The sequence below is a fragment of the Moschus berezovskii genome, chromosome 21, assembly GCF_049115385.1.
Source record: "Moschus berezovskii isolate FMDL1 chromosome 21, NW_MosBer_1.0, whole genome shotgun sequence".
Classification (NCBI taxonomy): Eukaryota; Metazoa; Chordata; class Mammalia; order Artiodactyla; family Moschidae; genus Moschus; species Moschus berezovskii.
In genome coordinates this window covers 10,762,109-10,823,056 of record NC_142480.1, presented here as the reverse complement: position 1 = coordinate 10,823,056, position 60,948 = coordinate 10,762,109, and the positions used below count along the sequence as shown (strand labels likewise).

Below are 60,948 nucleotides of genomic sequence, written 5' to 3'. Positions count from 1 at the left end.
AGGAAACCAGAATTGAAAGAGACACATGTACTCCAATGTTCATTGCAGCACTGTTTATAATAGCCAGGACATGGAAGCAACCTAGATGTCCATCTGCAGATGAATGGATAAGAAAGCTTTGGTACATATACACAATGGAGTATTTCTCAGCCATCAAAAAGAATGCATTTGAATCAGTTTTAATGAGGTGGATGAAATTGGAGCCAATTATACAGAGTGAAGTAAGCCAGAAAGAAGAACATCAATACCGTATATTAACGCATATATATGGAATTTAGAAAAATGGTAACCTGAACCCTGTATAAGAGACTGCAAAAGAGACATAGGCATTTAGAACAGTCTTTGGGACTCTGTGGGAGAGGGTGAAGGTGGAATGATTGGAGAGAATGGAATTGTAGCATGTATATTATCATAAGTGACCAGTCCAGGTTCGACGCATAAATTTTCCTCTGTTCATTTCTTTGCATTTGTGCTTTTTTAATAAAATTCTTTTTTAGAAATAAAAAAAAAAAGAATAAAATTAAAAAAAAAAAACAAACAGTCCCTTCCTGATGGTCATCAATTTCCAGGACAGCCAGAGCATCCTCTTTCTGGGCAAAGTTGTCAATCCCAATAAACAGTGGAAGTGAAATCACAATTTGCAAAGAAAACTGTACCAGGACTTGCCAGAAAGACATGCCATACCCAACAGGTAATCTCTAAGTCCAGAATGGATTTACAGCAGCTTGCTAAGCCCCTGTGTACCCAGATAAGGCTACAGCAAACTGTTTTAAGAGTAACAGCAGAGACTCGTGGGCTGCAAAGCTAAGACCACTGACTTCTCACGCTGTTTGTAAACTCTGATCACACTTTCTATCACCCTAAAGGCACCATGAACTAACTCCAGCCAATGAAATCCTGTATTTCTCCTAACTTCCCCTTTTGAGACATTACTGAGATGCTGTCAAAGCGATGGTCCTTCCCACTCAGCAAGTTTTAAGACCAGATTTGTGTGATCCATGGGGTCCTCTGGTGGTCTGAGTGAGGTACTGCAACGCCAAGAAGATAAGAGAGTCAGGATGTCTGGACTCTAAACCCAGCTGAGTTCTGCAATTCCAAGTGATCCTGGGGAGCTGCCTTGCGCTCCCTGAACCTCTGTGATCTCTGTGTGAAGCTCTGTAAAATCATGCTCACTAGTAAAATGGTGAACCTTGAGTCTGCTTGAATGTCTTGGAGTCTGCTTGGAGTCTGCAATCCCCCCACTGCCTCAGACCCAGGGCTTTCTTCACACAGTCCAACACTGCTCTGCCTAGGCGGAATGGCACACAGTTAGGAGACAATCGAAGGAATTAAGGTGAAGATGGTGGTTGGTCAAGGGATATAGATCAGGGGATACAGATCTGAAAATAGAGGAAAAGGGACCTTTTGAGCCACAGTTAGGAGGTACCATAGATTGGAGTGGGGCATCAATTATTCTTGAAGTAAGGACAGTCTGCAGTAAAGATGACACTTGGGTTGCCAGCTTGGGAGCTTAGGAAACTGGAGGGAGCCATTTGGAGAGATGGTAACACAGGAGGAGGAGGATATGGGAGGAAGAGGATGAGCTCCTGCATAGACCTGCGATGCCTGGCATCGTGGCCCACATCCACGATGAAATGAACAGTCAGCATTTGCTTCAAGGGATCTGTCAATGAGTAAGGAAATCTGAGCAGGACCCGGAAATCTGCTAACACGTGGGAGAGACGAGACTTCCTGGTGACAATGTGGATAGAAGGGAGCCTGGGGCCCCTGATCAGCAATGACCACACTTCAGGGACAAGGAAAAGGAAGAGAGGGCACTCAAAGAGACGGAAAAAGACGGGGAGGAGGGTCACGGGGACCTGGTGGGAGAGAGAACAGAACAACGAGGGCTCACAGGATAGGCTGGACCCACCCAGTGGGGGTCTTTGGTGACTTGCAGGAGCAGCGACGGTTGAGACGTGGGAGGAGAAAGCAGGTTGTGAATTTCAGAGAGAATGAGCGATGCGCAACAGGTACAGCACGGGGAGACATTTCTTTCCAGCAATTTTGCATCAAAGAAAATGACAGACAAGGGGGAGCCAGAGGGGGTATAAAGGAAGACATTTTTTTGAGAGTCAAAGGTTTTTAAATGATTGTATTCTTGAGGACTTTCTCCTCTAAAATCAAATCATTTGGATTATAAACATTCAGGAAAATGAATATGTTTAAAATAAGGTGTGGGGAATTCCCTGGTGGTCCAGTGGTTAGGACTCAGAACTTTTATTTCTGGGGCCCAGGTTCAATCCTTGGTCAGGGAACCAAGATCCACAAGTCTCACAGCACAGCCAAAATAAAGTTATCTAAATAAAATAAAATAAGGTGTATATTTACTCCTCTCTGACCTTTATTCCCTCAAAATGATGATATAAAAACTTTGCACACACATCAGATATACTTCAATGTTAAAAAAATCTACACAGGAGAAAGATTTTTTCCTTAAAAAAGCTGTAAGTTAAGTGTTAATCACTCAGTTGTGTCTGACTCTGCGACCCCACGGACTTTAGTCCACCAGACTCCTCTGTCCAGGGGATTTCCCAGGCAAGAGTACTGGAGTGAGTTGCCATTTCCTTTTCCAGGGCATCTTCCCAACCCAGGGATCGAACCCAGGTCTCCCACATGGCAGGCAGATTCTTTGCTGTCTGAGCCACTAGGGAAGTGGGGCGGGGGGGAAGCAACAGAACACATATATTTTAAAAATTGAAAGATAAGTGAAAAGTGAGCATGTTTGAATGCTGATGATAAGAAGCCTAGAGAGAAAAAATTGTTGACAAGTCACAGAAGGAACGTATTAATCCACAAATACCAATCAAGTTGGTTTCAGCATTAATGGGGCCTTGAGCGGCAGGGGACCTGCAGAGACAACCAGTGTGAGGTTTCCTGTCTCATGGATGGACAATCACCTGAAGACCCTGGTCCCAGTGTCCTGGGAGATGCTGGGAAAAAGAGGATCCCGGGAAGATATAGGCCCACACAGATCCCTGGAGGGAGGGTTGACCCTGACTCGACTAGCCAAGCTAAGTCTGCCTGTTCCTGGGCTTCCCAGGAGGCTCAGAAGGTAAAGAACACGCCTGCAAGGAGGGAGACCTGGGATTGGTCCCTGGTCAAGAAGATTGCCTAGAGAATAAAACGGCAACCCACTCCAGTATTCTTGTCTGGAGAATCCCATGGACAGAGGAGCCTGGGGAGCTATAGTCCATGGGGTCGCAAAGAGTCGGACATGACTGAGTGGCTAACAGGGCAGAGCAAGAGCAGGAAAGTTAGAGAACTAAGGTCTGCCCCAGGAGATTCACTGTAAATCCTCAACCAACTGAAAAGTAAATTTCCAACAAAAAAGTGTAGCTTATAAGCCAACATCTGAGTAAAACAAAAGCACATAAAAATTCCTCAAAGAATCAAAAATATAGCAAGAGAAAAAAACACAAAATACAGCTGGATCAAATAGAAAACAAACAGAAAGTTAGAAGATTTACCCTAACTACGTCAACGATCATATTCAGTAACAAATACTATGGTAAGTTATTCATTCACTTATTCACCAAATATTTATTAGGTACCTACTATCTGTTAATTGCTATAGTCTTATTGAGAACACAATAAAAAGAGTCAGAGTCCCAGCTCTCAAGAAACTCTGAGTGTAGCAAAAAAATTCAATTCAGTTTCAATTAAAATACATCATAATGTAGTCTTTGAAGATAGAATGGGTCATTTTGGACCTTTCCTTGAAACCACGTACAAAAATGATCTCCAAATGGATCAAAAACCTAAGTATAACAGCTAAACCTATAAAATTCGTAGGAGAAAATGTAGAAGAAAATATTCATGCCCTTGGATTTGGCAGTGGATTCTTAGATCCAATACCAAAAGCATGTTGACTGTCAACAAAGAGAGATAAGCTAGATGTCACCAAAGTTAGAACTTTTTGTGAATCAAAGGACACTATCAAGAGAGCAAAAAGACAGCCTACAGAATGAGAGAAAATATTTGCAAATCACATATCTGATGAGGGAAGTATACTAGAATATTTAAAGGTTACTTACAACTCAATAAGAAAAAGATAAACAATCCAATGAAAAACTGGACAAAGTACTTGAATAGACATTTTTCCAAGGAAGATACACAAAAGTCCAAGAAGCACTGAACCATCATTCATCCTCAGGGAAATGTAAATCAAAACCACAGTAAGATACCACCTTGCATCTACCATAATGGTGAAAATAACTAGCAATAATAGACATAACCAGTGTTGTCAAGAATATGGAGATATTTGAACCCTGATAAATTGCTGATGAAATGTAAAATGGTACAGCTACTGTGGAAATCAGCTTGTTGTTTCCTCAAAGAGCTAAAGGTAGAGTTACCATATGACCCAGCAATTCCATTCCCAGGTGTTCAGTTCAGTTCAGTTCAGTTGCTCAGTCGTGTCCGACTCTTTGCGACCCCATGAATCACAGCACGCCAGGCCTCCCTGTCCATCACCAACTCCCGGAGTTCACTCAGACTCATGTCCATAGAGTCGGTGATGCCATCCAGCCTTCTCATTCTCTGTTGTCCCCTTTTCCTCCCGCCCCCAATCCCTCCCAGCATCAGAGTCTTTTCCAGTGAGTCAACTCGTCGCATGAGGTGGCCAAAGTATTGGAGCTTCAGCTTTAGCATCAGTCCTTCCAATGAACACCCAGGACTGATCTCCTTTAGAATGGACTGGTTGGATCTGCTTGCAGTCCAAGGGACTCTCAAGAGTCTTCTCCAACACCACAGTTCAAAAGCGTCAATTCTTTGGCGATCAGCTTTCTTCACAGTCTAACTTTACAACCCAGCAAAATGAAACCATGTGTCCACAAAAACACCCGAACAAGAATGGCTAGAGTAGCGTATCCGTAACACCCCCCAAAATGAAACAGGCAACTGTCCATCAGCTAACGAATGAATAAACAAAGTATGGTACACTCAGACAGTGGAACGCCATACAGCCATATAAAGGAATGAAGTGACACGTATCCGCATCTACTGACACGTATACAACGTGGATGAATCTTGAAGACATCATGCTAAGTGAAAGAAGGCAGACACACAAGAGCTCATGCTGTATGGTTCCATTTATATAAAATGCCCAGACATTAAATTCAGAGATAATGAAGTCTGGCATCAACCTATTAACCCATGTACACCCTGTCTCTGCTCTCAGTCTGCAGACTCTGTGCCATGCCCGCTACCAAGCGGGCTCAAGAAGGACAAGGTTTTTGAGTTGCAAAAGTGTTGCAAACACTCTTTCTGTTGAGTACATATTAACTTTTCTGTTCGTGCTGCATAAAAGTGGAAAGTTCTATTGACTTGTACTTACCATTTAAAAACCACTCCAGGAAAGTAATCAGGTCATCATGACATTTGAAAAAGTCATAAGGGAAGCTCCTAGGAGGTAAGTTCGACGACCTGGGCTACACTCCTGTGACAGACACAGCGTCACAGCAGGAGGTGTCCCAGAGGAAAGAATGACCCAGGAGAGGCTGGAGTGTCACTCCCATGAGCTCAGCCTTCTCTGGTGTAAAGAAAGTCCATGTGCATCTCTGGTTTCAGCTCCATGGCCACCCTGAGTAGTCAAGGGGGCAAAGGAGGAAACTGAGACTCAGGGAGTCAGGCTGCAAGCCCCTGAGCCTCAGCCCAGGACCCCAGCCCCAGTCCCAGCTCCTCCCAGTCTCACAGCTCTTTCTCCTCCACCCATGGATTCCCACACACCCTGCACTGAGGGGCTGGCTGTTCCCCTCACTCACTGTTGCTGGTGCTAAGTGTGGGTGATGGGCCAAGGGAGCCTCAGAACAGTCCTGGTCATCCCAGGAGACCAGCCTGTCACAATCCCCCTGCAGGGACGAGCCTCTGTGTCAGGGCCCTGCAGACCTGTTGTCTGTCCCCAGCTCCTCTAAGGTTCGGGTGAAGATTTCAATTTCAGGTGAGTGTGGGGCCATGGGTGGGGCTGGAGTCTCGGCCACCAGCCAGCTTGGTGAACCGGCCACAGGTCACCTCCTCCCAAAACACACTTCTGCCCCTCAAGGTCCAAGATCTACACACGTGGGCAACAAGCTATGGGGTACCAACTCACCCTACCTCCATGAGCTTGACCATGTTCCTCTCTCTGCTGAAATCCGTTTTTGGCTCTTTCCTGATCGATCGTCCCATCTCAGCTCAGGGGCCACCTCTTCCAGGAAGCCTTCTGGGAACTAACTGCCCACCATGCCTCTTCAGACTCCCCTGTCTAGGCCTCATCTGGCTGCCATTGCTTATGGCTGTAATCAGGGTTCTACATTTCCATCTCTCGAAAAAAGGGGCCACTTCCTCCCAAACAGGGTCCAGGCTGCCCGTCCTTCCTATGCTGATGACCGAATATTTGTTCAAGGATGAAGTCAATAGAGAATAAAGGAGCTTATCTCCGGGACTGATTTACCCATTGAACTGATACCCACTGTATCATGTTGTTCAGTTGTTCAGTCATGTCAACTCTTTGCCGATCCCATGGACTGCAACACGCCAGGCTTCCCTGTCTTCACTATCTCCCAGACTTTGCTCAAATTCGTGTCCATTGAGTCAGGGATGCCATCCAGCCATCTCATCTTCAGTTGCCTGCTTCTCCTCCTGCCCTCACATTCCCAGCATCAAGATCTTTTCCAGTGAGTCAGTTCTTCGCATCAGGTGGCCAAAGTATTGGAGTTTCAGCTTCAGCATCAGTCCTTCCAGTCAATACTCAGGACTGATTTCCTTTATGACTGACTGGTCTGATCTCCTTGCTGTCCAAGGGACTCTCAAGAGTCTTCAATGTCCTGTCAGCTCAGAAGTCTTTGGTTCTAGGGCCCTGGCTGCACAGGACACACTGCTCTGTGTGAATTCTCTGTGTGGGTCCCCACTGGCCCCAAGATCCCCCAGGAAACAGCTGTGTATCCTCTCTCTTGTATCCCCAGCGGGTACCTCAAGTCCCAAGAGATGGTAAATTTTTGGTTGATGTTTGGTGAATGAACAAAAAAATTAATGTTAAAATGTTAGAAATTGATAAATATTTTAATGAAGTTGAGAAGTTCAAAAAGCAGATTACTAAACAAATGGACAGACAGAGAGCTGTCTGTTCTCTGCCTGTGATTGATAGGGAACAAACATTACAGATGAAGATTCCTTGGAGGCTGAATTTCAGTTGATTCTTCCATTCATAGACAAGAGACCTCAAGTACAGAGAAGTCCAGGACTGCCCAATGTCACCTGCAAAACCAGAGCTTACATTCTGGAGAGGAAATCAAGCCAATGTATTATATCCTTTCAGATGGGCAGGGTAGAGAGTGGTGAGGAGAGAGGTGGGGCCTCTCCAAGTTGGTGTGACCTCTGAGCAGAGAATGAGTGAAGTGAGGGAGTGTGCCATCGAAGGGGCTGCAAAAAGGCTGTTCAAGCAGCTAACAGCATGTGCAAATGTCCTGAGGCAGGAAGCAGCTTTCTAGATTCTAGAACAGCAGGAAAGCCAGAGTCACTGTGGCAGAGGGTGGGCAAGGATGGTCAAAGGAGAGGTCAGAGAGTTGGCAAGAACAGATCAAATGGGGCGCTGAGGTTGTGGTGAGGAGGTGGGTATTCTTCTTGAAGAGCTGGGGGCCATCAGGGTCTCCAGCAGGAAGCAAAAGAATCCGAGTTTCCCTTTAAAAGGGTGACAATGGCTGACTCAATGGATCCAAGAGTCAGCTCAGACCCTTACTAATGTAGGTTCTGGGTCCCCCTGAGACCTGCTGACTCAGATCACCAGGCAGGATACAGCCTCAGGTCCACCAGGGGAATAAAACCAGCTGCCTCCTGGGGCTCGGCCCTGATCCAGGTCCTGGGTGGGCCCAAGATCACTGTGATTTCCTACAACCCTGGGGTGTGTTAAAGAACCCATCTGCCAATGCAGGAGACATTAGAGACATGGGTTTGATCCCTGGGTCAGGAAGATTCCCTGGAGAAGGGCATGGCAACCCACTCCAGTATGCTTGCCTGGAGAATCCCATGGAGGGAGGAGCTCCAGAGTTAAACATGACTGAAGCGACTCAGCACACACGCTCTAGGATGAGGGATTCTCACACAACCTCACAGAGAGGAGGGAGTGGCCCAGAGAGGTTGGGTGACCTGAGGAAGGTGGCGGGGCCCCAGTGCAGCAGAGGAGCCTGGAGCTGAGCCCAGGTCTCCAGGACCCCCCTGCACAGGAGGCTCTTCCCGCACCTGCAATCCCTCGAGAGCTCCCCCCCTCAAGTTCAAGACCAGGGATGAGAAACGGGGCTCAGATGGGCTAAGTCAGCCTCTGGGATAAGAGGATTTGAGGAGGGGTCAGCTGGAGGAGGGGCTCTGAGTGTGTCTGATGAGACTGATGCTCTGTGAGTGAGCCTAGGAGGCAGCAGGGGGGCAGGGGCAGGGAGGAGTGGCAGGGAAGAGGAAGATGGGGACTTGGGTGCCACCTAGAGAGGGCAGAGGGGACACAGCTGGAGAAGACCCAGCTGACTTGAGACCTGTGATGTCTCTGGATTCCAGGGACCGGTGTGCAGGAAGCCATATCCCCACCCCGTGTTGGGGAAAGAGAGTATCCGTGCACGGGGAGGTCAGGGTGCTCCAGCAGGTGCACAGGGCACCTGGCCTTCTGTCAAACCAGCTGTCTGTCCTCTCATCTGGTCAGGAATCACCTCCCCCGCAAGACTCTGGGCTCAGTCCTGACTCCAGCACCTACCAGCTGCTGGGCCTCGGGCAGCTCCCTCACCTTCCTGAGCCTCTGTTTCCATCTCTGTCGGGTGGGAATCTGTAAACTGCCCCTCCCCCCAGGTGGGACTGTGTGATGCTGAAAGTGGGGAGGGATCTTGAGGCACTTGCACAGTGATTGGCACAGAGCAGACGCTCCATGGCTCACTGATCATGGTGACGGTTGTCGTCACCGTCCTTTCCTGCCCCTGCTTCCAAGGACCCCAGAGGATGGAGGCCCCTTGGGAACGGCTGCTGGTGCTCGTGGCTGTGGCTCACCGTCTGACCCTGATTAACCAAGACACGTTGATCTCATCCACCCTAGTCACCAGGACCCCCAACCCCAGGCCAGCCCTACCTCTTTTATGGGAGGATGTGGAACGCATCAGGTGGTGGAGGAGCCCAGCTGGAAACCTGCAAATAGCTAGTCTCCCAGGTTGGGGTGCTGGGGGGCAGAGGGGTGATCCTGGAGGGAGAAAGGCCCAGCTCAGGTGCAGGATGGCAGGGTCCAGGGGCTGTGCCAGAAGAGGTCAGAGTTGGAGCCCCTGCAAGTGAGCACAAGGACACATCCCAGGCCCTGGGGAGGAAGGAGTGAGCCTTGACCTGGAACCAGAACCCCCAGAAGTGGGCCACAGGGCCCCTTCCTGTCCTGGGCCTGCGGTCCAGTGGGCTTGGTCACAGGCACAGAGCCCACTTCTGGGCCTTTTGGTGAGTCTAAAGCAGAGGGGCCCAGGGGTGGGGAGGTTTGGGTGCTCGGCCTTGGGGCCCAGGCAGGAGCAAGGCATGGAGTCAGGTGGATCAGGGCGGAGACACACAGGAAAGAGGCCATTCCAAGGAAGGTAGTTTATTGCTGGTGAAGGTCTCAGAGCCTCCTCGTGACCAGGACGCAGACTCCCTGTGCATGTAGAGCCCCCAGCAGAGTCACTGTCACCTCCCCAGAGGTGAGCAGGGGACAGGCAGGGTGGATCCTCAGTGCCCAGGGGCCAGGCTGCACCCAGGGACCTGGGCACCCCGCTCCTTAGGGAGGGCACCCACAGCTCAGAGCAGAGCTCTAGGCTTGACTGGGGTTGGTGACTTTCCCCAGAAAGATGATGCTCTGGGTGTCTTTGAGAACTACGGCAATCAGGAAGGGCCGGTTGAAACGCACAATAGTCGTAAACATGGACCTGGGAGAAACTTCCACTGCCGTAGAAGCAGCTCCTTCTGTGCCCTCCTCGTCCACGTCCAGCACAGCACTGTGGACCATCTGCAGAGACAGCAGAGCATTACCAATCGGAGACGGGGCGGGTGGGAGGTGAGCAGACGCCTGAGTGCCTCTGAGGGGACTGACATTCATCCACCTTCTGACGCTGGCCTGTCACTACACTGTCTAGCTGTTCAACTTTGTTTTTCCCAACAAACCTGTTGGCCAGTTCACACAGACGTGACCCACGGCTGTGCAAAGCAAGTCAAAGGCTGGAAGTCCTGGGCCCAGGGTCAGAGAAGCAAAGAGCAGGGGCTCCCTGATTTGAATCTCCTCTGTCTGAGTCCAGAGACTGTGCTGTCCCCCAAACACCCCCTGGTGTAGGGGGGAGGGCCAGATTGAGGCATTTTTCTTGCAGGGAACCATCCACAGTCTCTCCATGTCAAAGCAGCAGATGGACAAGCACTGCTTTCTGCTCCTCTCCTGCCCCAGCTGATGTGTCCCTGAGCCCTCAGCTACCTCGCCTAGGATTGGCTTCCCAGCCCTGGACCACGAGGCCCACAGCACCTGTGCCTCCTGTTCCAGGTCCTCTGGCAGGTGGGTGCAGGGGAGACTGCAGGGCTGCCCAGCCACCCCCATTTATTCTAACTTCTCTGCTTCTAGGATGGCAGTACCAGGACCCCTCGTGTTCTTCTTTCCTGCTCTTAGTGTGTATTGATCATGATGGCCCTGATCCGTTATCAGTACCTATTACCTCTTACCTGCTTTGCTGAGGACTACACAGAGCCAAGAACTATCATTCGTCTTTTAAAAATGACCAGATTCAGGACTAAGGGCTTTAATAATTTATCCCATAGGCAGTAAAAGGTGCTGCAAGGGATGGGGGTTTATAGCTGATTCCACCTCAGGCACGTTCCCAAGACTGATGTCTATCCCAAAATATATTACAAAGAAGGTAGAACCAGTCCCCAAGAGGGTTATAACTCAGCTCCCCTGGGCTTGAGGATTGCAGGCAGGGTATCTGAGTAATGCCCAGCATATTAAAAAGCAAAGACATCACTTTACCAATAAAGGTTTATGTAGTCAAAGCTATGATCTTTCCAGTAGTCATGTATGGATTTGAGAGTTGGACCATAAAGAAAGCCGAGCACCAAAGAACTGATTCTTTTGAAATGTGGTGTTGGAGAAGACTCTTCAGAGTCCCTTGGACTGCAAGGAGATCCAACCAGTCCGTCCTAAAGAAAATCAGTCCAGAATAGTCTTTGGAAGGACTGATGCTGAAACTGAAGCTCCAATACACTGGCCACCTGATGCAAAGAACTGACTCATTGGAAAAGATCCTGATGCTGGGAAAGATTGAAGACAGGAGGAGAAGGGGACAACAGAGGATGAGATGGTTGGATGGCATCACCAACTCAATGGACATGAGTTTGAGCAAGCTCCGGGAGTCGGTGATGGACGGTGAGGCCTGGCGTGCTGCAGTCCATGGGGTCGCAAAGAGTCAGACATGACTGAGCAACTGAACTGAACTGATCAATGAGAAATGTGGTTGATATGCAAATCCAGGATTACCCAAAGGTCCACCTGGCTGTTACATTTTAAGCTCCCATGTGGAAGATGAAATGTTCAGAGTTTAAAAACTCACCTGGGAAACTTCTAAGTCCATGACATCTGTGATTCCTGACAGGTCAGCCTCAGAGGTGAAGACTTTCCGGATGCCCAGCTTAGAAAGGCTGCGTTGCAGATTATAGTTGCTGGAGATGGAAAACCTTGGCAGGTAGAGGGCATCTATCAAGCTAGGAGGTGAGAAAATAAACTTGATGGCTTGCTCAACTCGGTGCTCACCTTCCTCCCACGTCTCAGCGAGGTCTTCCTTGGTTTCATCTCCACCCACCCCATTCTCCCTAGAAGAAATCCTCCTTTCCTCAGTTTCTGGATTCCTCGAGCGAACTCTCTTTAATTCCTTAACTATGCATTCCTGTCTGCAGCCATCTCACCTTCAGAACAGTGTGCCGAGGCAGAGGGCTGTGGGCTTGTCCCCACCTGGCCCTGCTTCTCCCCTGCAAGCCTGCAGGGCTCAGGAATCACCCTTCTCCAACACGGATTCCACAGCTGCTGGGAGATCGTGCTGGGGGTGGTGGGGAGGGGGGAGTACCGGGAGGGATGTACCAGGGTCACCAGGAAGGCTTCTTGCAGGAGGTGGCATCCAGTTTGAGTCCCTGGGGAGGGGAAGGAGTGGGCTGGGTGAGCAGGAGGCCATGAGGCAGGTGGAGGCACCAGCAGGAAAGAGGTGCTGCTGCAAGGTGGGAGGGGCTTGGCAGGGTCCACGGTGGGACGTGGAGGGCTCGGGGCTGCATTCACGGGTTTGGGGACCTGAAACGTCCAATTCAGACTCCATCTTGCCTTCCCGGTGAGTTACTTGCGGGCAGGGCTGCTGCATCTGAGCAGAGCCGCCAGTAGGTTCCTGGAGTGAGAGATGCTGTCTCCCACCCCCAGGTCCCTCCCTATCTGTCTGTACTTCCCTTAAGACTCTTACCATGGTGACTGGTCCGACAGATGCGAAATGCGAGGGGACTGAGGCTCCCCTTAAACTTTGGGTCCCTCAGAGCAGGGAGGTAGCTATTCCTCCTCGTTGAGCTACTTTCTTTCTTCCTTACATTCATCCTTCCTCCCTCCTTTATATATTGGTCAATAAATTCCTACTGAGTATCCTTTACGGGCCAGGAATGTAGAGGCACGCGTCCCCTCAGGGCCTGTAAATCAAGGTGTGTGAATATTCTCTCCACCCTTTCCACTATTCACTGCACTCCTGCCCTGTGGCAGCTCTTGGGGTGGGAGGGGGAGGGCTGGGAAGGGAGCACACGCAGGGGGAAGGGGCCCCTTGTCCCGGGTCTCCTGGGATCTGCAAAGGGGGAGGACCCGGGGCCCCGGAAGGGGTCAGGGGAGGCCCCCAAGGCCTCCAGTCCCCTGCGCTTTATAGAGTGCCTCCCACACCCTTCCCTCCTGGGTCTGCAGACCCTCCCCCCAGAACAGAGGGCCAAGGACAGCCCTCCCCTCTCAGCAGGGAGCTGAGGGCCCCCGAGAAGCACAGGGAGTGGCCGGGGAGTGTGAGCCTGGGAGCGGGACTCTGGGTCGGGGGGGGGGGTACCCTGCCCCCCTAATGCTGCCCACACCCCCTCCCTACCTGCCCCTGCAGACCCTGGCCCAGCACTGCCTCTCCCTCTCTTGTCCCCCTGAGATCGGTCTCCTGAATCCCACCTCCTGGCCCGTGTGTCTACCCTCAGGGTTTTCCCAGAGCCCGACCCCTCCCCACACTTCCTGCTCCTACCCGGTCCAGCCCCCAGCGCCCTCCCCTGGGTGACCCCACTGGGCTCCTGGTGGCCTCCCTTTTCGCCATGCTTGTCCTCTGCTGTCTGCTCTCCACTCAGGGACCCTGGGTGAATTCTTCTAAAGCATCACTCAGATCTTTCACTCTTTGACCCAAAGCCTTGTGATGAGTTTCCATTTCCCTTAGACAGTGCGGAGTCAAAGGATCTGCAAGGCCCCAGGTGACCTTAGTCCTCCCTGAGGACCGCTCCCAGCTCTCTCTCTCTCCCCCCTCTTCCCTCCCAGGACCTCTCCCCGACCTCTCCCAGCTTCCCCTCTCACTCCCTCTGCTCTCCTGCTCTGGCCTCACTAATGTTCAACCACACCGTGCTCGCTCCTGCCTCAGAGGCTTTGCACTGGCTGTTCCCTTGGCCAACAAGACTTTTCCCAACACATCCGCAAGGCTCAGTCCCTCACCTCAAACCCCACCTAAGGGCCCCCCTAGTTACAATCACAAAATACTTCTGGGTCCAATTTTCTTTATTTCTTTTTGCTTTACTATCCCTGTCTCCCCCTTTCTAACCACTCAACACACCAAATTATTCATTACATTTATTTCTCGTACATCTCTCTCAATCATAGAGTAAGCTCATGAGGGCAGAGAATTTACTGTTCTATCTGCTGACCTACCCTCAGAGCATAATTAGTCCCTGGCACACAAAAGCTGGTAACCTGTGAAACCAGCGCTGAGTGGTTGGTTAAATAAATTGGTGAGTGTAGCGTGTAGCCCATGCAGAGCTGATTCTCCGTGTCTGTCTCACCTGAGTCCTCAGCTGATACAACTCCATCTGCTCCCCCACCCAAGAGACGGAGACCTGAGACAACAGCACATGTGTTGGGGGCTTTGTTGAGGATCCTCACGACACAGCACGTCTTAGTGCGAGAGGGAGGCCCTGTCCCCTCTGATGCCATCATCTTACAGAAGGAACCAGGCTCAGAGCCACACAGGCAGCAGAGGGCAAGGATATCTCAGTACAGGCTCTCCCACCTCTGTCCCCAGTCCTGCACGTTCCTGAGGCCCTGTTGCTGGGGGTCAGGAGTCCAGGAAGAGAGGGAAGGTGAACGCACAGCTCCGGGTCCCGGGGAGTCACCTGGGCTGCAGGGAGTCTCGCCACCGCATCAGCATCTCCGGGATCAGCTTGGCTTCCAGGGTCTGCATTTTGCCCTCGTCGGGGAGGATGAAGAGGGCGCTGTCGTTGCTGGTGTACATGAGCTCCACCAGTGTGCAGCCCAGCTCCTCGTCCCGGAAGTAAGGGGTTTCCAGGCCCCCAATGCTCATCATGGGCACCTCCACCGTCTTGTTCTCGCTCATGTGGAACTCTGCCTGCTCAGTGTCTTTGGGGTCAAAGCGGGTCTTCCACTGGGCTGGAGGTGGGCGGACAGGTGAGGAGTCTGTGAGTGCAAGTCTCTCCCTCCTCGGCCCTGCCGGAGCCAGCAGCACCCCACACCACGTGCCTCGAGGGGTGGGCCTGCCAGGTGTGACCATACACTTGGGAAGATGGGTAAGCCTTGGGGACGGGGATGAACCCTTCAGGTCAGGGTTGAGAAGCGGGGCATGAAACAAAGCCAGTTAATTGTGCTACATGCGAAGTCAGCAGGAAATGTGGATGGCAAGAGAGAGATGGGTTTGAGGCTGGGCCTGGGGAGATACGGGACCTCCTGGTCCTTCAAGGGAGCAAGTGACCAGAGATTAGCCGTTGGCTTTGTAGGGAGGACACACATCCCCACGGCCTTGTGAGCCCAACTGGAGCAGGAGCCACATGGGGACCTGGAGGGCAGGGCGGGGTCAACAGATGAGAGGACTCGGGTCTCCACCCAGGAGAATGAGTGTCTTGCTGAGGCAGGGACTTCCAGGGGAAACTGGGGCTTTGGGGCTTCATGGAGTGCGTATCCATCTGCACCTCCTTCTTTGATTCCATCCCTGCCTGTGTCCCCATGGGGAGAGGCAGGAGCAGACAGAGAGTGGGGCTGGCCAGGTGCCTCTGGGGAGAAGATTTTAGAGGAGAAATTCTCATGATGGAGTGAGTTGTTAGGAGAAGAAAGCATGAGAGATACAGGTAACAAACAATGCAGGTCATGCCTGGATTCCTTTTCCAAGGAAATGCCATACCATGCCTTTATTAATAGATGAAAACACAGATGAAGGAAGGGTAGCCCTGGACTTATCCAGGAGCCCCTAACTCAGGGCTAAATTGTCCCCTACAGCTAGGGTCTCTTAGACACCTGACCATTTCATGATTCAATGATAATTTGTTGTGCCTTATCTATTTTGAGTCCCTTTTGCACTGTTGGCTCCCTGGGTGAAATCTTTCTGCCTTCACTCTGCCTCTTATGAATCTCCTGGCTGAGGTTTGTCATAGCAATTTCCTATCAGTGGGACTGGGCACTGGACCAGCTAGAATCTGGGAAGATTGTGCCCTGGAGGGAGTTTCAAGAGGGAGGGAACATGTGTATACCTATGGCTGATTCATATTGATGTTTGGCAGAAGCCAACCCAATTCTGTAAAGCAATTATCCTTCAATTAAAAAATAAATAAATTTATTTATTTTATATAAATAAAATAAATAAAAAATAAATATATAAATAAAATAATAAATAAATAATGAATTAAAAAGAAAGAAGATATTGTGGCCCGGGTATTGTCCAACCCCGAAACTCCCCAGATGTGGTCTTGCCTCAGGATAGTAGAAGCGCACCATTGAAGAATCTTGAGATGGCCAGGCTGCTCAGAGGCTGTCACACTGTGAAGATGGCCACCAGCCCCACCTCAACCCCCAGAGACCAGGTCCGTTTAGAGGGAGCCCACGTCTGAGGCCTTCCTGAGCGCATCCTAAAGTGTCTCATCAGAGAGGAAGCTGGATTCCCCATCCCCCACAGATAGATCTGAAAGGAAAGCTCTCCTTCTTTTGACAGGCAGGCAAGTTTAATTCAAAATAAAAAGTCTCCCTCTGGGACTTCCCTGGCGGTCCAGTGGATAAGAATCCATCTTGCAATGCAGAGGACACAGGTTCAACCTCTGGTCAGGAAATAAGATAACACACACCTCCAGGCAAAGCCAGCCTGTCACAACTACTGAACTTGCATGCCTCAACTGTAGAATCTGCCTGCTACCACGAAAGATTCCACCTGCTGTGACTTAGAACTAAGGCAGTCAAACAAATAAATTAAAATAAAAAAAAAAAAAGCCTCCCTCTGCCTCACATAAGGTAATCCCTACCCTACAATGAGAAAAGCAATTTGGAAAAAGCTAAAATAGACAAAGACTATGGATGGGGTGGGCTTTGGTGTTTAAGCCCCCCAAACCACGAGGAGATTTCTCTATAGTGGTTTGCTAGCAACATAGTTGGCTGAACTGGGATAGAAATGACCCTGAAGCCTGAGAACTATATGTGCGTCTTCCCCAACCCCAATCCAGGTACCCACCTTTAAAGTAGATGTAATTCACCAGGATGACCTTTGTGAAGGGGTCAAGATCCTTGAACAAGTCCTCAATTTTCCCCTGGGTTTTATTCTTCACATAGTCGTTTATTAGACTCTTGGCAGCTTCAGGATCCCCGAAGTTGGTGGAGAAGGCCTCGGAGGCGTACAGCACCTGGGCGTCTTCCCTGAACTTGTCCAGCAGCTTCAGCTCCTCCTGCACAAACATGGCGTTGCCCAAGCTCAGCTGCAGCTGGTTGCTGGGTCGATTGAGCATCTGCAGGAGGTGCTGGAAGCCCTGGTGGATCTCTGTCTCCTGAATCTCTGTGAGGTTGAACTTGAGACCTTCTAGGATCTCTGTCAGGGTGGAGCCACGGGCCCCCAGAGACAGGAAGCCCAAGGCTATGGAGACGCTCAGCGGGGAGAAGATGACATTCTTATTGGGGTTCTCCAAAGCCAGCTGCTTGTAGAGGCTGAAGGCGAAGTCGGTGTTGCTGGAGGCTAACGTGTGGTCATCCAACCTTCCGTGTTGCTCCTTCACCACCACGTTCTCCGGGAAGCAGTGGACGCTGGAGCAGAGCCCAGCCACCAGGAGCCCCAGAGCCAGGAGGGGAGACATTCTCTCTGCCCTCGTGTCTGAAAAGCAAAGATCCTGAAGTCTCTGTGTATTAGATGACATCCCAACCGCCACCTACTGTCCCCTGTGGTCTCTTGCCCTGCTGCTCTGTGACCTCCCAGGGGTCGAAGCTTCTTGGGCTCCCAATACACATGAGGAGGTTCTGGACTCCCTCTCACGGTTTGATCAAGTGTGTGGTTGTTACCAGTTTCCCCAGTGGAGAGACGGGGCACAGAGCAGGGAAGGGTCTTTTCCAAGGTCACACAGCAAGCAGTGGAGGAGTGGGGGTGAGGAGCCTGGGGTGCCTGGCTCCAGGGTAGAGAAGCTGGTGACGGGTGTGAAGTGCTGTCCAGCAAGAACCCAGCTCCCTCTTCCCGGGAGCAGACTCCATTAGAGGGGCCTAGGAAGCAGGGCTCGTTTCCCACCGTGTCCCCTCTCTGTTCCCCCAGGAAGGAGTCCTGCACTGATCAGAGGACGCAGCACCTCTCCCCACCCCTGAGGACAAGACTGTGACCTCAGGGAGGCTCTCCCGTCGAGGTTCCTGGTCACAGTGAGGGTTCAGGAGAGAGGCCGCCACAGGCAGCGGGAGCCGTGCTGGAGCCTGGCTGCCTTGAGGAGGGCTGGTGTAAAGAACAAGGAGGGTAGAGCGCTCTGCTCAGTCCCTGCCAGGTGGACACGTGGAGGGTGTTTCCAACAAGAACCTGAAAGGCCTCCTGATGGGGAGAAGCAGGGTGAGCAGAGTCTCAGGGACCTGGTCGAGGATCTCGTTTGGACCCCTTGTGAGTGCTGTGTGGTGACGAGCCGTGACTGACCCTCTCTGATCTCAGTTCCCACCTCCGTCCAACGTCTGGAGTGGCTCAGGTGACACACAGGTTCCGGGCTCCTAAGAGGAGTTCCAGACGTGTCACCCACTCCACTAGCCACCCTCTCTAGGGCTCTACAAGCCAGACTGTGATCCCTGGCGACAGAGATACAGCCCAGAAGCCTCAGGAGAGACTGAGGTCAAAGCTGTGACCTCAGCAAACAGGACTGTTTCCCTTCAGCCTCTGCCCCCTCATCTCAGGGTTCAGAGGAGAGGGCTGCTGGGGTGGGAGGGTGGAGGGAAAGAGAGGAGGAGGTGGAAGGGAAGACCCTGAGCTGAGTCTCGTTCGGAGCCCAGGGGAAGGGCCTTGGGACAAGCCTGAGGACAGGGGCGACCAATTGTCCCAAAAGTTTGTTTATGCAGAGCTGATGTAATGGTTTCTTTCACAAATAATTAAACGTTTCCCCCCAAAATTCTTCCTGGAGAAATAGCTAGCCAGATGCTCCCCCTGGTGGCTCGGATGGTAAAGAGCCGGCTTGCCGATACAGGAGACAGGGGGAACACGGATTTGATCCCTGGGTCAAGAAGATCCCCTGGAGGAGGAAATGGCAAGCCACTCCAGTATTCTTGCCTGGAGAATCCCATGGACAGAGGAGCCTGGCACGCTAGAGTCCATGGGGTCCCAAAAGTGTCGTTCACGACTTTAGCAACCAAAGCAGCATTTGACCAGGTTGGAGGGCTGGCTCTGTTTCTGAGCCATCTTTCTTTTCAGTGTTGGACAGACTCAGCTTCTGTCTGCTTGCTGGGGTCCCTGGAGAGACAGTGGAGCCCAGCAAACCCCTCTGGAGACCCCGCAGCCTCTGCCCAGATGGACCCACTGCACTAATTCTGTCCCAAGGGCTCTCTGAGAGCAGCGCCCTGTGCCAGGCAAGGAGATGCATCTCAGGGCCCTTGGGGGAGCTCTGACCTAATGCTGGATACACAGCTGGATGGAGCCCAGCTGGCTCGAACCACAATCCCAAAGACTCAAAAGCAGAAATGCCCCCAGAAGCCCTGATGGCATGTCCCTCTCTTTGCAGGATCAACACTGAGACCCAGAGAGAGGCCTGGTCTTCAGAGGACTCAGAGCCTCCCAGCATCGGACACACGTCCTCCCGCCTCCCTCCTGCCTCAGGTTCTGCCGACCCCTGACCGAGGCCAGAACTACCCTGGGAAAGGGGTCCCTTGGCTCCCAGTGTGGGAGCATCTCGGATTACCTGCCTGAGAGAGCTGGATGTGGGCAGTGGATCCAGAGCGGCCACCTGCCAGAATGCTGGAGTTTCCCGGGTGTTGCTGTGTATTTATCCTGCGAAGCCCTCCTCCCAGGCCTGTGAAATGTAGGCGGGGACAGCACAGTGTTCTGTCCTCTGACTGGAAATTCTCAGTCTACCATTTCCAGGAACAGGCTTTATTAGATCTATTTGAACAACCTAGTTACAGAAACCACTCACTTTTTGTCCCTCCCCACCAGAAAACCTAAACTAAAAATAAACAGAAATTTCCCTTGAGAGTGATTTCTCCCATTTAAGAAAATTCATTGAGGAGTGTGTGAAAGCTCAGAATATATAAAAAGGGACATTGAAAAATATCTCTGACTCTTGTTCTTTTAAAAAACAAATATATTGACTCTTCTGAGTCTTTTTCCCCCCCTGTTTGTCCTATCCTCATTAAAGATCATGTAAAAACCCAGTAAATGGAAAGAATATTTGAAAATATTCCCCAGAGCTCTGTCACTCTGGGACACCTCTAGCTAACACTGTGTTTCTTCTACGAATCATTTGTCTTGATGTCTGTGTGTGCAAGTGTGGGTATGTGATAGGGATCCCCAAACACAAACTCAGACAAAATTGAAATGCAGGACCCTTTATGTGAAAATAGCTCTATTTGCACATTGAGGTGCACTCCCATTCCCAGACAGGGCTGTTCCACCCGAGGGTCCCCTTAGAATGTCAAAAGTACAAGCGTCTGGGGCTTTTGGTCTCTGGTACCATCTGTCTTTGGGGGCCTAACGTGCTTCGGTTGTCCAGTTGCCCTTCACCATTGGTTCACTTCAAGAGCTGGCTGTCTTTCATCCGTGCCCTTAGATGCTCTCTGAACTAATCTCAGGCCATTCTTGTGTTCCCAGAGGAAAATCTGCCCCTTCATCTCTTACGCTCACAACCGTCCATCCATGACAGACCACAACAAACCTGTTACCCCTAGGGACTCCACCGAACTCCGTTTGGGGATCACTGTGTTAATGATGAGAATGTGGCTTTGGCAGAAGATAAACCTGAATCCTGAATGTCTACTCGACAGCTGTGTGACCTCAAAACCTTTATGGAAACCCTTCCACCTTCATCTTCTCATCTCTAAAGGCAGATGCATTTCCCTGAGAAAGGAGGGGTGTCTTAAAAGGTTCAGTGAAGTAATTCTAAATGTAAACTCTGTTAAGACAGGATTTTTCACTTGTTTTGTGCTGTGCTGCATCCTTCAGTTCAGTTCAGTTCAGTTCAGTTCAGTCGCTCAGTCGTGTCCGACTCTCCGCGACCCCATGAATCAAAGCACGCCAGGCCTCCCTGTCCATCACCAACTCCCGGAGTACACTCAAACTCATGTTCACAGAGTCGGTGATGCCATCCAGCCATCTCATTCTCCGTCGTCCCCTTCTCCTCCCGCCCCCAACCTTTCCCAGCATCAGAGTCTTTTCCAGTGAGTCAACTCGTCTCATGAGGTGGCCAAAGTATTGGAGTTTCAGCTTTAGCATCAGTCCCTCCAATGAACATCCAGGATTGATCTCCTTTAGAATGGACTGGTTGGATCTCCTTGCAGTATAAGGGACTCTCAAGAGTCTTCTCCAACACCACAGTTCAAAAGCATCGATTCTTCGGCGATCAGCTTTCTTCACAGTCCAACTCTCACATCCATACATGACCACGGGAAAAACCATTGCCTTGACTAGACGGACCTTGGTCGGCAAAGTAATGTCTCTGCTTTTTAATATACTATCAAGGTTGGTCATAACTTTCCTTCCAAGGAGCAAGCGTCTCTTAATTTCATGGCTGCAATCAGCATCTGCTGCATCCTTAGAGAACTTAATAAACATTCATTGACGGTAAGACACTGAGGTGACCCAGGAGAGTTTGATCGCATCTTTCTGAAATGATGCGTCCTTTTAGGCTCCATATTTCCAGAATTGATAATATATATTAAGTTACACACAATGCCTAAGAAAGGGTGGCTGCAGTTTACTCCCCTCTCGTGTAGCTCCAGATGCAGGCAGTGTCTGCATGCGGACATGGTGGCTCCACTTTGTCAGGGACCCAGGTTCCTTCCAGCTTGCTGCTCTCCATTACTCCAGGTTTGTTTGGCAGGTGGCCCGTTGCTGTGTCAGCCTTCCAGTTAATGGGAAGTGGGGAAGGGAAAAGCACAGCCTTTCTTTGAAAGAAATGTCCTGAATGTGGCCTGTGTTATTTCCACTTCTGTTCCATTGGCCATTGCTCGGTCACAGGGCCACACCTAGCTGCAAGGGAAGTTGTCCAGTGCAGCCAACATCCTACATTGTATTGCCATGTCCCAGCTAAACATGCAGGATTCCCTCACTTTGAGAGAAAATGAGAACGGACATTTTTGTTGTTGTTTTTCAGTTGGCCAGACCTGTCTGACTCTGTGAGCCCATGGACTGCAGCACGCCAGGCCTCCCTGTTCCGCACCATCTCCTGAAGTTTACCCAAGTTCATGTCCATTGCGTTGACGATGCTATCCAGGCAGCTCCTCTGATGCCCTCTTCTCCTTCTGCCCTCAGTTTTTCCCAGCATCAGGGACTTTTCCAATGAGTCAGCTGTTCGCATCAGATGACCAAAATACTGGAATTTCAGCTTCAGTATCAGTCCTTCCAATGAGTATTCAGGGTTGATTTCCCTTAAGATTGACCGGTTTGATCTCCTTGCTGTTCCAGGGACTCTCAGGAGTCTTCTCCAGCCCCACAGTTTGAAGCCATCAATTCTTCGGCGTTCTGCTTTCTTAACTGTCTGGCTCTCACAACCGTACGTGACCACTGGGAAGACCATTGCTTTGACTGTACGAACCTTTGGCGGCAGAGTATGTCTCTGCTTTTCAGCACACTGTCTAGTTTTGTCGTAGCTTTCCTGCCAAGAAGCAAACAGCTTCTGATTTCATGGCTGCAGTCACGGTCCGCAGTGATTTTCGAGCCCAAGAAGAGGAAATCTGACACTACTTTCACATTTCCCCCTCTATCTGCCATGAAGTAATGGGGCCAGATGCCATGATCTCCGCTTTTTTAATATTTCGTTTTAAACCGGCTCTGTCCACTCTCCCCCTTCACCCTCATCAGGAGGCTCTGTAGCTCCTCTTCGCTTTCTGCCATTAAGGTGGCATCCTCCACATATCTGAGGTTGTTGATGTTTCTCCCGTCTTTCTTGATTCCAGCTTGTAACTCATCCAGCCCGGCACTTCTCATGAAGGAGTATGACAGAGCTGTCTGCTCTGTTTAATCTATACGCTGAGCACATCATGAGAATGGACATTACACGCCAGTGCTAATATTGCCCCAATATTTTCCCTGAGTGTTCCCAAATTCTCTGGCCTCAGGAGAGCCATATTTTCCTTAAGACTGAACTGACTTAGTCTGAACTCCAGTTGATGTAAAGCTAAAGAATTTTCCGTTTTTCTGAGCACCGCTGAGAATGCTTGTGGGGGGCTGACTTGTCCTGGGTGTCCTCTGTCACCTGGAGTTCCAGACTAGTGCTCCAGGGCCACATGCTCTGCGCTCCTCTGGCCAACTCTCAGCCTCTCCCTGAGCTCCGATAGTCCTCATTAGTCTCAGTTCAGTTCAGCTGCTCAGTTGTGTCAGACTCTTTGCAACCCCATGGACTGCAGCACGCCAGGCTTCCCTGTCCATCACCAACTCCTGGAGCTTACTCAGACTCATATCCATCGGTGATGGCATCCAACCATCTCCTCCTCTGTCACCCCCTTCTCCTCCTGCCTTCAATCTTTCCCAGCATCAGGGTCTTTTTCAATGAGTCAGTTCTTCGCATCAGGTGGCCAAAGTATTAGAGTTTCAGCTTCAGCATCAGTCCTTCCAAAGAATAGTCAGGACTGATTTCCTTGAGGATTGACTGGAAGTCCAAGGGACTCTCAAGAGTCTTCTCCAACACCACAGTTCAAAAGCATCAATTCTTTGGAACTCTGCTTTCTTTGTAGACCGACTCTCACATCCATACATGACTACTGGAAAAGCCATAGCTTTGACTAGATGGACCTTTGTTGGCAAAGTAATGTCTCCGTTTTTTAATATTCTGTCTAGGTTTGTCATAGTTTTCTTGCAAGGAGCAAGCGTCTTTTAATTTCATGACTGCAGTCACCATCTGCAGTGATTTTGGAGCCAAAAAACTAAAGTCTGTCACTGTTTCCCCATCTATTTGCCATAAAATGACGGGACTGGATGTCATGACCTTAGTTTTCTGAATGTTGAGTTTTAAGCCAACATTTTCACTCTCCTCATTCATTTTCACCAAGAGGCTCTTTAGTTCTTCTTTTCTTTCTGCCTTAAGGGTGGTGTCATCTGCATATCTGAGGTTGTTGATGTTTCTCCCGGCAATCTTGACTCCAGCTCATTGGTCTGCTTTGTTTCAAAAAATTTTTTTATCTTTAAAAATATGTATTTATTTATTTTGCTCACTGTGCCTTAGTTGCCACTTGCAGGGGTTTTGATACTGGCTTTTTCTTCAATTCCACATGTACCGTTTCTGCAAGGATGGTCATGGAACCCTGCTTTCCAGGTACTGATGAGAATATAAGGAAATTACGATACAGAAGAGATTTGAGATTGGTTCTTCCTCGGTGTGAAGTGAATGGAAACATCTCTCTCAGAATGCACAGAGGATCTTGTCCAAGACAGAGACCAACTTCCGCTTCATAGAAAGAAGATTCCACAGATTTTTTAATATTCATTTTTGTCCTCATTACCCATGGACTGTATAGGTTACAAGCACTTTTGTAGTATCACTCATTCCTTTATTCCATCTGTTCTGGGAAGGACAGATCTTATTTCCCTGTCCAAGCATTGAACCTAACTGCCAATCTATCAAGGGTTAGAGGCTAGAAGCAAAGTTCTCTGATTTTTTACCCTGTTTGAAAGCAAAACCGTTTCAAGGAGGCAAAAACTGCCTAACAGGTACAAAGTTTATTATTAAAGACATAGTGCAGTGTAGGGGGCAGCACAAGAGAAGCCGTTTCTTTAAGTCAGGACAGGACAGAAATACACACCCGGAAAGGAGTGCCAGCATCCTGAATGAGAACCCAAACGTAAAAAGGTGATTTGAATCAGTTATACAGGACAGTCCTTCTGGGTCTTTGTTTACATTTAGCACACTTTTTTGTTTCTTTTTTCACCCCCTGACTGGGTCCTTGGGCCCTCCCCAAGATGCGTGCTGGACATTTTGCTAAAAATGGATCCCACTGAAAAGGCCTCTGGGTGCATGGCCACACTTATGGGGGTAGGGGTCTCCCCTTTCTGACCTCCAAGAAACCTTTCTGCGCATATGCAGACAGGGAAGTCTTCCTGGACCTCCAAGTGGACACCTTATCTCTTTACTTCAGCAGAGCTCAGCTTCTGCTGGTAGCTTTGCCTTGGAGTGTCTGGGTGAGAACAAAGCTTGAATTTTACTCCACTTGACAAACCCCAGCTGTGTAGCCCAGGACCCGTCTATCTCCTACCTCACTTCTTTTATCCGACAAATATTTACAAAAGGTGATTTCATGAGCCAGGCTTTCACCTAGAAACTGGGCATCCGGGAGGGAAGGAAACAGGTCTCAAGGTGAGTCGTCTCTCTAGTTCTGGAATATCACCCTTAATGGAGTTGGGGTCCATAATCCAGATGTGTTCTGTAAAAGGCCAGATAGCAACTATTTTACATTTTAAGGCCACATTCGGTCACCTTCCCTCTTCCCCCTTCCTCTTCCTTCTCCTTTTGTTTTAGCAAACTTTTCAAATGAAAGTTAAATGTAACTTTTAAATATTTTCATAATATAATTTATAATATAGCAAAATATAATTCTTAGCTTGTGAGATACACAGAAACAATCTGTGGGGAGGTTTGGCCAGGGACTTGGTTTTACTGGGAGGTAGTCAGAGGCCCAGAGTCCACAAACGCGAATATTTTCCCTGCGGTAGTTCAAGCTCACATCAGGGCTTTCAGCCACGCATGGTATGTAGGGTTTTGGTGTATTTCTTTGCCCCTCTTCCAGCTCCCCATTCCATCCCACCCTCGTTGCAACTGCAGGGAGCCCTTCCCCCGTGGAATCTTCTCATTCTCTGCCTTCTTGTCTCTTCTTGCTCTTCTTCTATGGCCTCTTGGTCCTGAAAAACCTCTGCTCCCTTCTTTCTCTCCAGCCCCCTTCTCCGAGCTCCTGAGCACATAGTCAGATTGCCAATCATCTATTCAGCCCCACGGGGCTTCAGGTGGGACTCCCTGGGTGGGGCTGCTTATCCCACAGGCAGATAATCCCCTATGGGCCACGAATGACTGCCTCTTTGTTTAGGTATAGTTCCTATTTATGTTGATGATTTTGATTATTACATCTTTGTCTGTGTCAATCTCCAAGGGGAAAGGGACTTGGGAGGAAGGAAAAATTTCAATCCTTCCCAGGTGGTGCCATGGTAAAGAGTCTACCTGCCAATGCTGGAGGTGCAGGAGATGTGGGTTTCCAGGGTCTGGAAGCTCCCTGGAGGAGGGCATGGCAACCCACTCCTGTATATTTGCCTGGAGAATCCCATGGACAGAGGAGCCTGGAGGGCTACAGTCTATAGGGTAACAAATGGCCAGACGTGACTGAGCGACTGAGTACAATAAGCACAGAAATTTCAACATCGAGTCGCATGACTTGCCCAAGGACCCCAAACTGGTAAATGGTAGAGCTGGTAGAGCCTGGAAAACAGCAACCCAATACCAAACTCAGGCTCGCTCTACCTTCATGTACCAGTTCTTAAAAAAAATTAGGAAGACATTTCCATGTTCCAGCGTACAAAAGAGAATTACAGTCTTGAGAGTATAATTCTTACACAGGTGTTAAAGCCACTGCATTTAAAGACGTTAATTATCTATGGATCTGCAATGGAAGGCTGTGTCCTTTATGTGGAGTGGGGGGGGTCTCTGCCGAATGGGAGCTCTAATCCCATCAGTCATCACCAAGTGATATACACACACACAAAACCCCCTATATATATATATTTTTTTAAAAGTTAATGATGGATGAAACTTGATCATGTTTAAACGCTGATGATTAGAAGCCTAGAGATAAAAAAAAATAGTTGATAATTCAGGGAAGGAAGATATGAACCCATGTTTTGGTTGGGCATTGATGTGGCCTTGAGCTTCAAGGACAACCAGCGTGAGGTTTTTCTGTCTCACAGGTGGGCAAATACCTGGAGACCAGAGTCTGAGTGCCCTGGGACATGCCAGGATATAGAGGATCCTGGGAAGAACTTGGTCCACAGAGATCCCTGGAGGGAGGGTTGATTTGGCTCTGACTAGCTGGTGGGCTTCCGTCTATGGGGTCACACAGAGTCGGACACGACTGAAGTGACTTAGCAGCAGCAGCAGCAGCAGCTAGGCAGAGGACAGGATGGCTAGATAGCATCCCTGACTCAATGGACATGAATGTGAGCAAACTCTGAGAGATGGTGAAGGACAGGGAAGCCTGGAGTGCTGCAGTCCATGGGATCGCAAAGAGTTGGACCCAACTGAGCAAATGAACACAGTTAGGCTGAGTCTGTTGTCCCTGGGGCTGAGCAAGAACATGGAAGCCAGAGAACAAAGAATGGCCCGGGAATCTCCGAGAGGTGGCACTCAGCACAACAGTGTACACAGAGAGAATGCTGTTCCTCTCATCCTTATACCTAAGAAAACCCAGGGCCTGAGTGGTGTGTAAGGTCCTATGGCTGCTTCTACAAACTGCCACCCACTGGGTGACTTGAAACAGCCTCTACGGCAGCCTCCACTCCTGCTTCTTGCACGTGCTGCTGGCTGCCAACACCCCTTGACTTGTGGGTGCAACCCTCCCAACTCTTCCTCCATAGTCACACCGATTTTCCTTCTCCCTGGGTTGATTCTCTTTTGACCAATCTCTTACAAGGACTCTTGTGATGACTCTGAAGTTTCACATGGAAAATCCAGGATAAACTCCCCATCTTCCATCTCAAGTTCCTTCAGTTAATCAAATCTGCAATAATCCTACCACCCTTACACCTTTTCTTTTCTTCTGCCCTAGAGGTGACATTCACAAATTTCAAAGGATTCAAATCTGGATATATTTTGGTGAGCCAGGTTTCGGTCTACCACAAGGGACAGCAAAGAAAAACAATTGAAATAAGGAACTCTCAAATGTTTCATAAAGGGAGGAGCAAGAAGAATGGGAGAGACACACAGAGAGAGAAAGACTGAGAAAGAAAAATAGGGTGAAGTATTGTTGATGGTCTCATCCTATTAGGGTGAGAAATAGCCATGGGATTTGGGGCAGGTGGAGGTTAATATAAATTGGTGGGGAAAAAAACAGTATATTTTGATTGGAATAGAGAGCTGGTATCTAATTTCCAAAGATAATTGAGACATACATCCAATTATGACCATTGAGAAAAAGAACATAAATATTACAAATATATAAGTATACTTGATTCCTCAAATAGATATTGGCAAAAAAAGAGAAAAGAATAGAATATTAGTCAAAGTACAAAATATATAGAAAAGAAAAAGGACTAACAAGAAAGCAATATATCGTAAGTCTAAATTATGATTTCAAACTCTGGTGCTGGAGAAGACTCTTGAGAGTCCCAAAGACTGCAAGGAGATCAAACCAGTCCATCCTAAAGGAAATCAATTCTGAATATTCATTGGAAGGACTGATGCTAAAGCTCCAATACTTTGGCCACCTGATTTGAAGAGCCGACTCACTGGAAAAGACCCTGATGCGGGGAAAGATTGAGGGCAGGAGGAGAAGGGGGCAACAGAGGATGAGATGGTTGGATGGCATCACTGGCTCAATGGATATGAGTTTGAGCAAACTCTGGGAGATAGAGAAGGACAGGGAAGCCTGCTGTGCTGCAGTCCATGGGATCGCAAAGAGTCAGACACGACTGAGTGACTGAACAGCCACAACACATGGAAGAATAAATTTTCCAAAGAGAGCCAAAACCATACTTTCTGTCCCACAGTGTGACCTTGGCACTCCCTGGGTGGTAGTTTATAATGACCTCGACCAATAGGGTGGGTGGTGTGCAAGTGACTGTGTGACCTGTGGTCTAACACAGCACTGTGAGGAGGGCCACGCCACATGGAAGGGACTCATGTAGGTGTCCTGACCGCAGCCTGGCTGAGGTCTTTGCTTACCGCCAGCATCAGCCACCAGACATGGAGGTGAGGAAGCCTTTGATGGCTTCCGTCAGCCATTGTCTGCGAGTAACCGCAGGAGACGCCCAGAGTGAGCCTCTAACGGCCGAGTCGGACTTGAATGCCAGAGCTGTGGGAATGAGTAACAGGAGATGGTTGTTGTCTTATTACAACGTTCTGTACAAAATATTCTTCAAGATGGAAGGCAAAGTACAGACTTTTTTAGACAAACAAGAGACTGGACAACTTATTGCCAGTCTGACCTATATTAATGACCTATATTACGAAAAAATGGAAAAGAAAGTTCTTGGGACAGAAGGAAAATACACAGGCAGAAATCGGTACCTCAACCCAGGACTGAAGAATACCAAAAATAGAAAAAGTAGATTTTTTTTTCTCATTTTGGAACTCTCTGATGGATGTACATTGTTTATAGTGACAACAACAAAAAATTGCAATCTATTGTGGAGTTTATAATATATATAAATTAAAGATAACAATAGCACCAAGTATAAAAGGAAAAAATTAAAAAAATATTGATGTAAGTTTCTTACTTTTTACTCAAAGAAGTATAATGTTATGTGAAGGTACACACTGATAAGTTAAAGATTTATTGTCAATTTCTAATCTACTGAAAAAATGTAAGACAAAGAAATATAGCCGATAAGCCAACATTTGAGTAAAACAAAAGCATAAAAACTCTTCAAATAGCCCAAAAATATGGCAAGAGAAAAAGTAAAAGATATAGATGAATCTAATAGAAGACAAACTGAAAGTGAGAAGTCTGCCCTAAGCATGTCAGTGGTCACGCTCTGTAGCAAAAAGTATAGCAATTCACTCATTCATTCGTTATTTACTCACTGAATATTCATTGAGTTCAGTTCAGTTCAGTTCAGTCGCTCAGTCATGTCCAACTCTCCGCAACCCCATGAATCACAGCACGCCAGGCCTCCCTGTCCATCACCAACTCCCGGAGTTCACTCAAACTCATGTCCATCGAGTTGGTGATGCCATCCAGTCATCTCACTCTCTGTCGTCCCCGTCTCCTCCCGCCCCCAATCCTTCCCAGCATCAGAGTCTTTTCCAGTGAGTCAACTCGTCGCATGAGGTGGCCAAAGTATTGGAGTTTCAGCTTTAGCATCAGTCCTTCCAATGAACACCCAGGACTGATCTCCTTTAGAATGGACTGGTTGGATCTCCTTGCAGTCCAGGGGACTCTCAAGAGTCTTCTCCAGCACCACAGTTCATTGAGTACCTACTGTCTAATCACTGTAGTCTCATTGGATACAATGGTGGACAGAAGTGTCAGAGTCCCAGCTCTCAAGGAGCTTTAGGTGCAGCAATGTACACAGCTAAGTACCTCCAATAAAAATGTGTTGTTATATATTCTTTGATAACAGAGTGGGTCAGGTTGAACTCCTACCTCATACCATGTATAAAAATTAACTCAAAATGGATCAAGGAGCTCCCTGTGACATATAAAGACTCCTAGGACAAAGGAGCAAATCTTCAAAACCTTAGATTTGACAATGGATTCTTAGATCTGACACCAAAAGCATGAGCAACGACAATAAAAGGAGGCAAATGGACTTCATCAAAATTAGAGCTTTTCAAGTCCAAAGACACTGTCAGAGGGACATCCCTGATGATCCAGTGGTTAAGAATCCACCCTCCAATGCAGAGGACGTGGGTTCCATCCCTGGTCAGGAAGCTAAGATCCCACATGCCACGAGGCAGCTAAGACCACACACCACTCCTGAACCCTTGCGCTCTAGAGCCTGCATACCACAACTAGGAAAGTCCACCCACCATGTCAAAGACCCAATGCAGCCACAATAAAATAAATAAAAAAATAAAATTCTGTGTAGGTTTTCCTTCAAACAACCCGAGGGGTAACGGGATTGGACGTAGGAGAGAATTGCACTGGCCCCATGTTGACAGTGACTGAAGTAGATTGTATCCATGTGCAGTTCACAATACCAGCCTCTCTATTTTTGTCTGCTTGAATTCTTCCATAATAATAATATGAAACAAAAAAAAGTCCTTGAAATCAGGATGGTGCTTTATTTCCCAGTACTCAAAGCATCCTCAGTGTGAAGTAGGCACTCCATAAAAGGAGGAGTGAATGAAACCATGAATAGCCACCTGCTGCGCCCTCCCTTTAGTAAACATCGTCAAGAGAAAGAATTGACAGTCTCAAGAAGTCAAGGGGAAAAGTGAGCCTGTGCATGTTTATGTCCAGACAGTGGATGAGCAGATTAAAAAATAAAGTCATAATAAATAAATGTGGAGGATAATGAAGTCCGGCTGGCAGCCACTAACCCATGTCCACCCTGCTTCTGCACTCAGGATGGAGGCCACCTGTGTGCCACCCCTGCTACCAAACCAGCTCAGGAAGGACAGGCTTTGGAGTTGCAAAAGTTTTGCAAACACTCTTTCTGCTGAGTACATATTAACTTTTCTGTTAACGCTGCATTAAAGTAGAAAGTCCTATTGATTCATATTTACCATTTAAAAACCACTCCAGCCAAATGAATGAGCCACTTGACATGTGAAAGAGTCACAAAAGAGGCTCCTAGGAGGCAAGGTTGACAAACTGGCCTGCACGCCGGTGACGGGCTCTAGGCCTGAGGGCTTCAGTGGTTGCACCATGCAGGCTTAGCTTCTCTGGGGCATGTGGAGCTTCCTGGACCAGGGATCAAACCTGTGTCCCCTGCACTGGCAAGCAGCGTTCCATCCACTAGGCCACCAGGGACGTCCTGGGAATTAATTTTAAAACAAGATGGAATGCTGCCTGCCAGCTCACTGAAGCCCTCAGACCTAGAGCCCGTCTCCCCAACAAGAGAAACCACTGCAATGAGAAGACCTTGCGCCGCAAATGAAGAAGAGCTGCCGTCCGCCACAGCTAGAGAAAGCCCATGTGTGGCAACAAAGAACCAGCACAGCCAAAAAATAATTAATTAATTAAAATTAATTCCCACAACATCTGAACAACTATTAGGTTGAACCATACGACATTGATTATATTTGGCCTTTTTTTTTTTAACCTGCAGAAAAGGCAGTTTCTTATAGTTCCACTATTTCTCTTCTCTGAGCTGAGGTTCAGAGCCTGAAAGACACGAGCCCCAGCTCATTCAACTAGAAAACAGCTGAGAAGGGATTCAGGTGTGTTTTATTTCCAAGCTAGACTTTCCATTCTCACTCATTTTCTAGATCAGTGATTTTCAAGCTTGTTTGTGAGCACAGCCTTTCTGAGGATCTTGTTAAAAAGCTGATTTTGATTCAGTAAGTGTGACCTGGGGACTAAGGTCAGGCATTCATCATGAGGTCAAGGATGTCTGGGCTTCTGGCCAGGTGACCCCGCTCCAAGTAGCAGGTGCTAAAAGCTCCTGCCCCTGTGACCCCAGGAGGGGTCACGTGGGTGTGGTCACCAGGGCCCTAGTGTGGCACTGACCCTTCAGTGCTTGTGTGAGGCTGAACAAAATCATAGCAATACCGTTATGAAGCCTGCTGCTGCTGCTGCTAAGTCGTTTCAGTCATGTCCGACTCTGTGTGACCCCATAGACAGCAGCCCACCAGGCTCCTCTGTCCCTGGGATTCTCCAGGCAAGAATACTGGAGTGGGTTGCCATTTCCTTCTCCAATGCATGCATGCATGCCAAGTCGCTTCAGTCGTGTCTGACTCTGTGCGACCCTATGGACAGCAGCCCACCAGGCTCCTCTGTCCACAGGATTCTCCAGGCAAGAAAACTGGACTGGGTTGCCATTGCTTTCTCCATTGAAGCCTTCAGACAAAGATTGTTGTAGCAACGAGAGTTTTGCAGGAAAAGAGTGTTTTAAATAAAGGCTCTCTGCCCATTCTCAGCTTACCGTGGGTGCTCGTCACTGTCTGTGGGCTCTATTTCACGTCAGTTACAGCAGCTGTGACTTTGGCTGTCAGCTGGCTCACGTCCCTGTTCTCTAACTGCGCACAAGGGCCTCACACAGGATCTGGGAACAGACACAGCTGGGATCAGACCCTGTCCTTGCCTCACCAGTTGCCCACCTGGAGCAGTGATGCGACGGGCAGACAACCCTCAGACCAGGCTGAGCGCTGGCCACGGGGCTGTGACATGCGGCCCCCCACTCTCACTAACATTTCACGTTTACTGTCAGAGATGAATTGATTTTTATTTTCTTAAAACACATTATGGCCACAGTGTAGGAAATCATAGCTGAGAGTAGCACAAGGTGACTGTTGATTCTTGCTTAGGCTTAGTATATGCCTGAATTGTTCCATTATAAAAATGTGAAATAAAAAATCCTTGTGGGCAGGACTGTGATTTATTCCCCACTAGTACTTGTTCGAGTTCCAGAAATGTATTTCAGTCACCTAGTTGATTTTCTGTGAGGTGTGATGAAAGGGATAGTCGTGTCTGACTCTTTGTGACCCCATGGACTGTAGCCCGCCAGGCTTCTCTGTCTATGGGATTCCCCAGGCAAGAATACTGGAGTGGGTTTCCATTCCCTTCGCCAAGGGATCCTCGTGACCCAGGGATAGAACCCAGGTCTCCTGCATTGCAGGCAGATTCTTTACTGTCTGAGCCACTATATGGGTAATTCGTGACACTGTTACTTCCCCAAATATTTTTGCAATTTATTAGAGAGGAACTTTAGCCTTTGGCCTTTGTTCCTTGCAATCAAGAAGAGATTGTCAAATGCTTTAAAAAGAAACTTACTGATTTTTTTCTTATCTCCTGTGAGAACGTGCCCAGCAAGCACCAATGAATCAATATTGTTAGCCTACCAGAAGGGGGCGCCCCGGAGTCAAAATAGAGGAGTAAAAAGCATGGGGAGAAGAGTGTCTCCTCTTTTGTTTTTTGAGGGTTGACAGCTGGAACAACAATCTCAAATGGCTATGGGGCTAGATGGCCTGAGGGGGAATTAGGGGAAAAAAATAAAAGCACAAGTTCATTCAGTTCAGTTCAGTTCAGTTCAGTCGCTCAGTCGTGTCCGACTCTTTGCGACCCCATGAATCACAGCACGCCAGGCCTCCCTGTCCATCACCAACTCCCGGAGTTCACTCAAACTCATGTCCACAGAGTCGGCGATGCCATCCAGCCATCTCATTCTCTGTCGTCCCCTTCTCCTCCAGCCCCCAACCTTTCCCAGCATCAGAGTCTTTTCCAGTGAGTCAACTCGTCACATGGAGGTGGCCAAAGTATTGGAGTTTCAGCTTCAGCATCAGTCCTTCCAATGAACACCCAGGATTGATCTCCTTTAGAATGGACTGGTTGGAGCTCCTTGCAGTCCAACGGACTCTCAAGAGTCTTCTCCAGCACCACAGTTCAAAAGCATCAATTCTTCGGCGATCAGCCTTCTTCACAGTCCTACTGGGTATCAACTGAGGTGACGGTGGGAATGCATTAGGCTGAGTGGGGACTGTGGTAAACTGCGTCTCATCTAAAGGGAGCATTCAAAGTTGGCTGTCCTATGACAGTGGCTTAGACAAGACAAGTTTCAATTTTGATCTTACATAAAAGTGAGCTGGCATGGCAGTTCTGCTTTATCCAGGCTTCTTATAAACTGTGGGTCTGCCGTGCCTAGGGTATTGTCCCCACCTGCAAGCTTAAAGACCACAAACTAGTGCCTGCACCTTCCAGCCCACTGGAAAGGAATAAGGGGAAAGTTACAACCCATGAGTTACACATGTATCATTAGCTCATCTCCAATTGGCCAGAACCTAGTCACGTGGTGTATCTAGCTGCAATAGAAGCAGAGATGTATTATTTGTGTCTTGGGTGACCATGTGTCTAGCCACAGACTGAGGGGTCTCATTTTAGAAGAGATGACTGGCTACTGGAAACATGCACACACATATGGCACTTCCCTGGTGGCTCAGACAGTAAAGAATCTGCCTGCAATGCAGGAGACACAGGTTCATTCCCTGGGTAGGGAAGGTCCACTAGAGAAGGGAATGGTTACCCACTCCAGTATTCTTGCATGGAGAATTCCATGGACAGAGGAGTCTGGTGGGCTACAGTCCATGGGGCTTGCAAAGAATCAGACATGACAGAGCGACTAACACTTTCATCCACATATACACAGCCTCTGCCTAAGTTCTTGTCAGCTTCAGTTGTAGATTACCTTGCAGAAAGCTGTCTCAGGGTTGCTGGTTTTTCAAAATTTTAAGAAAAACTAAAAAGCCAGGTTTTTATATGAGAATGTTTCCGTTTTTGATGCTGACCACTAATTCAATTTAAAGACTTCTGAGCCACCCAGCACTGTGTCAGTTAACTGAAACTCAGAGTGGGTCTGGAAGGGACCTACGCAGGCTGAAAGGCAGTCGGCGGGATGCCTAAGGCTGGCCCTACAAGGCACTGGTGTCAAGAGCTCAGTTAAAACCCAGTCCTGGGGTGTGACCTGCATTGAATTTCCCAGGCAAACATGAGGCTTCTCCAGGGAGAGAATGCGGCAGCTGTAAAGCAGCTTAAATCACAGGACAACGTTTCAGAAACGTTTGACCACATTTTACAAAAGATGATCCACGTTCATTTTTAGACTATTTCTGTCAGCGTAGCCAGTTTATATGGAGATTATTATTATAACAACATGACTGGTGATTTTGCTGAAATGAAGGCAAAAATAATAAATGTTATGAAAATGATATGAAGATTTGTGAATTATCTATAACTTTATTTCTCATCCAAACCTTATGAGCCCATCAGCAGACACCCAAGACATATAAAAGTAAGTATTCAGTTCAGTCGGGGATTTTTGCAAAGTCTTGTAAAATGGTAGCTGGATGCAGAATTTTCAGTTCTATGGTTTTGAAGGGTTAAGTTTTCAAGGGACGGATTTTATTCAATAGTTTGTTTTAGCTTAAACTGATACCTTGGCCGTCCCTAGATTCATGGGAATTGGCTTTCTTTCGTACTCTGCGCTTGGAGGGCCCGACTAGGAGGTGGTTGGGATCTCCTATTGGTCCCCTCTGGGAAGGCGTACAACCCTGGAGATGTGACAGCAGGAAGGGGGAGAGAACAAAGCCAGGACTCCTATAGCCAGAAAGAGGGGGAGGCCTGGAGGAAGGGGAGGTCGTAGAGCAGGGATGGGCCTGCCCGGCTGAATGGTTCATCCATCATTCACTCTGCAAGCATAAAGTTGAGCACCCACTGCATCCCTGAACACTGGGCATGACTCCCATGTACGTGGTTGGTGTGCGGAGGGAGCAAGAACTCGACCTGCAGGACACCCCATGGGGAAGACAGGGTCCTTGACAATGGAAGTCTTAGTGGGAAGGGCCCCCAGAATCAACACTCCCTGCTTGGATGGCCTTTGAGGGTGGCCAGAGTTCCTTGGGCAGATATTCTGGGCTTACAATGAGGAATGTTGTGGGATGGGCCTGCTCTTCTGTTTCAGGAGGAAGGGAATTACCAACTTGGGGTGTTGGAAGGGATGACCAAAGCCTGGGGCTACCAATATTGATCTCAACCCACTGGACAGCCCAACTTTCCAGAGAAGAGTGACCAGGGAGAAAACAGCCTCTACTCAACAGCCCCACCTGAGTCCCTCTGTCGTGTGGACTTGGTTGGGCTACACCCAGTAGTCCCTAAAGAGACAGGGATCTCCTACAGTGAAGGGCTATCTGGCTGTCCTCCCAGTGACCCACTTGAGACCAAGGTAGGGTATCCCAGTGGTTAGGAGATGGATTCACATCCTGCCTGATTAAAACTTGTACTTTGTGGCAAGCAGTGTTTGTGTAGTGTTTGTCCCTTGGCTTGCTTTTATAAGCTGGAAGTTCTTTCACCAGCAAATAGGATTTTGTTAGTCCCTACCCTACAGGGTTGTGAAGGTGAAATGAGTTAATCTGTGGAACATGTGTGGCAGAGTCACAAGGCCAGGAAGTTGCCACAGAAGTGTCCGCTGTCATTCCCAGAGTAAGCTGAGTGGTGAGTAAGCTGACCCCTATGTCATCATCCCTGGAGTGAGCTGAGTGGTGGCCCCTAGAAGGCGTGCCTATGTCCTAAGCCCCTTGAGTATCTGTCTTGGCAGATGTCATCAAGTTGAGAATATGCAGATGATCATCCTGTATTAAATCCAATGACAAATGTCTTTATAAGAGACAGGAGAGGAGAAGACACAGAGAGACTGGTGGGGTGATGGAGCCACAAGGAAGCCTGACAGCCACGGAAGCCGGCAAAGTTAGAGCCCTCCCCTAGAGTTTCCTGAGGGAGCACAGCCCTGCTGACACTTTGACTTGGGACTTCCAGACTCCAGAACTTTGAGAGACTATGCTTTTTTGTTAAAGTTTCTATTGGAGTACAGTTGATTTACAATGTTGTGGTAGTTTCAGATGCACAGCAGAGTGATTCAGTTATACACACACAGATGTCCACTCTTCACTTTTTTTTTAATTCTTTCTCATATAGGTCATCACAGAGTTTTGTGATGTTCTCTGTGCTCTACAGTAGGACCTGGTTGATTATCTATTTTATATATGAAAGTGAAAGTGTTAGTTGCTCAGCGTGTCCGACTCTTTGTGACCCCTGAACTGTAGCCTGCCAGGCTCTCCTTTGTCCAGGGGGATTCTCTAGGCAAGAATATTGGAGTGGGTATCCATTTCCTTCTCCAGGAGATCTTCCCAACCCAGGGATCAAACCCAGGTCTCCCGCATTTCAGCAGATTCTTTACTGTCTGAGCCAACAGCAAGCCCATTCTATACATAGCAGTCTGTGTATGTCAATCCCAATCTATTTTTCCCTCCCCTTCTTATACCCTGGCAACCATCAGTTTATTCTCTACATCTGTAACTCATTTCTGTTTTGTAGATAAGTTCATTTGTACCTTTACTTTTTTAGATTCTACATATAAGTGATTCCATACGATACTGGTTTTATTGTTTAAGTCACCCAGTTTGAGGTCATTGGTTTCAGCAGCCCTAGAAACATCAACATGGTACCCATCAAGATTGACTGGCACCAGCTTACGGTCTGCAATGGTACTGTAGTGGGGAAAATGCTTGTTGAATGAAGACCATGTGGGGCTGTACTTGTGGCTGATGTGGCTTTAATCCCCACCTCTGGGTCAACAATGCCGTGTCCCTTGAGTTTCCTGGAAGAGTCAAGATTTGTTCTGGGTTCCATCTTGGGGGTTGGCAGAGAGTCTTTTCTGACCATTTGAGGCTCATTTCCAGGCCCTTCTTTGACTGGGAGATTCCTGGTCCTGTCACATGTTACTCCCCTCTCAGAGGCCCTGCTGAGTCACTGCCTGTCCAGGCCTGCAGGGGCCCTTTTAAGCCAGCCAGTATCCAGGTGGTGCTAGTGGTACAGAACCCATCTGTCAATGCAGGAGATGTAAGATATGCGGGTTCAATCCCTGGGTCGGGACAATCCCCTGGAGGAGGGCATGGTAACCCCCTCCAGTATTCTTGCCTGGCAAATCCCATGGACAGAGAAGCCTGATGGGCTAGGGTCCACAAGGTCACAAAGAGTCAGACACGACTGAAGCGACTTAGCGGCATCAGCATTCAGATGTCCATATTTCCGACCATTCTCACCCATCCTGAGGGGCCTGTACAAGGTCTGGTCATCCCCAGGCCTTTGCTAGGGACAGAAAAGCTGGGGCCCCTGTTCATGTGCCCTGCCTCCTCTCTTCCGGGTTTAAAGGATGCCTTCCTGTTCATCCCTCTGATCTGCCCACCTCCCCATCCACACCCTGAAGGACAATCTGGTCCACGTCCCTGCATGAGTTCAGGTGTCCACGATACCAAAGGCGAGGGGACCCTCTCCTATCTGATTCTCAGTCCCAGGACCCAAAAATCCTGCGACAGCAAAGCTCAAACACTGGTGAGCCTTCTGGAACAGGCAAGCACACGGGCAGTATAGGTAACATTGGCAAAGATCATCCTTCCGTACACAGGAGAGCCCAGCCCTGCCTTCCAGGAGTTCCCAGTGGAGCTGGCAGAATGTCAGCCAGAGTTACAACAGAGGGTAAACTGAGGATGGATTTAACTTGACAAGTGAGGCAGGATGGCCTTTCAGAAAGACCTTGGGAGCCGGGGGTCGCAGGTGACAGCTTGACACCAGCCAGTGGCTGTGTGACCAGGCACAAGTCCATCTGTAACATGGAGGCCGCAGCGACAGTTGAAACCCCTCATCCACCCTCACTCCAATCCCATGAGAGATGGGCCCCTCGCATTTGACAATGGAATCCCAGGGACGGAAAGGCTTGAGTAAGCCCCACTTCTGAGCCCCCCAAATGAAAGCCATGTCACCCCAGGTCCCTCGGAGCCCCCTACATCTCTCCTGTGCCCTGAGACCCACCCTGGGCATTTAGCTCGTGTCCACCTCTGATGTGGACCACAGTCTGGACCGCGTCTGGGCCACCTCTGGATCTTTCAGGGCTGAGAGGCAGTGCCTTGGCCAGAGTGGGCCATCAGGGGACCCTGGCTGGCAGAAACCCCAGCAGATTTGGGCTGTTCCCACGTGAGGAGTGGAGGAAAAAGATGGAAGCTAGGAGTGAGGGGAGAAGTGTTAACACAGAGCCATCCTCTGTCTTACACACCCACACACACATACACACACGTGAGCCAGGACAGGGCAACAGGGAAAGCAGAACCCCAGGGATAGCTCCAGAGAAAGGCAGCAGGGAGACAGGAGAGAAAATTGCACAGCCTCCCAAAGCAGAGCAGAAGAAATTGTTTCCAGAAGCAGCTTGAAGCTGCCCGCCCTGGCCCTTGCAGCCCTGTCACTTAGCAGGTCTAGAGGTCCCCTTACAGCTGCCAGGGCCGGGAGGAGGTAGGGGGGCAGGCAGGGGTGAAGGGAGCCTGCTGGAGAAAATCTCCCCAAACCAGGCTTGGCATCCGGGCCTCTGATTGCCCTGAGCCGGGGTGGGGGCGGGTGGCAGAGAAAAGTGGTCCAATATGGCTGGTCCCCACGCGCCGCCCAGATGCCTGTCTGCTCATTAGGAGAGGTGGGTTCCGTAACCTAAGAGCCCCGAAGGTGTGGCCCTTAAAACCAGGCCCTCGCTAAGCAGGGGGCTCAGTCTGCAGGATCTGGGGTTGGCAAAACTAAAGCACAACAATCTCACGTGCGGCTGGAAAGGAAATGCAGTGTGAAGTGAAGGGGGTCAGCTGAATTCCTCCCTTTTTTTTTTCCTTTTTGTTGTAGTGAGAACACGTCACATGAGTTCTCCCTTTTAACAAATGTTTGCGTGTGCAACACGGTATGGTTAACAGCAGACACAAGATCGTACAACAGATCTCTAGAACATTTTCATGTGGCAGAGCTTCAACTTTTTATCCATTGGACAACAATTTCCCACCTCCCCTTCCCACAGCCCCTGGTAACCACCATCCTACTCTTGGCTCCTAAATGAGTGTGGCTGTTTTGGAGACCTCACGTTAGTGGAATCTTACAGGGCTTGTCCTTCTCTGCCTATTTCACTCAGCACATCGTCCTCCACTTTCTTCCGTGTTGTCACCTACTACAGAATCCCTTTCACTTTTAAGGTTGAATAATATCCCACCATAGGTATACAGTGAAGAAAACCTACGAAATGGGAGAGAATATTTGTAAACCCTATAGTATCCAAAATATACAAGGAACTTCTAGGACTCAATAGCAAAAAAAAAGAAAGAAAGAAAGAAGCCTGCAAAAAAAATGGACATAGGGTTTGAATAGACACTTCTCCAAAGAAGACATACAAATGGTCAACAAGGAGAGGAGATGTTCAAGGTCACTAATCATCTGGGAAATGCAAATCAACACCACAAAAAAATCACCACATTTTTCAGACTGGCCGTTATCAGAAAGTTAGTGTTGGTAATGACCCTGAGAAACCTCAGTTGTGCCCTGTTGGTGGGAATGTAAACGGTACAGTTGCTATGGAAGATACGCCACAAATTTCAAAAGGAATTTCCACGTGATCCAGTAATCCTACTTCTGGATATTTACTCTCAAAGAACTGAAATCAAGATCTGCAAGAGATATCCGCACCCCCATGTTGACCGCAGCCTTATTGACAGCTGAACAGAAGTGGAGGCCACCTTAAATGTCCATTGTCGGCTGAACGGATAACAAATTCCTCTCGTTCTTTCCTTCTTTCCATCTTCAGCCTTCACCCTCTAACATCAGAGCAGAAAAAGATCCTACAAGCATAAACCCCTGTGCTTTTCGAACACTATTCCTCTGAGGCAAGGAATACAGGACGATGGAGCAGACAGGGGACAATTGTCCCCTGTCTGCTCCAAGCTGGGCCACTCCTTTCCCTGTTTTTTCCTTTCTCTTTTTTGGTGGCTCCACGCAGCTTGCAGAATCTCGGTTCCCCAAGCAGGGATTGAACCCAGGTCACAGCAGTGACAGCTGGAAATCCTAACCACTAGGCCTCCAGGGAAGTCCCACGGTCCCTGTTCTTGAAGTAAAATCTCAACTGAGAAAAAGATCACACTGCTCAAACTATTAAAGGCTAAGCAATTCCTGATGGCACTGTAAGATATAATGGATTGTTACCCCAGGGAAGGGAAAGTGGTTGGTAACGTCTCTAGGCCTCATGGCTGGAGTGGACAAGCGGCCAGCCTAGGGCACAGGGACCTCGAATCAGGCAGCTCTGGGTGCTCTGCCAAATTCTGATTCTTTTTAGCTGCGTCACTGTGGGTCAGTTGCAGAACTGGCTCCACATCCCTCCCTGGTAAAACGGGGACCATGTAGTGCCTCCTTCATGGGGTCGTTGCAGTGGGGAAATGAGTTGCTCACCCCACTGCCCTCAGGAGCTTGCCAGGGGCAATCTCAGGGAGCACAGCGGCTCTCATCTGGGCTGGACACCCTGAGACCTAGTTCTGATCTCAGCTCAACCACAGACACCTCCTCCCACTTCCCCACTCTCTCCTCACCTGCTCGCAAGAACACTGGTCTAAAGCCCTGGTTCTCCACTTTGGCGGTAAAATAAAATCAGCTGGGAAGTTACAAAAGGTCTTCCTCCCCAGCCTCCCCCAGCCTCACTCCTACAGTTTCTGATGTCACTGGTCTGGAGTGGGCTCAGACATCAGTGTGCTTTTCTCAGTTATTCTCACATGCAACCAGAGTTGAGAAGTCATTATTCTAGCTATTCTCAAGCCCCTTCAAGCTTGAAAACTCTGTCGCTGGACTCAGCTTTACTCCAGAAATATCTGATAAATCATCCATCTAATAGGTTTCAAGCACTGTGTCAGGACTTTGGTCCAGTTATGTTTCATTTATGTCACTGCTTAAGAAATGCCTGAGTGGCTTAAGCTGAGAGTTTTCAGATAAGGTCCTTTTCCCCCTTAATATTAACCTGCTTCTCTCTTGCCAATTTTTCAAATAAACAAACTTTATGAATAACCACCATATGGCTCAAGTTCATCGTACTATGGTCTCTGCAGGTCAAAAAGCAGGACTGAAATATCTGTGAGCAGCTCTAGCTTACTCTGAGTCAACACTGAGTCATACCTATCCACTCTACCCTCGCCTCTAGTTTAATAACTTTTAAAATGTTTGGAGCAATCAGTAACTTTCACACATACAAAGAATGAGAAAGAAAGAGAAGAAGAAGGATAGAAGGAAAGATGGAAGGAAGGGAAGGAGGGAGAGCTTCTTTTTATACAACAGCAATACCAATGACAAAACAGCCAGGAACAAACCTGGGAAATGTAGTGGTGATGGAGGCAAAGTTTTAAATGCTGCTGAAGAACAAAAAGAAGTTCCAAACAAAAGGAAAGGTACATCATGGTCTTGGGGAGGAAAACTCAGCATCATAAAAATGTCAGTTCTTTCCATGTTAAATTAGAAATTTAATGGGAACTCAATACAATCATCAGTAGGATATTATAACTGAACAAGCTGATTCTATAACTCATTTGAAAGAAATAAGCAAGCAAGAACAGGCAGTAAGATTCTGAAACAATAGAAAATATTAAGAAAAAAGAAAATATTGGGCTAGGACTAACATATTAAAACATATTATGCAACTCAATAATAAATTATGAAATTGTAATTTATTAATTATAAACATAAATGAAACAAAATGCTGCATGAATAAACTGATCATTGGAGCTAAATAGAATAATTCCAAATTCACAATGGAATTTAGACCACAACAAAGAAGATATTTCAAATCAGTGGGGAAAATGTGGATTAGTCAGTAGAACTGAGACAAAAAAAGTTGTTATCTGGAAATAAAAGTTGGATCATAATTCTGGCCGTAATCATTGAGTCTGTTCCCAAATATTCCAGTTCTTTCTCTGACCATGTGATTTGCTTTGACCAAAGAAATGTGAGCAAAAATGTGTTCCTTCCAAGGGGCAACTTTAAGAGCCAGGGCTTGAGCCACCACACCTCTACATTCCTGGCACAGTGAACAACCATGTTCCCTGTCAGCCTGGCTCCCAGAGACCCCAGCTAACCAAAGTGGACCTGTAATGGGAGCAGGAAATTAACCTTTGTTGTTTTCAGTGATGAGGCTTCTGGTTGCTACTGCAGCATACATGAGATTATCCTAACTGTCGCGTTCACAGCGTATACCAGGATGAATTTCATAGACATGAAAGACTCAAATGTAAAAAGTGAAACCCAAAAAGTACTAGAAGAAATCATAAAAGAACTTAAAACCTTGGAGAAGGGAGTGCCTTTGTAACTAAGCAATAAAACCTCAAAACTGTTTTTAAAAGATTAATAATTTTAAATACATATAACATTTTTAAATCTCTGCATGACAAAAACTACCATAATCAGAGTCAAAGTACAAAGGAAAAAAACTAGGGGAAATATACACAATTTATATCATGGAAAGAAGACTAATTTCATTTTTATCTAAAGAGTTCTTATAAATCAATATGAAAAAGACTGGTATAACAGTTGACAAGAAATAATAATTGTTCATAATAAAACAAATGAACTTGACTCTTAAACTTATAAAAAGTATTGTTCAGATTAAGAGAAATGCAAATTAAAACTACAAATGAGAAGCTCTGCTTCATCTGTTAGACTGGGCAAAGACCAAAGTTGATGTTGGGACTTCCCTGGTGGTCTAGTGGCTACGATGCCTTGCTCCCAATGCAGGGGGCCTGGGTTCAATCCCTGGTCAGGGAACTAAGATCCCGCATGCTGCAACTAAGACCTGACACAGTCAAGAAAGGGAAAGAACAGCTGATGCTGTACTGATAACAGTGTAGGAAGTTGTGAAACAGTGATAGGGACTCATATATTCTTACAGCAAATTTAAATTTAAACAGCCTCTGGATAGATATCTGATAATATCTCTGAAAATTATAAGTACATATGCCTGCAATCCGGGAGGCCCAGGTTCGACCCCTGGGCTGGGAAGATCCTCTGGAGGAGGGCATGACAACTCACTCCAGTATTTTTGCCTGAAGAATTCCATGAACACAGGAACTTGGGGACCTACAGTTCATGGGGTCACAAAGAATCAGACTTGACTGAATGAATTTATACATACCTTTTAACCCAGCAATCCATTTTTAAGAATTTATTCTATAGGTATACTTACAATGGTGATGAATATGTAAAATGAAGTTATTCATTGCAACTTCATTGAAATTGCAAAAAGGAAAGAAAAAGAAAAGGAAACAACCTAAATACTCCATCAATAAGCGACAGTTTGCATAAGTAACAGTCCATGCCTATAATGCATGGAATTCCATGCATATAATGGAATCTAATGCAGACAAAAAGAACAAACACACTCATCGTGACTGTGAACTGATAGGGAAAGATCACCAAAATACTGCCAAGTACATTAAAAAAGCAAGGTGCATGACAGTAAATTACACTGCCATTTGTATGCGAGCAAAACATTTCTGGAAAAAAACGTTCAAGTTGTTAAAAACATGCTTGCCTCCGGGAAGGGGACATTGGTGTCTGGGGGAGGTTTGGAGGCAGATTTGACTGTATTCCTTTAATTCCTTTTGAATTTTGAATGATGTCAAAATTACCTCTTCAAAAAGCAACTTTAAATAATGTGGAGAACAAAAGATCTTGAGTGTAACTAGTTATAGCGTGACTAGAATTGGCCAGCCTGAGACCACAACTAGGATCCATCAAACAATGAAATTAAGTGTTTATATGTTTCCAAGTATTGGAAACAATTATGTAACCCTAGATGGGTTTGAAATTTCATACCAGGACGGTTCAAGGCAATTGACCATAATTTCCCACTGCACAGAGTTTTCTATATTTCAGAATTGGAAGCCATTTCTTCAGTAAAGCCAAATCTTTTTAAAAAGGTCGACTCTAATTCCACTTCAGCTGAGAGATTTCTTCCTTAACTAAAGCCATCAAATTGCTCCAGAGTACCAAATGTATTTTTATCTTCTTATCTTAGACAAAAGCTCCCATGAAGATTGTACTCACAGCTTCCTTCTCAACAGAGGCCACGAAAGGCCTTTGCCCAAATAGAGAATTTTCTATCCATCTAAACCACCAATTTCACGTGAAATACCAACCTGGATTACCTGGGCAGAGGGGTGATGATACATCAGAGATCTGTGATGCTTCAATAAGAGGACAAAATTGGGCCTCTTACCCAGTGTTCCACCCCAATTCTACGTTGCCCACTCTAAGGACATTGTACATAGAGTTAGCCTGAGAGGAAGCGTTAGATCAGAGAGACCTAAATTTGCATCCATGCTTCATTGGGCTTCCCTCATAGCTCAGTTGGTAAAGAATCTGCCTGCAGTGTAGGAGACCCTGGTTCAATTCCTGGGTCGGGAAGATCTGCTAGAGAAGGGATAGGCTACCTACTCTAGTATTCTGGCCTGGAGAATTCCACGGACTCTACAGTTCCTGAGTTGAAAAGAGTAGGACAACACTGAGCGACTTTCACTTTCATTGAGAGTTTAATGAAGAATCCCTCACATTAGGAAACCATCCGAATATGGCAAGAGGCTCAGATGACAACAACAGATTCACATTTGAATGGATATTGGAGAATCAGGCAGCATGACCATGGCAATAAAGATTCTGACAATGAGCATCCCAGAAGCACCACTAAGGCAGAAGAACTGAGGGCTGCCTACAACTTAATAGGGCTTGCCTGTTGGCTCAGACGGTATAGAATCTGCCTGCAATGGAGGAGACCTGGGTTCAGTCCCTGGATTGGGAAGATCCCCAGAGAAGGGAATGGCAACGCACATTAGAAATGAATTTCCAATCAGGTGGATGGAGACTCAGAGCTAGATGAATTTCCTTTTTTTTTTTTAAAGAAAAGCCACAACATTTCTCATATGCCTAAATTGGTGGGATAAGATAATTATCTACCACTTTTATTTTCGTTATCACTATTAGGTTAGTGGGGGCTTCCTTGTGGCTCAGATGATAAAGAATCACCTGCAATGTGGGAGACCTGGGTTTGATCCCTGGGTTGGGAAAAATCCCCTGGAGGAGGGCATGAAAACCCACTCCAGTATTCTTGACTAGAGAATCCCCATGGACAAAAGAGCCTGGCAGGTACAGTCCATGGGGTCCCAAAAGTTGGACACGACTGTGCGACTGAATACATTAAGTTAATATTTTCCAGGAGATGCTGCTTTTCTTGTGTCCCAACCTGTTGACTCACATAAGTATGTGTCCATGGGTGGGGGAGCTTTCTCAGGCGTTTTCTCACTCCCCCGACCTGAACCTACTTGTTCAAGAGTAGCAGCAATCTCTGCGGCTCCACTGCTCAGATTCTGCCTTCTGTTTTCTGCCCAGATCCTTTGGATCAAAATGACACTTGTGCTCAGTTACAGGTCCCCTATTGGCCCCTAGACACTTTCCCTTTAGCTCCACACTAGGTTAGTTCCACCCACGCCAGTATCTGGAAGTTTTAGCAGCCATCGATGACCAAGATGGTCCAGAGGAATCATCTAACTTGCCCACTCTGAACACCCAAATCTCAACTGAATTAATCACGTTAGGTGAGTTCAGTACAGTTTGAAGGCTTGTTTAGCTGGAACTTTGTGTGCATGCATGTCCAGTCACTTCAGTTGTGTCCGACTCTTTGCGACCCCATGGACTGTAGCCCTCCAGGCTCCTCTGTCCGTGGGATTTGTTGAGGCAGTCCGAAATGTTGGAAAAGAATTTCCAGACACAGAGCATTTCAGACAGGAGTGAGTTTATTAAGAACAAAGAGCAGAGACAATGAAGGCACTGAAGATGCCTCCTGATAGACCAGGAGGTCTCCCAACTTTTATAGTAAAAGTTGACAGTTTTCTTGAATTAAGAGCCAATTTTCATAGCCACAAGACAAAAAAACAATTCCTGCTGGAAGGTTGGTGTTAAGTGATTGGTTAGGGCTCTATACGGTGTTTACTGGAGAGGGCATCTTTGCCTAATTTGGGGTCAGGAAACTTGTTAGTGATGATCAGGGGGCTTTTGGCAACAGTTACAAATGGTCTCAGTAAGCTCCAGAGGTGATGTTGATTCTGGGCTCTGCTTCTGTGGCTGTGGTGTCAGGCCTTGAACCTGTGGCCCGGTGCAGGACTCAACAGGATTTTCCCAGCAAGAATACTGGAGTGGGTTGCCATGCCCTCCTCCAGGGGCTCTTCCTGAGCCAGGGATCAAACTCAGGTCTCCTGCATCTCCTGCACTGCAGATGGATTCTTTACTGCTGAGCCACCAGGGAAGCCTAGAACTTTTGTATATAAGAAAAAGAAAAGTTCATTGAGAGTCACTGATTCCATGTCTTGGAATAAGAAGTGTACCGAGTTAATTTAAGACAAGTATATGCATTGTGGATATTGTCTGTGGTTTCTCATGGTGCTTCTAGCTCCTCAGCATCAAGGAAGCAATGAGAACCTTTAACCATGAGGGCAAGAGAACAATCTCTGTTATGGCTGGCATGCATCCTTTTTCTCTTCCCTCTGGACCCTGAACTACACACTCTGCTGTGTGACTTGACTTTCTCATCCTTGTCCTTTTGCCCTTAGATGCCATCTCAATGGGATCTCCTATTACCAAGTTCTCACCAACTGCACTTGGAGATACTCAAGGTCCTTTCAAGTAGAATGTTACCAGAAGCTCCATCTCTCTCTCACGGGTCTTAAAGTTCTGGTTGATGCTGTAATTGTGTTGATGCCACTCAACACATACATTACATTGGGCACCTTTTCCTTGCCTCTTTTTAAACTCTGGAGATGACTTTGTCTATTTGTTGACACATATCTGGTTTGGACAGACGGTCTCAATTTCTTCCCATCTTTTGGACCATGGCTTAAAGGGTTTCAGTGAGTGTTAAATGAGATCACATGATGACAGTTTCTTACATACTGCCTGGCACATAATAGCTGCCATAAACTATAGCTATAATTATTATTATTGTTGTCTCATGTTTATACCATTCTTCATGACTTAGCATACAAGAGCCGCCTCTGCAAATAAACTTCAGTGATTTCCAAGAAAGGACCACCAGTTTATTACCATCTCCTTCTGCTCCTCTAAAGTAGAGTAAAAATGTTGAATGACTTCTGAAAACAAATGATGTGATGTTTTTATCCTAAACAGTTTTGGAAAGCTGCCTACTTTGTTGAGGCAGTACCTTTGTGTGCACGCAAAGTCTATTTTCAAGTTCTTCTTTGATGCTGGGTCTTGACATTCAGCCAGCTGAGAAACTCCACAGGAAGTGGAACAATAAATAAAAAGTTGCAGAGCCAAGGAGAAAACATCCTGTGCTGATGGTAATCAGATTGTTAATGGAATTCTCAAGCCCAGTGGGGAAGCAGCCTGACTCAGAGGTCCTCTGGGACTCAGAACCCTCTGCCTGAGAAGCCTTGATCCTGGAGACTCTCTGGGTAGCCCTATTCCCAAGGTATCCACTATGGCTCACCTCCTCCTGTGCTTCAAAAACCCATGACCTCGCCCTGCCCTTTGAATTCCGCTTCCCTCACCGCCACGATATAGCTCCTCACCCACAGCCAGGTCTTTAGAGGTCATCCCTGAGGTTGGCTAACATCCAGACAGAGAAATCCATTCATGGATTCAGTTCAGTTCAGTTCAGTTCAGTCACTCAGTTATGACCCCATGGACTGCAGCACGCTAGGCCTCTCTGTCCAGCACCAACTTCTGGAGGCTACTCAAATTAATGTCCATTACATCAGTGATGCCATACAACCATCTCATCCTCTGTCGTCCCCTTCTCCTCCCTCCTTCAATCTTTCCCAGCATCAGGGTCTTTTCCAATGAGCCTGTTCTTTGCATCAGGTGGCCAAAGTATTGGAATTTCAGCTTCAGCATCAGTCCTTCCAGTCAATACTCAGGACTGATTTCCTTTAGGATTGACTGGTTGGATCTCCTTCGAGGAGATTCATGGATTGACAGAAATAAATTCCCTGAGCCTAAGCTATGCTGATCCAAGGCCACAGGTGAAGGGGGTCCCTAGAGGCTGGTACATGCATTTTTTCCAAGCAGGTTCACCCCTCAAAGCCTGAGTAAACCATGTTTATTCCACCCTCAAATCAGGAAATTGCAAAATAGCTTGTAAGTATTAAACCATATTGTGTTGGAAACACAATACACGATATTTATTGAAAAGAATAAAAAGTTGTAAGATTAGATTAAAACCTATGAAATTGCCATCTTGGGTGGACAAAAGCGATTGAATATTAGCAATTTCAAATGGTTCGATCCAATGACTGTAGATGATATTCACTGAGCATGCATCGTAAACTACACACCGTTCTCTGTGCTTTACAAGCGCACATCCTGTGAGTGAGGGCTGTTGCTGACCTCAGAGGGCGAGCAGTGAACTACCCTGAAGACAGATCTTAGTTCACTGCCCAGGAACTAAACCTGGGCACACCAGGTTTAAACTTTGCATGCACACCAAGGTACTACCTCAACAAAGTAGGCAGTTTTCCATAACTGTTTAGGATAAAAAATGTCACATCATTTGCTTTTGAAAGTCATCTGACTTTTTTTACTCTACTTTAGAGGAACAGAAGGAAACGGTAATAAACTGGGGGTCCTTTCTTGGAAATCACTGAAACACATTTGCAGAGGCAGCTCTTGTGTGCTAGGTAATGAAGATGAACTTGAGCAAACTCCAGGAGATGGCCTGGGCCAGGGAGGCCTGGCATGCTGCAGTCCATGGGGTCGAAGAGTCGGACACAACTGGGCAACTGCACAACAAGAATAGCAACCCAGGGTGAAAGCCAAGTGTCCTTCCTAGTCACTAGACCACCAGGGACTGGAGGCTAGAAGCAAAAGCGGCCCTGGCTCTTGCCCTGTTTGAAAGCAAGAATGTTTCAAGGAGGCAAAAATCTGCAAAAACAGTTGCAAAGTTTATTATTAAAGACACAGCACAGTGTATGGGTGGGACTTCCCTGGTGGCTCAGACGGTAAAGCGTCTGTCTACAATGAGCGAGACCCGGGTTCGTGCCCTGGGTTGGGAAGATCCCCTGGAGAAGGAAATGGCAATCTACTCCAGTACTATTGTCTGGAAAATCCCATGGACAGAGAAGCTTGGTAGGCTACAGTCTATAGGGTTGCAAAGAGTCGGACATGACTCTTGACTAGGACAGTCCTTCTGGGTCTTTGTTATCTTTGGCCAATTAACTTGTATCTTTCTTCACACCTGAATGGTCCATGGATCCTCCCCAAGATGTGTGTGCAGCTGTTTGCTAAGATGGATTCCACCACAGAGTTCAATTGGTGAATGTCCATACTTATGGGGTGGGGCCTCCTCCCTTTGGGGCCCCATCCCTTTTCGACTCCCAAAAAGCCTTCCTGCACATTTGCAGACAGAGAAGTCTTCCTTAAGGAGTGGGTACCTTATCTCTTTGCTCTAGCAGAGCTCAGCTTTTACCACTAGCTCTGTCTGTCCTTGGAGTGTCTGGGTAAGAACAAAGCTTGAATTTTACTCCACTTGATAAATACCAGGTGTCTGGCCCAGGGGCCACTGTGCCCTCATTGTCCTGTTTTACAGATGAGGAAACTGAGTCTCAGAGAGGTAAAGTAACTTGTCCAAAGTCAGGCAGCTGGTAATGTGTTCTGTTGGGTTTAGACAATACGCTGAATTCTGCTTCTCAGTGAATGCCTATATTTCCAGCCATCGTTTCCTCTACCCTGTTTTTTATAAAGACAATTTTATTTATTTATTTGGTTGCACTGGATCACAAAGGCTTCTCTAGTTGTGGCAAGTGGGGGCTACTCTTCACTGTGGTTCAAGGGCTTCCAGTTGCAATGACTTCTCTTGTGGAGTAAGGGCTCTAGGGTGGGCGGGCCTCAGTAGTTTCGGCTCTTGGGCTCTAGAGGGTGGGCTCAGCAGCTGTGGCGTGTGGACCTCCTCAGCCTGTGGAATCTTCCCGGGCCAGGGATCAAACCCGGGTAGCCTGCATTGGCTGATTCTCAACCACTGGACCACCAGGGAAGTCCTCCTCTACCCTTTGGGATCTCTGTCCCCACAGCTGCCGCCTAGCTTTGGTCATGACCAATAACTACCTACAGTTCACACGATGCTCTCAGAACACCTGCCTCTTGCCTTCTGTGTTTAGAGCACACTCACTCGAAGCATTCCATTGAACTGGCATTCCATTCCAATACCTTTTCAGACTAGCAACTTATCCAACCCCAGACTACCAATTTTCCCCTTCTTCAGACTCTCTCTTGTGTTCATTTCCCTCTTCAACCAGCTGAGAGTCTGTATCCATTTTCAACCATTCCCTTGCATTTCTAGCTAACTCTCTTCCCCTCTTCACCCCTTAAAGTATGCAAACCTCCAAATCTGCTGATACCTGCATCACTTTTCAGAGAAGATGCTGATTCTGAGGATCCCCAGTGCCATAGATCCAATCAACAAGCAACAGATTTAGTTCTGTTGCCAGGCTCCAAGAGAGACCAGCTCAGACATTCTGGAGAGATTTCCATACAAGCACCGAAATCAAATCAGAAGTTTCTAGTATTCTACAAAGAAAAGAGAGAAGAAACAAATGAAATATTCCTTCCATCTTATTTTGAAAAAGATCAAAGGTGTAGAAAAGTTAAAAGAATGAAAGAAAGAAAGTGAAGTCATTCAGTTGTGTCTGACTCTTTGCGACTCCATGGAGCAGTCTATCAGGCTCTTCTGTCCATGGGATTTTCCAGGCAAGAGTACTGGAGTGGGTTGCCATTTCCTGATTTCCATACAAGCACTGAAATCAAATCAGAAGTTTCTAGTATTCTACAAAGAAAAGAGAGAAGAAACAAATGAAATATTCCTTCCATCTTATTTTGAAAAAGATCAAAGTTGTAGAAAAGTTAAAAGAATAGCACAATTAAAAAGAATATACCCTCATTTTGAAATGCATAGAAATATTGAATCACCGTGTTGGGAAATAGGAATTAACCGTGTTGTAGGTCAATTATACTCAAAAACAAACTCATAGAAAAAGAGAGCAGATTGGAGGTTACACAGGAAGGGGAGGGCGGAATTGGAGGAAGGTGGTCAAAAGATCTAAACTTCCAGTTGTAAGATCAGTTAAGTACTAGGGTTATAATGTACAACATGGGAAAGATAATTAGCATTCTATGATATATGTTATACATGCAAGTTAAGAGAGTACATCCGAAGAGTTCTCATCACAAAGGACAAGCATTTTTTCTGTTGCTTTACTTTTGTATGTATATGACATAATGAGAGAAAGTGAAAGTCACTCAATTGTGTCTAACTCTTTGTGACCCCATGGACTGTACAGTCCATAGAATTCTCCAGGCCAGAATATTGGAGTGGGTAGCCTTTCCCTTCTCCAGGGGATCTTCCCAAGCCAGGGATTGAACCCTGGTCTCCCACATTGCAGACAGATTCTTGACCAGCTGAGCCACAAATAGATGTTATTAAATTCATTGTGATCATCATTTTACAATGTATGCAACTCAAATAATTATGCTATACATCTTAGCCAGTGCTGTATGTTAATTATATCTCAATAAAACTGGAAGAAAAAGAAAGGAACCAGATACATTACTCGTGGACATTAGTCCTAATTGAGAACATTCGTCCTTAATTTGGCCACATTTGCACACCCCCGTGTGTGTGTATATATGTAAATACACACACACACCACACATGCATTTTGACAATCCATTTCAAAGTAAGTTACAGACATTGACACAGACATACACATCTATGCTTATACACACTCCTAAGTGCGTGCACACACACACCAATGTATTAAAGAATACCAGGCAGCATCTCTGACCATCAGGGCTGGTGCTCAGCACAATCCCCAATGCCCACCCTCATGACACACCATTCAGGTCACAGGAAAACAGAAACGAGTCTCCCTGTCTCTTGCCCCCATCATCAAAACAAAGGGTAAGGGTGTCCAGATGCTGGGAAGGCTTGTGGGTTGTGTCCCTGTTGATTTTGGAGATAGACTCGGTCTCTGACTGTGGGGAGGGTTTGAGTCCTTAGGTAAGAAGACAGATATATTAACTTAGTAAGAATGCAATATTCTTGGATGTGACGTATCATTATTTTAGAAGTACAAATCTCCATTTTCCTGCCTTATTTATGTTACCATATACGTTTTTGGAGGTACTCACAAATTGACACACTATTCCCAAATAGTTGCTAATGACAGTTGAGGAACATTTTTCAATATTAAATAATTATACACTCTCCATTTTTATAAATCTTGACAAAACACACATGAAGTGGGAGTTGGATTTTTCACTTTGCCAATTTTACCAAAATTGCAAATGGGTTTATGCTGATTTAAATACTTAATAAGTTATAACTAGAATTAAAAATAAATAATTCTGCTTTATTCTTGAAATTCTTAAAGTTTATATTAATTTAAATTGTATTTTGCCACTTAATGAAAGGCAATTTTAAATATGCTAGAAGACAAAATCATGATTTGAAAACATGGTTTTTAATTTTCTGGGCACTACATTTTTCATTTACACTTTAATTAAAGTATGTTCACAGTGTGTAAACTTTGAATTCATGACATTTCATTGTTTAATGCCTTAGCTCATTATGGCCAATAGAAATATTGTGTAATAATCCTGGTTATAGCAATATAATCAGTGATTTTGCTGACGTAAAAGAATAAATGAAGGAATAAAACTATTTTTAAAATAAATATATAGCAATTTGGGGTGAATGGGCAATATGCGATTTCCCACTACCACTGCTCCCAGGAATGGGGTGTGCAGAGTTGTGTCACACGGTGGGAAGCTGGGTTCCTTTGCCTGGTTTACACCTGCACCTGCTCCTCTGTCAGGTGAGATCACAGTTTCTTAGGAACAGAATCCATATCTTATTCTTCTTTGTATTTGCCATGTTTGGCACATGGTTGTTTGTCAACAAATCAATAAAATGCAATTAGAGGAACTGGCTTTAAAAAAGAAATATATATATAGCAATTTAAGAATTTTGTGTTTATATATTGTATTACAACAGTTAAATATTGATGGTCCATTATCAAAGCATCTAGACATGTGCTATAATAATTAAATTCAGCTTTCTCTTAATTATTTTGCCAACTTTTAATCATAAAGTTATAACCCTACAGACTATTTGTTACTGTACAGGTATATTTGAAAAGGTAGGATAGACTACGTATGATTTAGTGGCTCATTAGTTTGGCTTGCAATTTTTTGATGCTTAGGCACATGCTGTGTGGACTTCTAGTTATACTCTGATCCCAGGGCCTCTATTTATAGTCTCACTCTAGGTTCTGCGAATGTCAGGACAGACCGTCACACACAGACCCTGATACACCTGCACTTATCTCATTTATATATAGTGAACTGAAAGTTGCTCAGTTATGTCTGACTTTTTGCGATCCCATGGGTATAGGCCGCGGAATTTTCTAGGCCAGAGTACTGGAGTGGGTAGCCTTTTCCTTCTCCAGGGGATCTTCCCAACCTAGGGATCAAACTCAGGTCTTCCGATTGCAGGCGGATTCTTTACCAGCTGAGCCACAAGAGAAGCCCAGTTTATATTATATAAGTTGTGAATAAAAGAACAAATGAACATTAGCAAGCCAAAATTCAAATTAGTTGTAACAGTGTTCTCTGTGATATCGTAGAGAGACTTGGATGGCAAAGTGGTTTAATAATTAATAAACTATTGATTTAATGCAATTCATTTATAAACCCAAGCAGTCCTAACAGATGCTATGAAGGCAGTTGATAAAATTTAATATTTATTCTTAGTTTCAATTTCTGCAACATTTTGGAAAACTAGGAAGAGTCGAACATCTAACTTCATCTCACATTTGATGGTCCAGTATCGCAGATGCTGCCATTAAATTGGGACAAGAAAAGGAGGCCAGCGGGTATTTTTATTAGTTCACATTGTTCTTTAATTTCTACCCAATGCAATTCTGAATGAAGTAGAAATAAAAGATATAATTTCTGGAAGAAGAGATGAAATCAAGTTATTTTTAGATAGTCTGATATAACAAGAAAACCCAAGGGAATCATCTGAAAAGCTATTAAAAAGAAATGAGAGTTCAATAATATAGCCAAATCTATGATAAAAATGCCAAAGTTAATAACTTTTTTAATACACCAGCAATAACAGATGAGAGGACATAAAGAGAAAAAGAGATCCCTCTATGATAACAATAAAAAATATAAAATCTCTAGGAAGAACTCTAAAAAGATAATGGAAGAATCTCTATGAAGAAAAATACGAAGCTTTGCTGAGGGCCACAAAAGAAGACTTAAGAAAATCGAGAGAACACGTCCCTGAATAAGAAGACAAGATGGGGAAAAGATGCCAATTTATCCCAAATTAAATAAAGATTTAATGCAGTAACAGTCAAACCAACAGGAGCTTTTCATAATTTGACTGTAGTAGACAGAAAATGACTCTTTTAAAAAGTTAGAGTAGCTGAAAGAATTCTTTCAAACAAAAGGGAAACACATTCATTAAGCTCCCAGTTATTAAAAAATATTATTGATCTACATTAATTAAAACAGTGTGTACTGGTGTGATTACAGATCCATCCAAGGAAAAACAAAAGCCCTTTTGTTTCTTTAGCTCCTTAATGATCTTGTCCCAACCCTCTTCCCCAATTCCAATTGCTTCTAACCTGTGAAACCCATTCTCAGCACCAATTCAGCAAAAAGTACAATCTACATATGTCTCCAAGATGCTCCTTGATTTGAAAACTTTTTATCATTAAAGCTATATATTTGGAAAATGTAAAACTATTCATCTTTACATGGTACACACATAGGCTAAAACATCCTCTCCAGTGTAACCCATGGCAACTGTGACCCTAATGTGGGGGGAAAATGCACTTTTCAGCCAATGTTGTTGGGATAATGTGGCAACTATGCTGACAAACTGTTCATGGGGTTCTCAAAGCAAGAATACTCAAGTGACTTGCCATTCCCTTCTCCAGCCTCTTGATGAAAGTGAAAGAGGAGAGTGAAAAAGCTAGGGTTAAAATGCAAAAGCTAAGATTATGGCATCCAGTCCCATCACTTCATGGCAAATAGATGGGGAAACAATGGAAGCAGTGACAGACTTTATTTTCTTGGGCTCCAAAATTACTGCAGATGGTGACTGCAGCCATGAAATTAAGACACTTGCTCCTTGGAAGAAAAGCTATGACAAACCTAGACAGCATATTAAAGAAACAGAGACATTACTTTGCCAACAAAAGTCTGTCTAGTCAAAGTTATGGTTTTTCCAGTAGTCATGTATGGATGTGAGTTGGACCATATACAAAGCTGAGCACCAAAGAAATGATGCTTTTGAAGCATGGTATTGGAGAAGACTCTTGAGAGTCCCTAGGACTGCAAGGAGATCCAACCAGTCAATTCTAAAGGAAATCAGTCCTGAATATTCATTGGAAGGGCTGATGCTGAAGCTGAATCTCCAATACTTTGGCCACCTAATGCGAGGAACTGAATCATTGGAAAAGACCCTGATGCTGGGAAAGATTGAAGGCAGGAGAAGAAGGGGCAACAGAGAATGAGATGGTTGGATAGCATCACCAACTAGATAGACATGAGTTTGAGCAAGTTCCGGGTGTTGGTGATGGACAGGGAAGCCTGGAGTGCTGCAGACCATGGGGTCGCAAAGAGTCAGAGACGACTGAGCGACTGAACTGAAATAACGCTGACAAAATTATCTGGGACTGCTTCTTCATTCTCTATGTAAATATATTTCAAATGAAGCAACAATTTAAATGAAAAAAAATGAAATTTTAAAAAATGTATTAAAGTAAATATAGGAAAAATTTGTTTGTATTTATGGAATATGTCTCTGTGTGTATGTGTGTGTTTTCTCATAGGCATGATCCTAATCCAAATGCCATAAAAGGAAATCTGATGGATTTGAGTATGCTACACTTCTACGCTCAATATGGCAAAGGGAGCCTGAAATTTCAGCAGGCCGAACTCCACCCCAAGGAGATGGAGAACCAATAAGGAGGTCTCTAATTCGTGGCTTTTGCAAAGCGGTTGGCTTCCTGGCTGCAGAACCTATGTGGTTACATTTTTGAAGACATCGATCTTGTGCTCTCCATGCCACAGGGTTAAGCATTATGCCAAAAGACACGCAACTTTCATTCCACACTCAAGACCTCACTATGGTGGGACACATCTTACTCTTTAAAAAAAAAAAATCTCTTCTCCTTGCTATTAGCAGTTTTGAATGTTCGATTTTGCCCCATCATGGGAAAACAGGTTCTGAAGCGAATAACTGTGAGTAGAAAAATAGGGGTCAGCAATCAAATATTGGTAGTTTTTCCATTCTCACCGTATGTGAATTTCTGATAGAAGTGCGGGGACATAGAACAGTAATGCAGGTCAGGATGTTTCAACAAAAGTTTCAACAGTTCAACTTATTGTAAATAAACCTGTTAAAATTTTCTGGACAATCCAGAATTTGAATTTAAAAAACAGAAAAGGACAAGTGTTTTTTTTTTTCCCTGATAGCAAACAAGTGGTGTTTGTATGTCTGTACTGTTTTCATCATGCAGAAAATTCCATCATTTCCTATTTCTGAGTTGACCTGCATGCTGCGAATTTTAATGTTGTCTGTCTTCTGTGCTATTCCTATAATTTTGCTATTAAAATACACCAAACAATTTTTTTTAAAAAAAAGTAGATCTATGACTACTGATAAAAAATAATAAATTGCTGCATGAAAAGAAAGATGCAGAACAGTGTGTGTAATGTGCTTCCATATTTTTTTTTTGGCAACTGGATTTTATTTATTTTTTATTGGAGGCTAATTACTTTACAATATTATATTGGTTTTGCCATACATTGACATGAATCCACCCCGGGTGTACATGTGTTCCCCATCTTGAACCCCCGAACCTCCCTCTCCGTATCATCCCTCTGGATCATCCCAGTACACCAGCCCCAAGCATCCTATATCATGCGTCAAACCTGGACTGGTGATTCGTTTCACATATGATAATATATATGTTTCAATGCCATTCTTCCAAAACATCCCACCCTCACCCTATCCCACAGAGTCCAAAAGACTGTTCTGTACACCTGTGTCTCTTTTGCTGTCTCGTATACAGGGTTATCATTACCATCTTTCTAAATTCCATATATGTGTGTTAGTATACTGTATGGGTGTTTTTCTTTCTGGCTTACTTCACTCTGTATAATAGGCTCCAGTTTCATCCACCTCATTAGAACTGATTCAAATGCATTCTTTTTAATGGCTGAGTAATACTCCATTGTGTATATGTACCAAAGCTTTCTTATCCATTCGTCTGCAGATGGACATCTAGGTTGCTTCCATGTCCTCGCTATTATAAACAGTGCTGCAATGAACATTGGAGTACATGTGAATCTTTCAATTCTGGTTTCCTCGATGTGTATGCCCAGGAGTGCGATTGCTGGATCATATGGCAATTCTATTTCCAGTTTTTTAAGGAATCTCCACACTGTTTTCCATTGTGGCTGTACTAGTTTGCATTTCCACCAACAGTGTAAGAGGGTTCCCTTTTCTCCACACCCTCTCCAGCATTTATTGCTTGTAGATTTTTGGATAGAAGCCATTCTGACTGGTGTGAAATGGTACCTCATTGTGGTTTTGATTTGCATTTCTCTGATTATGAGTGATGTTGAGCATCTTTTCATGTGTTTGTTAGCTATCTGTATGTCTTCTTTGGACAAATATCTGTTTAGTTCTTTGGCCCAGTTTTTGATTGGGTCGTTTATTTTTCTGGAATTGAGATGCAGGAGCTGCTTGTATATTTTGGAGATTAATTCTTTGTCAGTTGTTTCATTTGCTATTATTTTCTCCCATTCTGAAGGCTGTCTTTTCACCTTGCATATTTTTAAATACACATATTTTTTAATACACATAATATCTTTAAAGAGATAACATGGACTTGTTATGTCCAGTGGTTAAAACTCTGCACTTCCACTGAAGGGACCGCAGGTTCACACCCTGGTCGAGGAACTGAGATAGATTTGCTCATGCCACTGCGTACAATTTAAAAAAAAATTTTTTTTAATAAAAATGTATCCAAAAAACTGACAATAATTGTTCAAATAATGACTCTGAGTAAGGGGCTGCGAGGAGGTTCAGGGGAGGAGAGTGGTTGAAACATACTTGATGGTGACATGCCTGTTCATGTCAGCTGGGACCTGTTGAATTGCTTACTGTGTATTAACTACTCAAACAAATACATCTGAAAGGTCTTTCCACTCTGAGATAAGATAAATAATCATTTATATTTCCTTGTGGCCTTTTACATTTTTTCACTTGTTTTTATATTTAGGTCTCCAATTCAGCCCAGATTTATCTTGGGAATTAGTACAAGAGTTTGCTTTTCCAACTCTGTGCCCTGGGGTGCTATGGAGTTACAGTCTGGGGGCAGGTGGGGGTGGGCTTCAGGCAGGATGGAAGGAGAAGGGGCAGCTCAGTCTCACCTTCATCTGGATTATAAATCAGGACCCCACCTCGATGTTGCAGTGTGCTTGGATGCGGGAAGAGGTGCTGTTAGCAGTTGGAAATAAAGGTCTGGAATGCAGAGGAGAGGTCAAGCCTGGAAGGGCAGTTCAGTAATTTCAGAGAAAAAAAATGTCAGTATTCTTGTAGTCATGCTATCTGAGAAAGCAGAAAGAGAGAGAAACAAAAGAAGGAAGATGGAGGAAGAGAGGAAGAAGAAAAAAGTCTAAACCATCAACTTAAAATTTTATCTAATTTATTTTTTATTGAAGTATAGTTAATTTACAATACTGTAATAGCTTCATGTGTAGAGCAAAGTGATTCAGATATATATATATATATATATAGTCTTTTTCAGATTCTCTTCCACCATAGACGATTACAAGATGTTGATTGTGGTTCCCTGTGCTATATACTAGGTCCTTGTTGGTTATCTATTTCAATAAGTAGTATATATCTGTTCGGAGAAGGCAATGGCAAGCCACTCCAGTACTGTTGCCTAGAAATCCCATGGATGAGGAGCCTGGTAGGCTGCAGTCCGTGGGGTCGCTAAGGGTCGGACACGACTGAGCGACTTCACTTTCACTTTCACTTTCCACTTTCACACATTGGAGAAGGAGATGGCACCCACTCCAGTGTTCTTGCCTGGAGAATCCCAGGGACGGGGGAGCCTGGTGGGCTTCCGTCTATGGGGTCACACAGAGTCGGACACGACTGAAGTGACTTAGCAGCAGCAGCAGTATATATCTGTTAATCCCATACTCCTAATTTATCCCTCCCCCTCCCCTTACCCGTTTGGTAACCATAAATTGCTTTCTACGTCTATGAGTCTATTTCTGTTTTGTAAATAAATTCAATTGTATCATTTTTTTAGATCCCACATATAAGCATTATCATAAACTGTCAAATTCTGAAAATCTGACTTAGTCTTAAGGAGAAACAAAAAGGAAAGTATCACAAACCTTTTAGACGTCCACACATGCAGTGGCGTTGGGTCTAGAGGACGCTCATGTGACCAGGAGATTACACCCAGGACACCAGATGGGATACTCACGGGGGGAAGACTGAATTCCGGGGCTACGGAGCCTGATGACCCAAGGAAGCTGAAAATCCACTGGGCTTAGGGTAGCTTGTTCTTTCACTCTTCGGTCTTTCCTGGAAACTTACCACGTGCCATGAATGTCCCAGGAGCTGGGAACAGCGCAGGGAGCAAACAGCCAAATTCTTGCCTTGATGGTGTTTCCATTCTAGCTAGGAGCCAAATGGCAGCAGCAGCGTAAATGTGGGATGTGCAGCAAATGGGGTGGAGATGAGACCGGCCGGTCACTGTAGCGCGAGGCTGATGCGAGGATGGAGCGGTGGCGGTGGGAGGGCGTGCTCAGAGACGGTCTCATTGGGAAGGTCACACTGGAGCCGAGACCTGGGGTGCTCTGGGGAACCTGGGACAGACGGGTCATGCAGGGCAAACATGGCTGTGAACCCCACGCCAGTGTGCCCGGCAAGCTTGAGGGAAAGC

At 46.3% G+C, this 60,948-nt stretch overlaps 1 protein-coding gene and 1 non-coding gene across 3 annotated transcripts; one reads left to right on the top strand and one right to left on the bottom strand.

Moving 5' to 3' along the window:
• The first annotated feature begins 2,225 nt into the window (after positions 1–2,225).
• TRNAK-UUU (transfer RNA lysine (anticodon UUU)) lies at positions 2,226–2,297 on the top strand. Its single transcript has one exon. It is a non-coding gene; the product is annotated as a tRNA-Lys (tRNA).
• A 7,282-nt stretch (positions 2,298–9,579) lies between these two features.
• Positions 9,580–19,475, bottom strand: LOC129550095 (serpin A3-3-like). Of its 2 annotated transcripts, none has more exons than XM_055417584.2 (5): positions 19,409–19,455; positions 16,737–17,366; positions 14,404–14,677; positions 11,592–11,742; positions 9,580–10,009 (listed from the first exon to the last, which is right to left on the bottom strand). In XM_055417584.2, the coding sequence occupies exons 2-5, from the start codon at positions 17,347–17,349 to the stop codon at positions 9,815–9,817; spliced, it is 1,233 nt and encodes a 410-aa protein (XP_055273559.2). In that variant the 5' UTR covers positions 17,350–17,366; positions 19,409–19,455; the 3' UTR covers positions 9,580–9,814. The 2 variants fall into 2 exon arrangements, with proteins under 2 accessions (XP_055273559.2, XP_088686005.1); XM_088829879.1 differs by having other exon boundaries at positions 9,581–10,009; positions 19,405–19,475.
• Positions 19,476–60,948: the final 41,473 nt, after the last annotated feature.

Excerpts from the sequence above, each read along its gene's own strand:
- LOC129550095 (XM_088829879.1), bottom strand. The coding sequence starts at position 17,349 with ATGTCTCCCCTCCTGGCTCTGGGGCTCCTGGTGGCTGGGCTCTGCTCC. Across the intron at positions 11,743-14,403 it reads CGAGACTCCCTGCAGCCCAG|CTTGATAGATGCCCTCTACC; the intron begins GTGACTCCCCGG and ends CTCACCTCCTAG. Across the intron at positions 10,010-11,591 it reads TGGACTTAGAAGTTTCCCAG|ATGGTCCACAGTGCTGTGCT; the intron begins GTGAGTTTTTAA and ends CTGTCTCTGCAG.